General features: G+C 37.7%; 4 protein-coding genes and 3 pseudogenes across 8 annotated transcripts; 5 read left to right on the forward strand and 2 right to left on the reverse strand.

The window, feature by feature from the left end:
* The first annotated feature begins 3,787 nt into the window (after positions 1-3,787).
* Positions 3,788-6,499, forward strand: LOC137743863 (E3 SUMO-protein ligase MMS21-like). Of its 2 annotated transcripts, XM_088679079.1 has the most exons (6): positions 3,788-4,069; positions 4,161-4,232; positions 4,544-4,651; positions 4,766-4,876; positions 5,946-6,022; positions 6,108-6,499. In XM_088679079.1, exons 1-6 carry the CDS (start codon positions 3,980-3,982, stop codon positions 6,133-6,135), a joined length of 486 nt encoding a protein of 161 aa, XP_088535205.1. In that variant the 5' UTR covers positions 3,788-3,979; the 3' UTR covers positions 6,136-6,499. The 2 variants fall into 2 exon arrangements, 1 of the variants encoding a protein (XP_088535205.1); XR_011069538.2 differs by lacking the exons at positions 3,788-4,069; positions 4,161-4,232 and having other exon boundaries at positions 4,641-4,651; positions 4,738-6,022.
* A 467-nt stretch (positions 6,500-6,966) lies between these two features.
* LOC137743476 (putative exonuclease domain-containing protein At3g15140) lies at positions 6,967-11,753 on the forward strand. Its single transcript, XM_068483376.2, has 6 exons — positions 6,967-7,416; positions 8,384-8,586; positions 9,063-9,143; positions 9,951-10,076; positions 10,367-10,490; positions 11,426-11,753. Exons 1-6 carry the CDS (start codon positions 7,168-7,170, stop codon positions 11,624-11,626), a joined length of 984 nt encoding a protein of 327 aa, XP_068339477.2. The 5' UTR covers positions 6,967-7,167; the 3' UTR covers positions 11,627-11,753.
* Positions 11,754-13,810: 2,057 nt separating this feature from the next.
* LOC137742520 (P-loop containing nucleoside triphosphate hydrolases superfamily protein) lies at positions 13,811-22,971 on the forward strand. The gene is made up of 6 exons (XM_068482408.2): positions 13,811-15,730; positions 17,010-17,150; positions 17,326-19,090; positions 19,584-19,891; positions 20,448-21,307; positions 21,401-22,971. The coding sequence occupies exons 1-6, from the start codon at positions 14,285-14,287 to the stop codon at positions 22,587-22,589; spliced, it is 5,709 nt and encodes a 1,902-aa protein (XP_068338509.2). The 5' UTR covers positions 13,811-14,284; the 3' UTR covers positions 22,590-22,971.
* A 76-nt stretch (positions 22,972-23,047) lies between these two features.
* On the reverse strand, positions 23,048-24,623 carry LOC137741932 (UDP-glycosyltransferase 79B3 pseudogene; annotated as a pseudogene). The gene has a single exon (XR_015953173.1). The product of XR_015953173.1 is annotated as a UDP-glycosyltransferase 79B3 pseudogene (transcript).
* A 1,172-nt stretch (positions 24,624-25,795) lies between these two features.
* LOC137743806 (F-box/LRR-repeat protein At4g14103-like) lies at positions 25,796-28,683 on the forward strand. Its single transcript, XM_068483743.2, has 4 exons — positions 25,796-25,914; positions 26,136-27,129; positions 27,784-27,915; positions 27,992-28,683. Exons 2-4 carry the CDS (start codon positions 26,167-26,169, stop codon positions 28,262-28,264), a joined length of 1,368 nt encoding a protein of 455 aa, XP_068339844.2. The 5' UTR covers positions 25,796-25,914; positions 26,136-26,166; the 3' UTR covers positions 28,265-28,683.
* Positions 28,684-29,052: 369 nt separating this feature from the next.
* LOC137741484 (UDP-glycosyltransferase 79B9 pseudogene) lies at positions 29,053-30,447 on the reverse strand (annotated as a pseudogene).
* A 5,469-nt stretch (positions 30,448-35,916) lies between these two features.
* On the forward strand, positions 35,917-37,955 carry LOC137714511 (G-type lectin S-receptor-like serine/threonine-protein kinase SD2-5 pseudogene; annotated as a pseudogene). Of its 2 annotated transcripts, XR_015953019.1 has the most exons (3): positions 35,917-35,961; positions 36,215-37,264; positions 37,732-37,955. The product of XR_015953019.1 is annotated as a G-type lectin S-receptor-like serine/threonine-protein kinase SD2-5 pseudogene, transcript variant X2 (transcript). The 2 variants fall into 2 exon arrangements; XR_015953018.1 differs by lacking the exon at positions 35,917-35,961 and having other exon boundaries at positions 35,968-37,264.
* Positions 37,956-71,806: the final 33,851 nt, after the last annotated feature.

A 71,806-nucleotide genomic window follows, 5' to 3' on the forward strand; every position in this document is an offset into this window, starting at 1 on the left:
AAAAGCACATACATAAAATATAAACTGCAACGAAGCGTCTGAATTCACAGAACAAAAAATAGACACTGCGTTGCAGTGTCTGAATCCACAAACCTATTTGAATCTCAATGCACAATCACAGAACACGAAGTGTCTGAATCCACATAACAGGAAACAGACACTGCAATGAAGTGTCTGAATCCACAAACCTATTTGAATCTCAATGCACAATCATAGAATAAGAAACTGACACTGCAACGTAGTGTCTCAATCCACAGAACAAGAAACACTGCGTTGCAGTGTATGAATCCACAAACCTATTTGAATTTGAATGCAAAATCCCAGAACATGGGAAGCAACGATTAAACTAAACGACATAACCACCATGAATAACCATACACAGAGCCAACAAATATGTTGAAACGAACTAAATTTGTTATATGCTCAAACCAATTTTAACATCCAAACAAGCTCAAATTCAAAACCAAAAGGTATAGTGTGCAAAAGTACATCAAATCTCTCAAAAACACAACTTAGATAACCTAAAACTTAAAAATTGAAGAACAAGAAGAAAATAGGAAGAAACAAATTACCTTGATCGTGATTTCTCAGTCACAAGTTCGAATTGTTCTTTGGAATCAGCTCAAATACAAATTGTTCGTCGGATGATGAAGGTGGTGGGAGGCGATGGAGGTTAAGGGTGTTGTGAGGCCGAAAAATGGAGGTTGAAGGTGGTGGGAGGCAGGGGAGGTTGAAGTAATGGAGGTTGAAGGTGGTGGCAGGTGTGGAGGTTGAAGTCTAAGAGTGTTTTATGGCTGCTGCATGATTTACAATGAGGGAGATGAAAAGATTTGGTGTTTTAAATGACAATGGCATCATTTGTAATTTTAATTTGATTGAGATGTTTTAATGTATCTTAAAATCTCATTGACATATTTATAATTCCAATAAATTTGATTGACCTATTGTTAATATCATAACTTTTAATTGATTTTATACAAAATCACTCTATACAAATATCATTTTCCCTTGACGACATGTAGTGAGGGAAGAGAAAAAAAAGTTAAAAAATAAATTTGTGAAATTATTTTAATGTTCATTTTTTTTCCTTTTTAATAATTTTATTGAATTGAAGTGGTGAAATAAATATTTTTTTCATCCTCTTTTGGTTGACAAAGAAAATTATATTAAATAGTTTTTTTTTTTTTTTAAATGATAGATTTTGTTAGATTATGTATTAGATTAGCTAACGACGGAGTTTGAACCCACGTCGTCATGCAAGGCTCAACACTTTTCCACCACTATAGTAAAAGGTCACTTGCAAATTATATTAAATAGTCGAGATAGTAGAAATAATATGTTAAAATTTTGTGGATGACGAGTTAATATATATTAATTTATTACTTCTTTATGTAAAGCATTGTATTAAAATGAAAGGTAAATTACACAAAATTACCTCAACTATGTATCGCATCACAATCTCATACCTCATGTTTTAAACATTGCAATATCATACCTTAATTTATGAATTCGTTACAATGTCAGACCTTCATTAATTAATCCATCAAATTGACCGTTAAGTGATGACGTGGCAAATGCATGGCCATATTTTGCTGACATGGCACCCATCCCACCCCTCTTTCTTTCCTCTTTCTTCCCATATTCTCTCTCCCTTTCTCCTTTTCACGCTGCAACAACGGCCTCGTCGGCTCCGTCATCGTTAGCAAGCTCCAAGCTCTAGTCTTCACAAATCTCGACTTCCGCATGCACTCCGAGCTCGACCTCACCCGCGAAGCCGACTTCGATTCCTTATTAGCCCCCGCTCCCCCCCCCCACCACCAAAGTCGATGGCATTCACGCCAATAACACGGATGCGGTGTATTTCATCGCCGTCAATCTCCAGATCTAAACCCACGTCATTGATAGCATTTACCGACTCAAAGTCAAGAAGCTCCTATTCCTCGACTCCTCCTGCATTTACCCCAAATTCGCTCCTCAACCCATTCTTGCTTGTTTGCTTAATTTGGTTTCCTTTTCTTTCTCTAATGTAAATTACATGGCCTTTCTTTGATTTTCTTGGTTGAATTTGGTTTTTGCTTTGTTGCTGTGTTGCCATTTACGATTCAGAAATTGGGTTTGATATGCGTGGCGAGAGAGAAGTAAGCGGAAGGCTGGGTTGCGTAGGGTAAGGGCCATAAGGTAGATTTTTATTATTATTTTATTTTTTTTAATGAATTTTTTAAAATAATATTTTAAATGAATTAAAATAATTTTAATAATTAAATATTTGAGTAAATGACAAAAAACTACCTCAACTATTGGTGTCACGACACTTTCATATCTCATCTTTTAAAATTAACAATGTCATACCTCATCTTACAAATTTGTACCAATGTCAGACCTCCGTCAGTTTTTCTGTTAATTTCTTTGTTAAATGCTGACGTGGTCAGAAACAGGACCCACTCACTAATCCAACTGGATTAAAAAATAATTAAATATATTTTTAATAATTAAATATTAAAAAATTAAAATAAAATTATTTTTTTTATATAAAATTGTGGGATCCGCCCTCTTTCTCCCCTCTTTCTCTCTCGCCTCTCTCTGGATACCTGCATCCCCAAACCCTTCCCATCCGTCCCCCTTCCCCAACCTTTCTCCCCCTTACATTTTCTTCCCCCTGCTCCCCGTTTTCCTCTAACTCAAAACCAGAACCACCCAACCCAGATCCCACCCCGCAACCGTCTTCTCCGTCTTTCCCAAACGATTTGGACCACACCCAGATCTGACAATCTGTTGACTCGGTGTACACCGTCCCATCATTCAACACTGCTAACGTGTTCACGGCGTCTTCGTGCACCTTGACCGACTCGACGCAACATCCACTTTTTATCTCTCATCTCTCTCTCTTGCATCTCTCTCTTTTCTCTCTGTGGACACCTGCATCCCCAAAACCCTTCCCACCGGTCCCCCATTCCCAACCTTCCTCCACCTCACCCTTTCTTCCCCCCGCTCCTTGTCTTCCCCAAACTCAAAACCAAAACCACCCAACCCAGATCCCACCCTGTTCCCGTCTTCTCCGTCTTCCCCGAACGGTTTAGACCACACCCAGATCTGACAATCCATCGACCAGATGTACACCGTCCCGTCGTTCGACACTACCAACGCGTTCAAGGCGTCCTCGTTCGACATAGCAGAGATCTAAGTCCCACCAAATCTTTAGGCTCTTGTCCCAAGAGACTAAGTAAATTAGGGCATTGTTGACGGTGATGCCGATGACAATGTTGGCGTGTTGGATCCAGAGGCATTTTTAAAAAAATAATTTTATTTTTAAATTTTTAATATTTAATTATTAAAAATTATTTAATTATTTTTTAATCCAGTTGGATTAGTGAGAGGGTCTTGTCTCTGGCCACGTCAGCATTTAACAGAGAAATTAACAGAAAAACTGGCGGATGTCTGATATTGACACAAATTAGTAAGATGAGGTATGCCATTGTCAATTTTAAAAGATAAGGTATGAAAGTGTTGTTCGTCCCATAGTTAAGGTATTTTTGTGTAATTTACCCTAAATATTTTTATTAGTTGACACAAGTTGGCTACAATGCCAGCAAAATATGGGCTTGCATTTACTACGTCATTACTTAATAATTAATTTGACAGATTAATTAACGGATGTATGACATTACAACAAATTCATAAATTAAGGTATGACATTACGATATTTAAATTATGAAGTATGAGATTGTAGTGTGATCAATAATTATGAAGTAATTTTGTATAATTTACCCTCAAGTGAAATTAAGTTTGGCCGTCGCATTTCGGAAGAGCAAGGACGATGCCGTTTCGGACTTTTTGTTCTTTCTACTCAATCTCCCTCCAAAATCTCCCTCCGTCCGTTCTCCTGAACTGTTGCCTCGACTCCCCAGCGAAGAACCCACCAATCAGCCAAGTGGTTCGCCCAAACCCGGTTGTGGAAAAACCCTAAAACCCACGTCCCTCCATGGCCTTGACCTCTCGCACTCATGGCGTCACCGGACGGATCCGAACCGCCACATCCAATCTCCACGAGGACAACCAGTCTCTTATCTCCGTAAGCTCCTAGGACTTATGCCTTTTTTTATTTTTGAAGGAAAAAATAGCAATTTATTGTTTTTCTTATGGAAGATTATCTCTGCTTTCAGGATATTGGGAAAGCTTTCAGTTTGATGAAGAAAATTGCAGTTGATTTTGAAAGGGCTAAGCAGTTTGAGAGGGTAATTTCCTTAAAAAACAATTTAATGTAATTTAATTTAATTTAAATTTTTTTGTACGAGAAGTGGTTTTAGTTTCTGAAATTTGTAGGTGTTGCTGCTAAAGGCCTGAAACTTTATCAAATTTCTGAAATTTTTGAGTAATTTTAAGTTTTGGGTTTTATCTAATTATTGGCATTTGAATTTTTTTAGCTAGAAACTGTTAAGAGAAAATGGAATTTCGATGTGATTAAAATGTCCTATCATAGATCATAGATTCAAGATATGAAGCATTTGTCGAGATATGAAAAACCCGAAAATGTGACAGGTCACAGGTGAAAGAGCTCGAAAATGCCGTTGAATTGGTGGATACTTATGAAGACTGTTCGCATTTTTCGTCAGCAATTGAATCTGTTGGAGTTATATACCAACCTGGGCCAGAGGTGCTAGGAATTTTCTGCTTCTTGCACAGTTTCTGATTCAATGACTTTGCTTATTTATTTGTTGTTTCTCTAATCCATCCAAGCAGATATGGTTATTTGATGTTGATGGACCAGCTTACTGATTTTGATAAGTTGTTCAAGAATGAGGTTGTACAGCTGAAGGCAAACTCATCTTCAGTTCCCCAAAACCATCCGCTAATGCGTGAATTCCGGGAAGCTGTCTGGGTATGAACTTTTGTTACTTTAAATGCACAGAATAAGATTTTGAAATTTTTCGCTGACTTTTGACGATGCAGTTGGACAATGCTAAAAGCAAGCATAATGAATTAGTAAATGTTGCTTCTTATTCGGTTTTTTGTAATAAACTTTGCCTCGAGTTTCTTATGACATGCAAGTACACATGGAATGATGCCAACTAGTTAGAAACCAAACAACTGTTTTAAACACTTTTTCTGCCTAGCTTAGCAATATTTGGTGTAATTATTTTATTTCTGGCATTGAAGGGAATGCTATCGATGCCTATGGTTAAAAGGGTACATATTTTCGCTAAATTGAGCAAGTGTATTTCTTATTAAGCTCTCTTCTTACTAATATTTGCCAATCCTTAGACTGTTGTAAATGACCACTGTAACTTTGTTGCTGCATGCTAGAATATGTAAAGAATTAGAACTGCAAATAATAGGCAAAGAAGTCAGGCAAGTGTTGGGGAGGTAAACCACTTATTGGATTATAACAGGTCTAACTCCAAAGCAAATTGATAGTTTTAGGTGTTATATCTGTCCAGAATGAATATGATCCGTGGAAATACTGTTTATCGTAGTTTTTCTTATGCATGTTTAGGAGTAGATAAAGGCATTCTTTAGCTTATGACAATAGGTTCTGTTGTACGATAATCCTGTGGTTACTCTAAATGGAGATATCTAGTTTACGACACATGATTCTCCATGCCTGGGAAGGAATATTAAGTGCTTCATTGGTATCTAAACTATACCTCATCTGATGCATTTTGAAACTTGTAGGATCAGTCATTTGTGTTGACTGTTGTTAAGGTTACTACTGATATTCGGGTTTCAAATCCTTCTTTTGCTGCATGTTTCGTTTCGCCATCATTCTGTGCCTCATAAGTTTGACTCGTGCTTAATCGTCTTTGCTTGTTTGTAAACGTGAAGTTAAAGGATTGTTGCAATCTTTCTATGACTCTGGTATAAAAATATAAAGTGGAAGTAGCGGAAAGTAAGTTCTTATGAAACTGATTTCTTCATAGTGTTCTTGTTTGTTGGGCAATTGTTTATAGTTTCGTAGAACTTTTAACAGTAAATCTGCAAAAGAGCAGAGACTTACGGGGAAACAACACACGCTGCCCTGTTGCAGGTATTTAAAATTTTTGTTCCCCAACATGAGACGGACTTATACCTTTGGTGAGATCGCTTAACCCTTTGCTTTTTCCTCCTGTCAGCTTGCCCTGCGAACTTGCAGCTAGATAAAGTGAAGCATGATCCATTGTTGGCCGCGGAGATTGATGACTTGCGTAAAATTCAAAATCAGAGTGTCATGACTGATGTGATGGATGTCACCGAGTTTGAAGAGTAATTGGATGATTTCGGGATGTGAAAAGTCTCAAAAACAACATTTCAGCTTGGCTATTTCGACATGCTTGTAGGTCGTCGTGAAGCAGCCATGTGCATTCTGTAGAATGGTTTTGTATAGAGTGACCTGTTTTGATGATATTGCAGATGTTGTAGTTGAAAGCACTTCCAGTTCCTTGTATTCAATATCAGATACTGGAGGTGATTCAATTTTCAATTTGCCAATCAAGGGTAATGACGTATTTACCATTTTAACCATCAAGTCACGATATTGGGGATACTCATATTTGTCACGTAGACAACACATGAGTCATGTAAGAGGGTAAAAATGTCATTTCCATGTTATTTAGGTGGCAAATTGGACAGGATAATTGGTGAATATTTGATAGTTGAGGAGGAAATTGACCATTAATAAAAGTTCATAGTAAAAAACTAAAAATTGACAATAACTTGCAAGTTCAGGGTGTAAAACGTTCAAAACCTCAAAAAATTAATAGATGTGGTTGGTTCAATTGGTTTAAAGTTAAAAATGACTTTCACTCTTCTTCTTCCGTGTTTATATTTGACATTTAAATTAAATATATCAAACACGGAGATAATGATTAAAACTATACATTTTAGAGAGGCGCCGAAGTTAAAAAAACGAATGTGCCTAAATCATTTTCCTATCTAAATACGCTAATCGGACTAATTGCACTTTTGGTTCAGTTACAATTCTTTAGTAAATTAGTATAAAAACCGGTTCAAGAACGCGAATTGGTTTAGTTGCCAGAACCAGATCATCACCGGTTCAAAATATGAGCCGACCGGTTCACATTTGACCGGTGTTCCCATCCTTTCCTAGTTTCCTTTCATGGTTACCCGCCAAGGGGCAAAACCGCCACGCACAGAGCGACCGAGACTCAGAGAATTGAAGGCAAAGCGGCAGTAATGGCGTTTCCGAGAGCCAGACTTTTCACTCTCCCACTTCTTCCTTCACTCTTCTCATCCACTCTCAAACCCTTCCTTCCCATTTCTCCCTTCCTCACTCGTCCTCCGGTCCGTTCACTCGCCGCCCTTGCCTCCGTTTCTGCTTCCGAAACCCAAGACTCACCGGCTCCTCGGGTCACGCCTCCTCAAAAGACCGCCAAACGGTGGAAGCCCATGTGTTTGTATTACACGCAAGGGAAGTGCACTATGGTATGTTCCAGCTCCGGACCACCAATACCCTCAAGTCTTCAATCTTAGCCCACGAATCAACTCTAATGATGATTTGATTTTCTGAAACAATTATTTAGTTAGCTTGTTGTTGAGACGTTTTTCGGATACCGTTTGCATTGTAATTGAGTGGTCTATTATCTTGCATTCCATGTGTTTGATTGAATGCCTCAGACAAAGTGATTTGCTTTACGGTGCTCTTTGGATTTGTTGCCTTTTTTCCTCTGTGTGAGTGGAATTGAAGTCAGTGAGCTGAAATTATCGCTTGAATGTTGTCGTCTGTTTAGATAAAAACTGCATATTGTTAAATAATGATATATGCCAAACAAATACATGTGGGAGATATGTGTTTTGAAGCCTGTGATTTCTTGTTTCATCCATTGGTAAATCCAACCTATTAGAGTATCTTCCGTTCTAGCAAAATCCAGCGAGTTCTACCCTTTGAGTTACTGTTATTTCTTTCCCTCTTTCTTCCATTCTTTCACTTTCTGCCTCCTTAACTCTATCACATGCGCACACGCACAGATTTTTTTGGTCTTTGTGTGTGTGTGTGTGTGTGTTTATTTGGCATTGCAAACAAAGAATCAGTAGTGATGTGTATCATTGCAGTTATCATTGCTGGCATTTCAGCAGGGTGTATTTTTTGTTCAGCATGATAAGCATTAGTACATTTCTACTGTTCTTTAAATGTCATATTGGATTTGGTCTTAAATCAAACAGTAACGTATTGCATATTGGTGTAATTAGAGTTTCGATTAGCTGCTGAAAGTGTCACTAGCCATATATTGGCATTGTAGAAAGGGAAAAACTACCAGTTTCTGACATAGATAGTCACAGGTTGTCTTAGAAGGAAAATAATTAAACAGGAAAAGGATTCATGTTTGATGATTTAATTTATTCAAATTACAGCAAGAACTTGTAATTTGATTAGAGTTACTTTGTTTTGAAGATGGAGGATCCTATGCACATGGAGAAGTTCAATCATAACTGCTCCAGAGATCTTGAAGTGACGAATCCCATGTCAAACAGCATCCGCTTTCAGAACCTAGATTTTTTTCTTGTACTTGATTTAGAGGGAAAAGTTGAAATTCTTGAGTTTCCAGTTCTGATGATTGATGCAAAAACCATGAATGTTGTGGATTTTTTCCACAGGTATTACTGCACCTCCTCAACACATTTTAGTGCAATTCAATTACTTATCTGCCTTTCCTGCTAGAGATTGTATTGTTGTTGTTTTCTGTTTCATGCATACGATAGTTGAGGGTGATTTAAAATTTTCAAAGCTATAAAACTAATGTATACCAGGAGCATATGATGCAAACTACCAATTGCTTATTTTACATTCCCCATTTACTAGCAGGATCTGCTTTGGTACATTTTTCATACTTCTTTTATAAGTATTGGACATGTTGCCAAAGGAACAATGAATCTGTCTGGTATTCTGTAAAGAACCAATGCTCAGACAATTAAGGGGAAAACCATTACTATTGCTGATTTTCCGTACGAATTCTGTTTTTATAATTTATTTTGTTTGGTTCTTGTTTGTTTGTTTTCCTTTCATTGTGCTCCTGCACAAGTATTTAGAACAGTAATTTTGTTTTCTAACTTTTTCCATTATTCCTTTGCAGATTCGTGAGGCCAACGGAGATGAGCGAGGCAAGAATAAATGAATATATTGAAGGAAAGTATGGCAAATTTGGAGTTGATCGGTATGCAAGTAATTTAGTTGTGAGTTGTGACCACGTGGCACTTATGCTTCACGTTTATCACATTTTGGCAGATTAAGAAAGTAGTCAAAACACTGGTAGATCAAGCTATGCAAACAAATTTAGAAAGAAGGGTAATGAAAGCTAGATGAAGACAAAAATATTTTAACATGGTTATGGGTAGTTATTTATTTGTCATATCACATATGTTTTTGTGATAAAATTTTGTTGTCAAAAGCCATTCAATTTTTGGTTCACAGTAGCTAGTAGCTTATTAAAATATTTCCGATCTGATACAACTACAGAGCTGATGTTATCTGATGTAATCTGGAAAACGAATGGCATGAAACTGAAGATCTGATACAAAAAGAAAAACGTTGGTATCATTAAATTTGTTAGCAACTTCACTACCAGAAAGAAACTAAATGGACCCAGTCAGAATGAAATATTTTGCATTTGTAGGTCTTGAACTAGAAGACAAGTTTGCAGACCTAGAAATTGCTGATTTGGAAGAAATTTCTTGGGGTGAGTGCTTGGGTTAAAAAGCCTAAGAAGAATGTTGTGAAGAGGATAACTCTTTAAGAGAGTGGTTCAATACCGGACTAGCAATCACAATAATTGAATAAGGGTTGTTCCCATGAGAGAAAGTAGACTATAAACAAGAATTGTAGTGTTAAGTTGAACACTATTTCATATGTTAGTTCTCATACTGAAAAGTTATCGTCATATTGTAATAATTTTAGTTAATTACATTTGGAGTTTTCTTGTTATGCTTGTAGTGGTACATAAATATGACATACAGATTTGCAGTGTTTGGCATGATACAGCTATACCATTTAAGGATGTTCTTCAACAATTTGAAGCATGGTTAATTCAGCATCAGTTGTGGGGAGAGGAGCTGGGTGGGTGTCTTAATCGAGCAGCATTCGTCACTTGGTAAATCTCACTTTTCATTAATATATCTGGTCTGTATCCTATGATAGCAAACCTTTTCTCTTTCTGCTTAACTTTAAACTGTAAATGATGCTAGTTTAGCTCGCATATTGAGCATGGCGTATAGAAGTATTATTTTCCAGTAAAATTTGGTGTAAGTACCTTCAAGTTTGAGTGGTGCCCCTTACTCCACGATTTCCGCTAAAAATTGCCAAGGAAATATTCTCTTATGATATTCAATCGAGGTGAATCATTTCTGGATTTTCTGATCTATCTTGTTGAACTATTATCAGTGGAAACTGGGATTTGAAAACAAAAGTTCCTCAGCAATGCAAAGTGTCGAGGATGAAGCTTCCCTCATATTTTATGGAATGGATCAATATCAAAGATGTCTATCTAAATTTTTACAAGAGAAGGGTAAGTTCACACTATATCTTCATATCTTTAAGAAAGCATGTCACATGCCTTTTGTTCATGATATGTGATAGGGAAGTTGAGGGATGAATGGTTTAACCAAAACATAGCGGTAATCTAATTAATACTGAATATTGATGCAATTGAAGATTGAACTTATGTTGGGTGCGGTATTGGTTTGGCCTAATGATGTTAAATTGTATCAACCTACAAGTCATAGAATCAGTGTATTAGTTTCCATTAATTGACAGGGTCACGTCAATGCTAAGCTTCTTGATCACTGAGCGTGAAACAATTGCATTCCGAGTTTTTCTGGTTACACATCATAATCAATTTTATAACAAAGAGAATTTGTTTAATCCCTCCCCTGGTTTGGCTTATATTCAGTTTGCTTCTCTGTGGTTTAGTCTCACTTTGTCCATGTATGGCGTATTATCTTAAGTTTTCCTTTTTCTTGAACCAAATCTGTTTGATTCCAGTGGTCTACCATATCATGTATTTTCGATTAACTGTGTGATCAAGCATAATTCTATGAAAAATCACTGATTCACTGATACATCAAATAGGGATTGAATTTTTATGATTTTCTTAGGATCTTTTCTGTGTGAATCGTTTTAGATTGCATTTGGATAAGTGCTTTAAAATGAGGGATTCAATTTGATTACCTAATTTAAATCGTTTATCTAGATGTTTAAAAAGCATAAAAGATGGCTTTGATACATTTTGTCTTAGATTGAGAAGGGCATTCTATATTGAAGTGTTTAGAGAGTAATTTGAAAGAAAAGAACCCGTCCACCTTCACTCGTGGACTTTATTAATATCAAAAGAATTCGAAAGCTTATTAAACAATTTACACTAAACGTTTAAATCCAAACATTTTCTTCTGAAGTATATTCCGACACACAACATTAAGACTTTTGCTTCGTTATGGATTGCAGGCCACAGGAATGATGACGATGATGAAGGAACTTCAGATACCATTGTTGGGAAGTCACCATCTTGGATTTGATGACTCAAAGAACATAGCAAGGGTATTACAACACATGCTCGCTGATGGTGCAGTTATACAGATTAGCGCAAGGAGGAATCCCGATTCTCCTGAGAATGTCGAATTTCTGTTCAAGAACAGAATTAGGTAGCTGATTCTAGTTTGATTTCTGAAAAAATTAACTTAGTTGTACAATGAAGGAACCAAAGGTTTCCAGTTCTTCACTTCAAAATCCTGATTTCTTACCACTACTGATCTGAAGTGATTCTGTTGCTCCACTTCTACCACCCAAAGTTTTTTGTTTTTGTTTTGTTTATGCAAATTCATATTGGGGGATGGAGAATTGAATTGATGCGTCTTAAGTTTTTATTCGACATAGGAAAATGTTTTCCGCACTCTTTTTCTTGACACCCCAGTTTTTTTTTATTTTTTTTTATTTTTTTGGTGTCCCCAAATATCTCCTTGCAATAAACAGGAGTGTGTAAGGAAAAAAAAAAAAAAAAAATGTGCAGAAATTACTTCTCTAGATATAACCTAAACCCTAAATGCTAATTCCTAAATCTTTTCTTATTTTCTAGTTTCCCATGGGGCTAAATCTCAAATCTATAAACGACATCGTTTGACCATAAATACAGCATGAGTAAATCATATATTCCTCTTGGTAATCTTGAGTATGAATTCTTTGCTCATACTCACCCAGTGACCAGTTATTTTTGTAGGGAAGTGATTTTCACACATTTTTTTTTATCTTCTCACAAATTGGATTGAATAGGTCAGACGAATTGACGGTCAAGATTAAACAGAAGTGTGAAAATCACTTCCCATTTTTTATTGTCTTTTTTTTTTTTTTTTTGAAGTTTATTATTATTAAGGGGGTGGAGAAGGTTTGAAACTATTACAATAATAAAAGGGAGGGGGAGTTTCAAATGCAAGTCGCACATAGAAACTCAACACCCTATCCGTTAGGATATTATTACTTTTACATAAAGGATTCGGATTGAGAAATCTCCTCACTATATTACTGATCCTTTGCTTGAGGATTGTAATTGATTTTAATTTCTTCTTTACTTGGTTTTATTGGCGAAATATATAATAGGCGGTGCCACACCCCTTTTACCTTTCATACATCATCTGTTAATTTATGTTCTTTGATCATTTTTAATTCATTTGATTCACTAGTCGCAAATAGAGAGGAGTCTGTGAATTAACACCATCCTATGTACTGGTTTGATACTGAGGTACTTTTATAAAAAGTGGATATAAAAAAAAGCTGAGCTGAAAATGGTGTTTCGTAAGCACTTAAAAACAACTTATTTTCACAGTTTTGGGTGAAAAAAAGTTGAAAACGTGAAGTAGTAAAAATGAGCTTATTCTCCCAGCATAACAAAAACAATTTTTTTTCAAAGCACAACAATACCAAACTAATAAAGCATCATGCACACTACATTTTTGGCACTTAAAAAAGAGCCGTTGGTGCTTCTTTGAATCCCCTTGTGAGTTGTGACATATGCCAAAAGCCAAACACTCCCACCCCATCTCTCTCTGCTACATCGAAAATTAGAATCCAACACATTTGGCGGCAACAACATGCATCACAAATACACTAGAGCAAAATTGAGCAAATTACACTAATAAGTTGCCCACCCCCTACTCTTTCCCAACGCGCGTGTACTCAACCTCCCATGAACCAAACCAAATCCAAATCCTTCACCTAAAATACCAAATCTCAATTCCAATTCCCACTAATTTGAAATCATATGACCTGATAAAATTATTTGCTCTTGTATCAAAAGCAAAAAGAAATGGCATTTGCTCTTTTGGATTAAAGATTTGAAAATTTTGTACGGGAATTTGAAATGATTAACAACTTGTATTTTTGCATAATTTTTTTTTTGGTATCGTTTATGTATTCTTATAAATCATTTGATCTTTTGATTCTTTTTAGAAAATAAATATAATGTTCATTAATCAACATGAATAATACGTACAAAAATAAAATTAAATACACGAGTGTAATATTGTTAAAATTTTGTCCGAATCTTTTAACTCGAACAAAAAAAAAAAAAAAAAAAAAGCCTTAGTACGCACAAAAAATTACATATTTGTTCTCTTGATTTAAGTTTGTAAGAAATTTATAACTTAAATGATTAAAAACATGTATTCGTATGCTAAAAGTCACAAGTTTGGAGTTTGTTTCCAATTCTAATATCGTATTTCTTCAACAGAACAGAAGAAGAGATGTCGATTATCGCAAAACTTGTTTACACGCATGTTGGGTGCGCGTGGGAAAGAAACCTAAAAAAAATAAAAATCAGTGAGGAGCTCTGTTCCATGCGCGCTCTCTCTTTCGCCCTAAGTCTCTCTCTATAACTAAACAGCAAACAGAGAAGATTTCAGAGGAAGAGAAAGAAAAGAGAGACCTTCATAAGGACGCAGAGTCCCGAACCCAGAAGACCCAATCTTCCGGAAACACCCCCAAAATTCTCACCAGCTGAAGGGGGATTCAGCATGCTTCCCCAAATTGATTTCTAGGGTTTCTGTTCCTTTCTCGAATTTCTTTTTGTTCATCGTCCATGGAGAAAACCGATCGACTCAGAGATGTCCGGGTGAGTCCCTTAGGCCTCTGTTCTGCTTCAATACAGCTTCTCTTTTATAAATCCAGCTGAATCGGGCACCTAATTGGAAGAACAAAGCGATTAATCGATACCCATTTGCCCAAAGCTTCAGATTTTTGTGCATATAATCGCAGATATATACATAGGCACGGTTTTTGTAGAGTTTTGTATAGGATTTTCGTGTGCTTCTTGCCATGCGACTCTCGTCGAAGCAAAGTACGGTGTCGAATCGGTCCGGACCTAGGCTTAGGAAGAAGCACAAGAGGCTTGATGCTATATGTGAGCAGGAGTATAAGAGGAACCATAATGGTGGGGTGGGACCCGGGCCGGGGAGATCGGGGAGTGGTGAGGTGGAGCTGCGTCGGAGCGGGAGGGCTCGCCGTGCCCCGATTTTGCTTGATGTCTCGCCTTCACCGCCGAAGAAGCGGCAGAAGGTTGATAAGAATGTAGTGGTGGATGCTGGGATGAGTGTGAAGGAGGAGGATTTGGAAACGCCGGGAAGTTGGAGATCGAGATTGAGATCAAGGGGTAGAAATGTGGGTTTTGGGGTAAAAGGGAAACGGAAGCTTTATGAAGAGGTGAGTGAATGCCGAAGGGAAGAGCAGATGGTGGGGACTCGATCGAATGATAAGAATGGGGAATTTGAAAGTGGGAGGCATAGAGTTGTCAAATCAAAGGGACCAGGGAGGATTAGAGCAACAAATAGTTCAGACCATGAACAGAGAGAGGAGTTGCCCGCGAATAAAGATGAACTTGTGGAGGAGGAAGCAGAGGTGATAATTAAGAATGAAGATGTTGCTATGCAATTGGATAGCGAAATGGATGGTGGCAAGGAAATGGAAATAGTGGACGATGATTCCACAATGATAACTGAGGCAGGGGAGAATTCAAAATTAGAGGAAGCGTGCATTGTTAATGAGCATGTGGCAACAATGGACAATGCAGAGGTGATGGAACGTGCTGATGACCTTGTTGCAACTGTGGACAATGTGGATACGATGGAACATGCTAATGAGCTTGTGGCAACTATGGACAATGTGGAGACGATGGAACATGCTGATGAGCATTTGGAAGCTATGGACAATGTGGAGCCAACGGAACATGCTGATGAACAGGTGGAGCAATCTGAGTGCGTGATTCAAGAAGAAAGTAATGGTAAGCATGTGAAACAATTAGAGTGTGTGAAGGAAGGAGAAAATCAAGGGGATGCTAGGGTTTCAGAAGCTGTTGGAGTTTCAAGAAATGAAGTGGAAGTAGCAGGGTGTCATGAAGGGAAGGATTCTGATTCGTCCAAGCCTGATGAAGAGCTTGCAATAGAAATGAATAATGCGAAGGTGGATAAGTTTAAGCATAGGAAAAGTGATACACTTGGCAAGCTACACATTAAGGAGGGCAGAAGGTGTGGTTTGTGTGGGGGAGGGACTGATGGTAAACCTCCAAAAAGATTAGTTCTTGATACGGGTGAGAGCGAGAATGAGGCATACTGTGGCTCTTCAGCCTCTGAGGAACTTAACTATAACCTATGGGATGGTTTTGGTGATGAACCTGGTTGGCTTGGACGTCTGTTGGGTCCTGTAAATGATCGTTACGGTATTGCCGGAATATGGGTCCATCAAAACTGTGCTGTGTGGAGTCCAGAGGTGGGGTTTCTTGACTAACTTTTAAACGTTTTGTACTTTACATCATAGTACCATACTACTATCTGTATTTTACATTTAATATCTTAATCTTTATGAACATGTTGGTGCTGTTTGTTATCAGTAGTGGTTGGCAACCAGGTTGGTAATGAGTTATTCAAGATAAATCTCCTTTCAAAAGTTCAAGACCATTTTTTTGTTTGTAAACTTTTTACTTCTCCTTCCACCGAAAAGTTGGCCCTGTAGTATCGTGAAAGGATAAACTTTGAAGTTGGTCCTGTACAGATCAAGGCTTTTTTTACGCGTTGGCTCCTTCTTGGAGCTTTTCTTACATTTGAATCTTATGTATTCTTGGATGCTTTAATTATAACAATACCATTGCATTTGATACTTATTACAAGCATATATATACCTTACTCTTTCATGACGATGATGTCAAATTTTGGTATTCTGGCATGCGACATGCCTATTGCACTAGGAAAGTACTCTACCAGATCAACATATAAAGTTCTTTAAGACATGGTATTTATCATAATGTGTTGGACCTTATTGTCATGATATGTATATAAATGCAAGAGTCTTCCAATAAAGAAGTGTTAGTCATAATTATTAGATTGGCGAAATGGGTTTGAACTAAAATGCTTTCTGTTTCCGTGTGTTACTGTAGGCTTTGTGTAAAAGTCTCATCATGTGTCTCCTTACTGTCCTCTCATTTGCTTCTTCTGTAACTTCTTTACAGATTGGATTGTCCTTAATTAAACGTTATTTTGAAGTTCTAAAATACCGACCCTCAGTTTATCTTCTCAAATCTGAGGGATTAGTTGATGAACCCAATTACCTTCGTGAAATTACAGTTAAAGTTTTTTCCCCACTCTATTAAGTTTTTTTAGTTGTACCTTTTTACAGTAGCTTGCTCTTTACTTATTTTGTTTAAAATAATGGTTGGTCAATCTGGATTTGTTAGCTATCTGACCTTGCTGATCTAGAAGAATGTTTCCTTTGCATGAATATTCACTGATGCTGTGTTTTTATCAGATTATTAGGTATCTACATTTTACCATCTGTCTCGACCTGTGGTGAAACACGTAATTAGGAAGTAAGCAAAAACCTTTATTGTTTGATCATCAGCGACTGTTGTATGTGCATGCAATTGTTTACTTATATGGTTTAAACTTTAACTGCTTGGTAGATCCATTGGTGAAGTTAAGAACTGTATTTTCCATTTTGTGTTAAGGTATCTCGGTCAACTCTGATGTTCTATGCATGTGATTTGTGTTTGCAGGTTTATTTTGCTGGTTTAGGATGCTTAAAAAATGTGAGGGCTGCACTATGCAGAGGGAGAGCATTAAAATGCACCCGCTGTGGAAGGGCAGGAGCTACAATTGGGTGCCGCGTTGATCGGTGTCCAAGAACTTACCACTTGGTTGGTTATTTTATTTGCCGTATGCTTATCAGTTTATAATATGAATTTGTTTGCTATACCAGCTTATGGTAAACAGACAAGTAGACAACACACCTACCCACCCACCCACCCACAAACATAATATGTATGCTCATTCATATATATTTTAAGGCTGATGTCATTCCGTAATCTGCAGCCTTGTGCACGAGCTTATGGTTGTGTATTTGATCACCGCAAATTTCTTATTGCCTGTACTGATCATCGGAATCTCTTCCAACCTCTTGGTGATCAATATTTAGCCCGTATAAAGAAATTAAAGGCTAAGAAGATGAAGATGGAAACGAGAAAACTTTCAAATGATGCTTTGCGGAAGGATATTGAGGCAGAAGAAAAATGGTTAGAGAATTGTGGTGAGGATGAAGAGTTTTTGAAACGTGAAAGTAAGAGGCTTCATCGGGATTTGGTGAGAATTGCACCCGTTTACATTGGAGGCTCCGACTCAGAGAGTGGAAAACTATTTCAGGGTTGGGAATCTGTTGCAGGCCTTCAAGATGTCATTGGGTGCATGAAGGAAGTTGTCATGTTGCCTCTTTTATATCCAGAGTTCTTTGATAGTCCTGGTCTCACACCTCCTAGAGGTGTTCTTTTGCATGGGTATCCTGGAACAGGTAAAACTCTTGTTGTCCGGGCATTAATAGGTGCTTGTGCACGTGGTGATAAACGGATAGCATATTTTGCTCGCAAAGGTGCAGATTGTCTAGGGAAATATGTAGGTGATTCAGAGCGCCAGCTAAGACTCTTGTTTCAGGTTGCTGAGAAATGTCAGCCTTCTGTAATATTCTTTGATGAGATAGATGGGTTGGCACCTTCTCGAACGAGGCAGCAAGATCAGACACATAGTTCAGTTGTGTCAACACTGCTTGCTTTAATGGATGGTTTGAAATCTCGAGGTTCAGTTGTAGTTATAGGCGCTACAAATCGTCCTGATGCTGTTGATCCAGCATTGAGGCGGCCTGGACGATTTGATAGGGAAATCTATTTTCCACTGCCATCAGTGGAGGACCGAGCTGCCATTCTTTCACTTCACACTCAAAAGTGGCCAAAACCAGTTGCTGGATCCATCCTCAAGTTGGTTGCAAGCAGAACTGCTGGATTTGCTGGTGCAGATCTGCAGGCACTATGTACTCAAGCGGCTATCATTTCTTTGAAGAGAAATTTCCCTTTGCAAGAAGTTTTGTCTACCGCTGGAAAGAATGCTTCTGACCACAAGCGCCTCTCTCTTCCTGCCTTTGCAGTGGAGGACAGGGACTGGTTGGAAGCTCTCTCATGTTCTCCGCCTCCCTGCTCTCGTAGAGAAGCAGGAGTAGCTGCTAATGATGTAGTGTGCTCTCCTCTTCCTACCCATCTTATCCCATGTCTGCTACAACCATTATCTACTATGCTTGTTTCCCTTTATCTTGATGAACGCCTCTGGTTGCCGGCTCCTCTCAGAAAATCTGCAAGAATGATTGAAAGTGTGATGGTTTCTGCTTTGAATAAGAAGAAGATGCCCAGTGATCGTTGGTGGTCCCATATACCAGTCTTACTTCAGGAAGCAGATGTTGCAAAGGACATAGAGAGAAAGCTTTTGCGCACTGGCATTTTACTGGGATATGATACTTGTGGTGATTCTGATGCTTTTAATGACGATCATGATGATGACCACAGTTTGAAGTTTCAGCCTTCTGTTAAACACCATGGTGGCACACGCCTGAGTTTGTTGCGGAATATATCCGTTGCCTCAACAAACAAATCAGGATTCCGGATATTGATTGCTGGAAATCCCAGAGCTGGGCAAAGGCATCTTGCTTCTTGCCTTCTTCATTTTTTTGTTGGAAATGTACAAGTTCAGAAGGTTGATTTGGCTACAGTTTTACAAGAAGGGCATGGAGATATGGTGCAAGGCATAACACAAATATTAAGTATGTTCCTCTCTATTATTTTGAATTTGTTGCTTGCTTGCTAGTAGGATAAAGACTTTGAGCTGCATGCTGTAACATTTTGCGTTATCATGCTTTAAGCTCAATAGTTGTGCTACTGCGAGTTCTCTTTACCAAGGTGAAATTCTCTTACTGTATTTAATTACCCTGCTTTAAGTACTCTTGGTTTGAACTTCAGTTGATCCTATATTTCTTTTTCATTTTCCTAGAAAGTCTTTTCAACACTTCCATTAATTTCTTTGATACTTGGTAGTAGGTACTCTTTGTCCTAAGCTTAAGCTCGTGGAATAGGAGTGGTATCATAAGATCATTACTTTGATGGAATATTTCAATTTGCAAATTAGAGTATAGGTAATTGCCATAGAAAAAACTAAAAAATGATGTGGTTATACTAAATGAGAGAGAACTATAGATTCAGTTGAAGTTTACAATTCGATTTTGAATATTGAAGAGTAAGTTTTATTTTCTCTTGCAGTGAAATGTGCTAGTGTTGGGTCATCTATAGTTTTCATGCCACGAATTGATTTGTGGGCTGTGGAGACACTTCTTCCAATGACAGAGGAAAGTGATTCCGACTTATCAGACCATCTACTTACTGAAAATGAAAAATCATATCCTGTACATGGTCAAGCTGTTGAAGAGGGGAGTGGGCCCAATTCACAGCAATGCAAATCAATAGAAATGGGAGAGTGCACAGGTGTTTCTCAGAGCGCTTCACATGCCTGGAACTTATTTGTTGAGCAGGTGGAGTCTATTTGCGTCTCCTCATCCTTGATGATTCTGGTAGGCAGTTTTTTCTTTCTTTTGGTTTTTATTTCCCTCTTTTATCAAATATATCTACAGATTTAGCTGTGTTGGAGTATGTAGTATTACTGTATTAGCTTGACCATTTTTTCATTGGCAAAGGCCTATTAATTCTAATAGTCTTAATTCTTTTGATCTCTTGTGCCTGAAAAATATATAGTTTCCACTCTTATGGCTATATTGCATGTCGGTCATAGTCATTTATTTCCATTGTCTATAAATGACTTGGTTTAAGTCCTCTTCTAATGATGGCCAGTGGAAAGTCTTGCTTAAAAGGTCGGCATTGAATTTCATCTTTGTTGGAAGTGAAAGAAACCTTATGTGAAGAGACATGATAAACAGAGCGGAAGATTTCAACCAACCTTAATAAAATTTAACTACTGTGAAATTTTTTGCTAGTTTTTAAGTCTACAACAAGAACTGGGGTCCATTTGAATTAGTACAAACTAAATGCTTCATGATCTCTGTTTTATTTTAAATAATTATAATAAATGTCAAAATTAGCTTGTAATGCTTTTTACTTTTTTTTTGACAGGCTACATCGGAAGTTCCATATTCAGTACTTCCAGTAAGAATAAGACAGTTCTTCAAGAGTGACATATCAGATTGCAATCAGTCAATTCCTATGAAGAATACAGTTCCCCGATTTTCTGTGCGGATCGATGAAGATTTCAACCATGATTTGGTGATCAATCTATCCACAGAAGAGTTATTAAGGGATATAGTTCAACAGGTTGTTCTGTTAATTCATCAAAAGTCCCACATCCATACAACTTCATACCAGGAGTATGGAACTTGTAATCCTCGGGAGCATCAATCAGAGATGGTTAATCACAGTACAGTTCATGGATCAGCTGATGTCAACAACAGTGTAACACAGGGTCCTGATGAATCTCTTCTTAAAGTTCATCTACCGCCTGACAATAGAAGTGTGAAGGGGAAGTCAAACTTGCTTCTTGCAATTTCTTCATTTGGCTATCAAATTCTGCAATATCCTCATTTTGCTGAGCTTTGTTGGTTTACTTCAAAACTCAAAGAAGGTCCCTCTGCAGACATAAGTGGACCTTGGAAGGGCTGGCCATTCAATCCTTGTATAGTTCGACCTAATAACTCAATTGAAAAGGTAGCTGTTGCTTGTAGCTCCAGCAATACTAAAAGCAAAGAAAAATTTGGTCTAGTTAGAGGCCTTGTTGCTGTTGGTTTATCGGCATATAGAGGTGTCTATATGTCACTCAGGGAAGTCTCCTTTGAGATACGGAAGGTTCTTGAGCTTCTAGTTGCTGAGGTCAATTCAAAGATTCAGGCTGGGAAAGATAGATATCAATATGTTCGCCTTTTGTCGCAAGTGGCCTATCTGGAAGACGTGGTTAATAGCTGGGCATACACACTCCATAGGTAAAATGCTTCTATTGCAATTAGTGTCCTTGTAGATTTGTTTATATTTTTTTGTTTGCCTGGGTTATCTAATAATGATTGATCCCATTTCAGTTTAGAGTTGGATGCTCCAATGAAAATGGAAAATGATAAGCTAACTGATGTGAGACCTCCAAAAGATGACGATGTGAGACCTCCAGATGATCACCATGTGGATGGACAAGTTCAAACTGAGGAACCCAAGCCAAATAATACTAGCAAATGCTCTGACAAGCTTGAAGCGCCGGAAAGTGTCCCTCAAGGGTTTGATACTGAAAAAGTCGGTTTTGTTGACTTCAACAAAGATGGTGAGTTGGGCCATCCTGATTCTGAGGGTAGACTTGCAATTTCAGATTTGTCTGGACAGAAAATTGTCGTAATGGATTCTACCCTGGATAAATCTCTTCTTGGTTCCAATGAAAGTTTGAATGATCAGAATGGGACAAGCCCCAAGCCGCATGAATCAAAAAATGACAGAAACCATGTCGAAGTGAGTGGAGATTCTGGATCCTTGAAACATTCAAATGGATTTGACTGCACTGAATCTGTTGTCATTTCTGAGGATGGTTCTACTTCCGGTGAATTTGGAAGCATTAAGCTCTCAAGCTCTAGGGCCATCTGCAACGAGGTTAACGGTTTGTCCTCAATGGAGGCTGGTATTATACTTAATAATGGTAAGTGTGATGCCAATGAGCATATTGTAGGCGTTGACACCTCGAACAAAACATTTCTCCCTACCAAGTCTGGGGTTCTATGCTTGTATCGTTGTTGCCCTACATGCCTAGATACCCTCCACAGTTTGACACATAAAATTCTTATTCACAAATGGGGATCAAATAAGAGCCAATGGACTATAGAGGATGCTCATGATATCGTTGCATCAGCGTCTGTTGATCTTCTTTCAGCCATTAGAAGAATTGTCGGTTCTGGAGGTTTCAGCAACTCACCGGATAATAAAATGAGAGACAGAAATAGTGAGAAGTTCAAATGGCCGGAAGCAGTTACATGTCACTGCAAAAATTCAGGAACTAAGAGTCTTTTGCCAGTGGAATGTAAATGCCACACCATCATTGAGGACACAGCAACTACGGCAAAAGCTTCCCCGACTACTCATCACAGGTTTGATCCAAAATTTATTTTCAGAGATGGTGTACTGATTCATATGGATCCTGAGAAGGATGTTTCTTTCCACTGTAAATTCGAGACCCTGTGCCTCTGTTCTCTTATAGAGTTGATACTAATGGCCGAGCAGCCTTTTCATTGATTTGATCGTTTCACAGCTTGGGTTTGCTTGCTATACCCCTGGCAAAGTTTTGTGCCGTCGCAGAATTTAGACGTGCAAATTTTCCCGAGTCTTTGAAAATGAAATTAGTAGTTATCGGCTTGGTGGTCTGAACTATTTTCTGCAAAGTATACTTGTGGAGTTTTCGCTCTTCCTGAGGAGCCAATCGCCATATGTAGTTAGCAGATTTGGACACTATTGTTTCATTCGTTTTTACATACGCAAGTAGTTCAGTTGGACTTGTGCATGATATGGTTTTGTTACTAACCCTTGAGACAAGTTTTTGGAATACGAAAATGATAGGGGGAAACACCTGTATGGAAACTTTTCTTTGATTTTAATGAGTGATTTGATTTTAATCCAAGCGATAGTCGTACTCTAAACTACATTAACGGGAGGGGAACAGGTTTGAACCCGAGAGTCAATGAGTTGGAGAGGAATGCCTTAACCACCAGGGCAATAATGCCACTCTCATCTATTAACAGGTAACGATTAGTCGTTGGATAAACTTCAACTGTACGTTAAAATCATCAAGATGTCAAAGACAGTAAAAGTCGACATAATCCAGATGGAGAAGTTAATCTACAAACAACATTAAACGATCTGTTTGAGATTCTGAACAAATCTATCAACATAGCCACTCATAAACCCTGCCTCCGATACTATTTCCCTCCACTTTTCATGGTTCCTCTTCACCACAACACCCACCTCACTCTCCGTATCCATCACACTTTTAATGGCTTCCTTCAAGCTCTCTTTTGAAATCCACCCACTTTCTTCCCTCTCCACCTCCACTGCAACCTTGAGCTCTTTGGCCATTAACTTGGTTCCCAAGATCTGGTCCGGCCATTGTGGCACCAACACAATCTGCTTCTTACTCAACAGAGACTCCCACATCGACCCAAACCCACAGTGGTGCACAAAGCACCCTACTGCTGGGTGGCTCAAGATCAATGGCTGCTGCACCCAGCCCCCAAACACCACCCCTCTCCCTCTAACCCTCTCTTCAAACCCATCGGGCAGTGCCTCTTCGATCGTCTCACAACCCAATGGCGGTTTCAGAGCTACCAAAAATGGCAACCCAGTTAGCTCAAACCCTAGCAAAACCTCTTGGAATTGGTCCTTTTCAAAGATCCACTGGCTTCCAAATGCACAAAATACCAGAGACCCAGCCTCAAACCCAGCAAACCACTCAGCCCACCTGTCTTCTAATTGTTGGGGGATTTTGTTTAGGCCTAATACAGGGCCAGTTAAAAGCACAGGCTTTTGATACTTCGCTTCCAAGTAATCGCAAAAATCACCTTCCAGTTCTCTGCACGTTCGAAGGCAGAACGCGTCGCATTCTTTGGTGGATGTGATCACCCTTTGGTAAAATGTGACCCCCTCTCCACACGGCTCCCTAATGGCTATCAAGGACCGGACTTCATAGTCCCGCGTCATTACCACGGTTGATGATGGGTACGGAGGAGGTGGGTTCCTCCGCTGTCGTTCCTCGGTCACTGTCATGGGCACACTATTACATTCTGGTGCTGGGACAAGAGCAGCCGCGTATACAGCCGCGCAAATGACACCATAATACATGGATTTAATACCAAGCCCTCTTGCGATATCCGGTATCCAATGGGCAAGGTCAAAGACGATCATGTCGATTATATGTTTTGGATCAGCAGCACTTGCTTTTAGGAAAGCATGTATTTGGTCGCGGGTGCGATCCATGGCAATGGTGAGAAAATGGATCGAAGATAGAGGGATTTCGGAGGCCGTCTCAGCACTCTTTGGGAGGCCTTCGACGTGAGGAACGGTGATTGAATGGAAGGTGATGAGGTGTGGGTGGTGATTGAGATGTTGAAGCTTCGTTTGGGCTTTCTTGGGCAACAAGAAAGTGATTCTATGGCCTCTGGCAGCCAGCTCGTTAGAGAGGTGGAGGAACGGAGTCAAGTGTCCCATTGCAAACCATGGGAACATGGCTATGTGAAAATTAGATCTCACCAACTCCATTTTTGTGTGCTCTCCTCTATCAACGATTCTCACTCTCTCGTGAGGCCTGCCCTTTTATTTTGAACATTTGATGCCTACACACATGAAACACATGCCTTTCTGGAATTCCGAGTGTTTTTTGGTGTGACCTCTTTGGAGTTTAGTCCCTCTCCTTTTTATCCTTAATTTGTTGGTGGTGGTTTCCACACATGAAAAATGATATGTACTCATGGAACTCATGCTGGTATTGGACACACCTGATACACCAGATTTTGGGCTTGAGAGATGTTTTTACGCATCATTTTTAGTTTCTCACAAATCTCCTTATTTTTGACCATAAGATTGAATGATTTAAAAGAAATAACATGCATGATTGAACAAGGGTATGTATGAGGCTAAAAAGGGTGTTTGTTTATCCATTCTCTTGAGGACATCATAAAGTTCTTCTATTCATCTATATATATATATATATGGTGACTTTGGTAAACTTGAGGGGGTGTAATAAAAAGTAATGTTAGCATTTTTGTACCGCATTAGCTTACCACATGATGATGCATAACCCAACATTCAATGAAATAAACTCATTAATTAAAATGACATGTACATATCACTTATCACATCAGATGACTTACAATTGTGGTACAAAAATATGATACCCTTAGCATTTTAAGAATAGAGTTGTCCATATTCATGGAGGTTCAACCTTAAATAACTTTAGTATTAGAGAAAAATAGAATTAACTCATCTAAAACACAAAATTCACAGCATTGTCATATAACATTTCAATGCATATTGTCCTCGACAAGTTTTCGTAGTCTGAAATCTTTTCATACTCAACGATCAATATTTACTCCAAAGAAAATTGTAAAATTAGGGTTAAGGCATTACCTAAGGAATCGAAATAAAATTGGTCTAACCAAGTATGTTGTTGAGGTTGAAATATCATTATGAGTCTTTCCGGCCTCCAAAAAGAGTGAACTGCTATGGTGAAGCCAGGTCATCTTTTTAAGAGAGAGAAAAAAGTATGTTGTTGAGGGATCAAGGATTAACTAACTTTGCTAAACAGGATGAAAACACAAAGACGAAAGTGAAACAAACAAAACGGCAAGAGCAAAACTGAAAATTCTGGTAAAGTACGGGGACTATTGGGCAATTAGACAAATACAAAACTGGTATATCTTTTCTTTCCCTCCTCCTGAAAAGCCCAAACAGCGAGCAGAGCGAAGCAAGAAGGTTTTTCAAAGAGAGCGAGTTACAGCAGCAAAGGTCGAAACGCAGTCGTTGTTGATGCAATTGATCTTCTCAATTTCTCCATTTCAGAACATTCAAGGTACTTCTCTTCTTCGCAATCCTTTCTTTTCACTTCGTTATCATCTGCTTGGTTACCGAGAAAACTGAGATATCATCAATAGAAAATTCAAGATTGAATGCAGTTCCTAGGGTTTGTTGCATTGATTATTTTCTTCATGGGTTTTTTTTTTCAATTCGAAAGATGGATTTCATGGGTAGATAGATAGAAAGTAAAATTTCACTTCTTTTTGAAATTTACAGGGTAATAAAAACGGGTTCAAAGCTTCAAGCCATGGTTGCAGATAGGATTAGTAAATTGCCAAAGGAACTTCTTTATGGCATACTCTCCCTTCTTCCAGCAAAAGATGTTGTGAGGACCTGCGTTCTGTCTAAAGGATGGGAGAGCATTTGGGCTTCTGTCCCCAATCTAGACTGCGAATTTGAAACTTTACCTATCGTATGGAGAGATTCTGTGTCCCTCCCTGATGGTATCACATGGGAAGACGAACATGTGTCTGACCATGTCGATTTTATGACATCTGTTGATCGTGTACTCTACTTTCGTGGCAATTCAGTTGTTAAAAAATTCCGTCTTCATTGCTACTGTCGTGTTGAGGATGCCCCTCGTATTGATGGTTGGATTCGCGCTGCCATTAGGCGTAATGTCGTTGAACTTGATCTTTGTGTTCAAGCACATCGTGATGATTATCAAGAGGACCCGCCTTTGGAGTTTCCTCGACGTGTATTCATGTGCAAAACACTGGAGGTTTTGAAGGTGAAGTCAGATTTTATTACCTATGCTCCTCCTACATCAGGCTGTTTCCCAAGCCTCAAGGTCCTTGATATCAGAGTTGATAATCCTGAAGCCGACTCAATGGAAAAGTTTTTTTCGTGCTGCCCTGTACTTGAAGATTTATCTCTATTTGCATGTGTCACAGATTGTAGGCTTTGGAATTTTAAGGTCTCTGCTCCTAAACTGAAGAGATTAAAAATGACCTTCTTAACTGATCTCTATGATGATAATAATCCAAAGTACTACATTTCTATTAATGCTCCAGAGCTTGAACAGCTTGACATTAAGCAGGACTTTTTGTCAAATTATTCATTTGTGAATCTAAAATCCCCAGTCAAAGGCAGTGTCGATTTCTATTGCCATCTTGGGAAACTCCAGCGTCACTTCTTTGAACGAGCAACTGCGCTTCTGAAGACATTTGCCAATGTTAAATATCTGTCTATTTCAGCTCATTTTGTGGCGGTAAGTATATTCCTCAACTCGTTTCTTGTACACTTTTTTTGGTTGAGAGGAAAATAGGAAGGAGGGCGGGGGTTCTTTAAGAGAAGAAGGGAAGATATGTTTTCCCTTCATTTATAAAGAGGAAGACTGGAGCAGTCAGGCATGCATGTAAACCCATCTTTTATATCCTTTCAAAGTTGGACAGATTGAAGAAATCAAATAGTATTTTGGTTTTGGGTTAAGAAGGAAATAATAAAGAAACAGCAATGTAGTTGGATAATAAAATTCTCATCTTGTTTCTACGTTTTATATTATTATCTTTTTTCAGAATTAGATCTTAATTACCTTTTATGTACGAAACGAATGTGGAAAAGTTTGCGTGCACACATTTTCTTTCTCTCCTTAATTACATGAGGGAAATACACATCCCTGGCATGCCGCGTTTTTCCTATCCTTTTACCCTGTACATCATTCTTTCTTTGTACCACAAAGTAGTGTTTATAACACAAAGTAGTGTTTGTAACTGAAACCTATATTACGTTTTGACAACTTATGCTTTGAAACAGCATATGCATTAGTACATTGAAGGAGTGATTTATCCGCATGATGAGGATATGTTTATTGTCTGCATGATGAGGATGTGTTTGATCAATTTTTTGATATTTCGTGAAACAGGGTTGTCTGCCTACTTTCAATCATTTGACTGAATTGAAGTTGCTTGTTTTCGATTGCTATCATTGGGATTTGCTAACACAGTTGCTCAAGAAATCAAATAATTTGGCATCTCTTGTCATTGAATATGAAGAAGTAAGATATATTTATGCTCATGCTAAGTCATAACAACTTGATGCTCTCTTGTATTCTCATCATTCGTACTTTTCAGGATGAGGAATGCATTGAGGATCATGAGGAGCTTGAAAGGTACTCAAAAGAGGATCTATGGAGTACACCGGAGTCTGTGCCTATTTGTGTGACAGGACACCTCAAGACTATCACTATAAGGGGACTCGAGGGATATCCGCATGTGAAGAAAGTGGCAAAGTGTTTGTTAAACAGCGGTAAAGTTTTGACTAAGATGACTGTTGACAATGATGAGTTGTACAAAGAATTAATGCTTGAAAGGGGCTCTAGGACTTGTCAGGTTGAAGTTGTCTAAACTGCAGCGTTCACAACGTTTTTCTATTTTGTAACTCCAGCATTGTGTTTTAGATGGATTCAGCCATCAAAGTTGGAAACCAGACAAGCACATCTGTTAAATCCTAAGATGGATCGATTTTCAGATGTTTATTTTTGAGCTGTATACATTTCTTACCCGCTTTGTATCACTTCTTTTAGCCTTGGGTAGAATTCTATAGTGGTGACATGAACATGTATGAAGAGATGTGCTGAAGCTACTCATGCCACGGTCTTCCAGTCGACACTCGTCATTAATTTGGAGTCGAAAGTTACATGGTTGCTTCAATTTCTTTGAACTATATTTTGCATTTTGCCATTCCATTTGTATGGAGGGTGTTTATTGTAACCAATTCAAATTGTAGTGTTTGGTGTTTTATGAACTAGGGTTTTGCATGCTAACTGAAACAAAGATTTGTTGGGCTGGAAATGCCTTTTAGGCTGTAGTTTGGCTGATGTGCGTCGAGTGGAAATAAGATTTGATGGTTAGGGACACTTTGCATTTGGTTAGGATATATGATGCTAGTTTATCATAACAAGTATAGTTAGATTAACTAAACAGACTTTGTTTTGATAGATTTTTGGCAGAGGTATCCTTACAAAATGATTTCTAATACGATTGATTCAGATTATAAGTACAAGTTTTGAGAATTAGCGATGGAAAGTTTTGAGTTCCAATTTCTACTCATTTTTTAGTACCCAAGTATTATTATTGAAATAAGCTTCAACTGTTATACATCAAAGACGTTAACAAGACATCAAAGACATTAATTAAACATGCTTTTTCAGATTGTCAACAAACCTATCAACGTAGCCACTCATAAACCCTGGCTCCGATATTATTTCCCTAAACTTTGCATGGTTCTTCTTCACCATAACACCTACATCACTCTCTTTATCCATCGCACCTTTAACAGCTTTGCTCAAACTCTCCTTTGAAAACCACCCATCTTCTTCTCTCTCTACCTTCACTGCAACCTTGAGCTCTTTAGCCAGCAAGTTGGCTCCCAAGATCTGGTCCACCAATTGTGGGACCAGGACAATCTGGTTCTCACTCATCAAAGACTCCCACATTGTCCCATACCCACAGTGGTGCACAAAGCACCCAACTGCTGGGTGGCTCAAGATTAAAGGCTGCTGTACCCAGCCCCCAAACACCACTCCTCTCCCTCTAACCCTCTCCCCTCAGGCAATGCCTCTTCAATTGTCACACAACCCAATGGCGGTTTCACAGCTACCAAAAATGGCAACCCAGTTAGCTCAAACCCTAACACGAGCTCTTGGAATTGGTCTTTTCCAAATGCCCACTGGCTTCCAAATGCACAAAACACCATTGATCCGGCTTCAAACCCGGCAAACCAATCAGCCCACCTTTCTTCTAATAATTTTGGTCCTTTTTCCAGGCTCAATACTGGTCCGGTTAAAAGCACTGGCTTTTGAAACTGTGCTTCCAAGTAATCGCAAAAGTCACCTTCGAACTCTCTGCACGTTCTAAGGCAGAAGGCGTCACATTCTTTGATGGCTCTGAGTCCTGTGATAAGCCTCTGGTTAACTCTAATCCCAACGCCACACGATCTTGATGTCATCAAGGACTGAACTTCATGGCTACGCGTCAATACCACAGTTGACGACGGGTACCCAGGAGGCGGGTTAAGATGTTCTTCAGTCATTGTCATGGGCGCCATGCATGCACCTTTGGTCACGTAATTACATATCGGAACAAGAGAAAGTGCGTATACTGCCGCGCAAATGACAAGAAAATGGATTTAATGCCAGGGCCTCTTGCGATCTCTGGTATGCAATGGGCACTGTCAAAGAAAATCATGTCGACTTTACACAGTCAGTAACACTTGTTTTCAGAAAATCTTGTATTTGGTCGCGGATGAGGTCTATGGCAAGCGTGAGCAAATAGCTCAAAGCCAGCGGGATTTCGGAGACAAACTCAGTGTTGTACGGGAGGCCTTCAATGGGAGGGACGGTGACTGGATGGAAGGTGATGAGGTGTGGGTGGAGATTGAGACGTTGAAGCTGAATTTGAGCTTTCTTGGGCAACAAGAAACTGATCTCGTGGCCTCTAGCGGCCAGCTCGTTAGAGAGGTGGAGGAATGGAGTCAAGTGTCCCATTGCAAACCATGGGAACATGGCTATGTGAAAATTTGGGCTCATCAACTTATGATCGTGTTGCTCCATTTTTGTGTGTTCTCCTCTATCATCGATTCTCATTCTCTTGTTTTATTTATAATTAGGGGATGCTGGGTTTGATGAATGCTCAATCTCTTGAGGCCTGCCCCTTGTTTTTAACATTTTATGCCCTGCACTCGAAACCCATGTATTTCTGAGTGTTTTTTTTTTTTTTTGAGGAAAACTAATGAAAAGGGTTTGAAAATTTTGAGTTTTAACGATAAGAACAAAATAAAGGGTAAAGTGAACAGTACATGATTGATTTTTTAGTGTAAAATTGTGGTTTTTCGTTAAAGTAAACAATACTATGAGTTTTTCGTTAAAGTTCCATTTTTTGGCATGATTTTTTTGGAGTCTAATGCCCCTCCCTTTTTACCCTTAATGTGTTGGTATGGACTCGACACATGAATAATCTGTATCTGTATTCATCAAACTATGCAAGTAGTGGACACATTTGATTTGAACTCGATGCAACACTAAATTCATCTAAACTACGATGAAGGGAATTCGAACTTTTGTGCAGAGAGTGAATTACACTGTTTTAGCCAACTTGACTGAATCTATATATGCGTTACATTAGATAATGTTACTAGCTAATATATTATATATGGAGAAATTAGGTTCTCATCCCTATTTTTTCTACTCCATTGATTGAAATCTTATTCATTTTCAATTTTTTATCAAGGTCCTTGGATTTTAATAAACGTCATTAATTATTTCAAAAAGAAAATATTTACATGTCAAGATAATTAATTTTTATTTTTAAATATATTCATTTGGTGTTAGAACCGTTTCATATGGTATATTTATATTTATGGCTATACTTTTTATCATATATTTCCATTTCTAGTTTGTACCCATTTTTAATTTGCAACCATTTTTTTTAAATTGTACCAATTTTCTTTTATATGTTAATTTGTATCCATAGATTAATTTCTTTTTGTCCCTTATTTTTTAAACTTTTATTTGTACTCATAATTTTTTTAACCTTTTATTTGTACCCATAATTTATTTATAGTGTACCCATTTTTGACACACCCCGACCTAACTCGAGGCATGCTGGCCGTCACGTGCTGATGACGTAGCCATGTGTGCAATGCTGAAGTGATAGTGATATGAAAATGTGGGTAAATAAAAACTAAACTAGCTAATTTACACTAGGTAAGTATATAAGTGCGAGTGAAGGTATTTAAAGTGTAGATACACATATTTAGAGCATAGGTAACCTAAGTGCAGTCTAGCAGGCAAAATATTAATTATACAGAATATGAAAGAAATAAAGTTCCTACATTATTTGAAGTATGTCAGAACTGCCGTAAAATCCTCGTAAGCCACCAACATGAACTTCTACCTAGAACCTGGAGGAGTGCAAAACAGAAAATGTGAGTGGGCGAAACAAAAGGGGTGGATCCAATTCCCTCATTTTCCCCGACCTTTCCTCTTCCATTTACACGAAAAACCCAAGTCAATTTGGGTTCTTTTTGTGAAAATTGAAGTCGAGGGCTTCGTGTGGGTTCATGGCGGAGGTCTACTGTTCTTGCAATTACTACCTTTGACCCCCACCATCGCTCAACCCCTCTCGAGCCCAAGAGCAAACCCCAAACAAGTTTGGGGGTGGCGGAGCCTCAGAGATGACAGATCGAAGTTCACCCATTTTAGGGTTTTCGATGGATTGAGGGTGATTCCAGGTATTTCTTGGTCGAATTGAACTTCGGTCCAGGTATGAAAATTCTTTCGCGTGTTGAGCTCTATAATCTTGTAAAATTTGGTAATTTTTGGAGTTAGTCGCAAGATAACTTATATGCTGTTCTATATCTCCATGAATCTAGGAACTTTTGCTTGCATTGTATCATTTGGTCTACATACTGGAACTGATAACATTCAAGATTATGTAGGATTATACAAAAGGGATCTTTTTATGGTTCTCTCTTTAGCCCTATGTCTCTTATCCTTAGGAGGTCTTCCTCCACTAGCAGGTTTTTTCGGAAAACTTTATTTATTCTGGTGTGGATGGTAGGCATGCCTATATTTCTTGGTTTCAATAGGACTCCTTATGAGCGTTGTTTCTATCTACTATTATCTAAAAATAATCAAGTTATTAATAATTGGATGAAACTAAGAAATAACCCCTCACATGCGAAATTATAAAAGATCCCCTTTAAGATCAAACAATTCCATCGAATTGAGTATGATTGTATGTGTGATAGCATCTACTATACCAGGAATATCAATGAATTTGATTATTGAAATTGCTGAGGATACCCTTTTTTAGCTTTTAGAATCGATTTCTTAGTTCAAGATCCCTCTTACTAACTGGAATCAAAGACTTTGTAGATCTGTTTCGCCCAAAATGGGAATGGACTAAGGTTATGAACTTATAATCTATAATCTGATGATCGAGTCGATTCCATGATTATAAGTTCATTCCATACTGGACCAGACTGAAATAGGGTTATATACATTCTAATTATGAAAATGGGTCGTTCAAGCCGTTCGTCGGCAACAGCCGCCTACAGCGTCAAGTGGCTAGTGGGCCAACCTTGCCTTTTAAGTTAACTTCAATATTCTAAGTTTATATTTGATAATCGTTTAATGTGATTTGATCGTTTGGACCTAGTTCTATATTGGTCCACCACTTAAGTATTATATTAAAGGGTTTAAATATTGAGTGTGAATTACGATTGGTTTGATCCCGTTGGAAGGTATGTGGGCAATCTAACAAGGAGGTTAGAGGCAGCCATAAAGCAAATGAAATAAATTTTGTAATCAATTCAAGTAAGGAAATTTACTTTGGTTAATAGTTGTGATTAACCATGGTTTTATTTTGGCCCACGAGCTTGCCTAGCTTTTAGATAACATTTTTTGGTCTTTACATCAGGTGTGGAGTTTTACCACAAATGGCATTTGTATTAGTTAGAGTTGGGTAAGCCTATTTAAAATCATCATTGTTGACTTCCCCTAGGGATGTGGGATTGCCAACGCGCCCCCCTTACGTGAAACCCCTTTTAGTAGTTCACACGTGGAGATCCACACATCGACAAACTCAGAAGGAGTTTAGACTTGTTTTCAATCTTTTCAGGAAGTGCTTCTTAAGAACTTAGAAGCCAGCTTTATGTTAAAAGTCTAGACTTGTTTCCAAGCCCACGCTTTCTGGTGACAAGTCTTTGGCTTGCACGGGCCTTTAACCATGGACTCTGATACCATGTTGGAATTTTTAGATTGACGAGCTCGAGGGTGCCCACTCTAATGACACTGGTATTGTTTTCAATTTGGTAATTATCACCTGTCCAATCCGTTAGGTGTGATGTTTTACCACGAAAGGCCTCGATATTACTTAGAGTAGGGTAATCAATCTTATTTAAAGTCATCATTGTTGACTTCCCCACGGATATGGGGATTGTCAACACGTCCCCTCACGCACCCTCACGTGGAACCCCCTTTGGCTTGCACGAGCCCGAAATCGTGGGCTCTGATACCATATTGAAATTTTTAGATCGACGGGTCCGGGGGGTGCACTCTAACGACATTGATATTGTTCTCAACTTGGTAACTACCACATGTCCAATCCATTAGGTGTGGGGTTTAACCACAAAAGGCTTTGGTATTAATTAGAGTAGGATAATTCTATTTAAAGTCATCATTGTTGCCTTCCCCCATCAATGTGGGATTGCCAACAGATTCAACTCGTAGGTTTGGGTTTGTTCAACTCGTGCAAGAAAAAGGATAGCCAGAGAAAGGACTGATAAAAAGCTCACGAGTCCTCACGACTCGGTTGACCAATTACAGAAGGTGATCGGCGGCCCCAGGCAGTTTTCGTACAGCGAATTGGCTTCCACAACAGGACATTTTAATAAGGGAGAAAAGATTCGGAGTTGTTGCTTTAGGAATAGCCTGCGGGAGAAGAACCTTTCTTGCTTCCGAGTTAGACAGTGATAAATTCAGTATAGTGGAGTGTGCTAATAAACATTGAACGTTATAATACATTAATATTGTGTCAATATTATATATCAAGTTTAATAACTGTGTCATGTTTATAAGTCGTGAAGATGGAAGATTAAGTATAACTGTATAAGAGCAGCTGATAAAAAAAGGTAACATTATTATTTTTGAATAATGCTAGAAAGATTAATTTTTTTTAAACCAAATTTATAATCTGGCCACATATTAAAAAGCAGTGTCCTTGAATAAAATATTATATATTCTGTAATTGGTATAAAGTTCAAATGCAAGAAGGAAAATCAGTAGGACTCATTATAAAATTGTCCCACTAACAACCTAAGCTGGGGTCGATATCCCTAGCAACACCCTTCAATCACCTCTCGAAGGGTGTCCATGGTCAATCCGTGGGTATCCTCAGTGGCCACTGGTGGTCTATGGCCATTGGCATCAATAACCACACCCAGATCAGTACCCACTGGCAAAATTTCTAGCAGTGTTAGGTTTGAAAAAATCACCCGACTAATAATTCCGTGTATTCAAGTTAGCCTTAATCATGCTCGTAACTCGACCTGTGCACACGAATTGCAACCAGTAGAGCCTCCACAATATGAGGCCTAACACACTATGTAGATCGTTATGTGATGGTGTCTACAACATCGGCCCCATAGTTTTTCAAAAGTGTTTGGTAATTTAAAATGAGACAAAAACAGGGTTTGTTCACCAGTAAAAAACTTGGTCAAAGGCTACTGCCAATATGTCGGTGGTTTAACCCCAGTAACCAACGTTGGATAAAATTGAACTGAAAAGGCGTATAATCAATCGATTGATTAATTACTAATTGAACTAGTTTTTTACATGGATAATTCTTGAAATAGAGAAGTGAACATATGCGATCATTGACTTGCACGCAAAAAATAGGAAGTTCAGCAAGGACTTTCTTTTACTTTAGAAAACATCTCTAAATGGGTATTAACACTTACTAAATTACACCTGTTCACTTACCAAAGTGATGGAGCTGATAAGAAGTTATTGAACAAGATGCAATGTACTATGAAGAACTAATGCTACGAGAGTTGCCTAAAGACTCAACAATGAGAATAATCCTGGAGAAGATATTTAAATGGCCACCTCTGCAGAGTCCTAAACTTTTCCCCGGCAGGCAGTCAAATTATTAATTGTCATTCCATTTTAAACCCTAATTAAACCCATCTATTCATTGACTTTGGCCCGTCAACCACGCAAAAAGAAACAATATACACACAATAAGTCTTCAACTACTTTCTTTTAGGTGTACCTGGGGACGGAGGGATGTAAGGCCTGGGACGGCACATGCCCCCTCTCACCCATTTTTTGTATTACATATTAAAATAGTGAAAAATCGTCAATTTGATCAAGTCTAATTCAGAAGTAACTCAATTTGAACCGGCAGTATTAACTTAATATTTGGTCAAGCGAATAAAATTAGATCATCTCGAAAGTCCTATATTAAATTTCTCAGTTCTTTTTTGCTTGCCCCTTAATGTTAATAAGGACCTTTGTTTAAGTCTGGCTCTCTCTTCTGTAAGGATAAAGGCTCTCTCTTCTCTCTCATTACAAACCAAACCTTCTGTTTCAAGTTTTAAGTGAACTATGAACTTGATTAAAAGAATAAAGGCTTTTATTCTTAACCTGGAACCAAAACAGCGAATATTTCTTATATTCATATTGATAGCCATAATCGCAGTGTTGCTTATATTATTCGGATCTGAAGGTCCTTCTGTTATAATTATAACAATTGTATGTTTTGGCATTTTTCTTCTTATCATATACGTAGCAATGGCAAGGAAGAACAAAGTGGAGGAGCAAGTTACTGGACTCAAGTGGTTTTCATATGCTGAACTGCAAGTTGCAACGGATGATTTCACTACACTCGTCGGCAGTGGAGGATTTGGGTCAGTGTTCAAAGGGGTTATAGCTTCAGCTGATGGCATCACACAGGTTGCTGTGAAGAGGTTGGATAGAATGGGTTCAGGGGAGATAGGGTTCTTAGAAGAAGTTGAAACAATTGGGAGTGTACACCATTTTAACCTAGCTAGGTTAATTGGATTTTGTGCTGAAGATACACACAGGCTTCTCGTGTACGAGTACATGTCGAACGGGTCGCTAGACAAATGGATTTTCACGAGAGATCCGAACAAGAATCTAAATTGGGCGACTCGAAAGAAGGTTATACTTGGCGTAGCCAAAGGGCTGGCTTATCTTCACGAAGATTGTAGGCACAAAATAATACATCTTGATGTAAAGCCACATAACATTCTCTTGGATGAAGACTTCAACGCCAAGATTTCTGATTTCGGGTTGTCCAAACTAATCGCAAGAGATCAGAGCCAACTGCTAATCGGAATGCCAGGAACTCCAGGTTATGTTGCTCCTGATTCAACAGTCACCGTTAAATCTGATGTATACAGCTTTGGGATTGTTCTTCTTGAAACAGTTGCTAGGAGGAAAAACGCAGACAGCTCGAGGTTAGAGTCGAGTTTCGTCTTACTTCAAATGTTGGAAAGGAAGGGTGGTGGTGGAGGTGATCAGGACCAACTGATTGATATTGTGGAAGACTTGGATGAAGACATGGAAAATCATAGGGAAGAAGTGGTGAGGACTATACGGATCGGAGCTTGGTGTTTGCAGTATGATCACACAAGAAGGCCTACCATGTCAACAGTAGTGCAGGCCTTGCAAGGACTAATGGAAGTGGATCCAGACATCATCTATAAGTTCAATCATCCAACAGCCTTCTCTTCTTCTGCAAATCATCAGGATAACCTTTTTTCTGTGGCACCCCAAGCATCCATTCTTTCTGGTCCCAGATGAAATGCATGCGAAGGTAACAAAACCAGAATTCGTTAGTTTCTTGTCACCTGCTGTTCCAAATTTTTACATGATTTCAAGAGCGAGCAAGTTTTTTTTTTTTTCCCTCCCCTTCAATTTTGGGTAAATTTGAAAACTTTCACCCCGTTCATTTTCCCCTCAGCGTAATTGTTCTTGAAAGACACTACAACTAACCAAACGTTAGCTATATGTCTAAACAGTACAGTGCTTGGCTCCTTAACCAATGAGGCATTATTACTTGCAGATCACGGTCTGAGAAATCTGCAAAACTGATCAAAATTACAAAAGGGAAAATGATGTAGTGCGGAATGATAATCCAAGGACATGCGCATATATAGTTGTAGAGTTTGCATATATCATGGACTGTCTTACATCTGCGTTGTTTCCATTTTGTTAAATTGGCGCACTCATGCATTACATTATATTATTCATTATTGTTAACACATCCCCTACAAATCGCAGGGATTGGAGAGTATTATCCCACGTAGCTGCAGTATTGTCAAATAGTCGTAAGTTGTTGATTGGATGCTCATATATCCTGGTGTGGTGTGGCTCAGAAAATATTAAATGGTTGGAAAAGTTAGTTGATTAGCCTTTTGGTTTATTATTATATAAGGATATTTTTAATATTTTGTGTATTGTTAAAGTTTTCTTGTTGGTTATGTATTTGAATTCCTTGCCTATTAGCATTAGGGATGTTTTCTAATTTAATTAGTATAACAAGTTTGTTAAGACGTAGCCTTCTCGATAATTTAATTTATAGTATTTATTTATTTTAGTTAATTAAGGAAGTATTTTTTTCACACCTGAGATCAAATCTTATGTATCCAAAATAGGTGTGACTCTATGTGGCTCCAATTATTAGACACATGTTAAATTATGACAATAGAGTTAAGAAGAGTTAGGTTTATAAACACGTGTCAGTCAATGATTGGGGTCCCAGAGAGGCCACACCCATTTTGGGTGCAGAAGATTTGATCTCCTCTTACACACCCTTGTATTCATTTCGTTTGATCTATTCGATTTGATGGTCATAAAGAAAGAGGGGTGTGTAGAAAGCTAAAAAAAAAATGTGTGAAATTCACTTCCATTAAGTAATATATTCATAATAGTTGCAGTCCGATGGTTTAGGAATGTGATCATGTAATTCTTACATCTTCGGACATCCTTGTAGGATTCTACCATACTTTATACTTTATAAATTATCCTATTAGAGTTGTAATCTTATTGGAGTAAGGAATTTACCTTCCATACTACTGTAAATAAATCTTATTGGAGTAAGGAATTTACCTTTCCTACTACTATAAATAAAGACACAATGGAGAAAGAAAGAATTCACAAATTGCATATGACACGCCTTACCCTGATATTCTCCAAATACCAGGGTAGGCATGTGCTGGCCGACACCCGAAGGTGATGAAGCCATATTAGGATGCATGAGAAATAATAAATATAAAAAGTACTTATAAATTTAAATACAATGATTAGCAATTATGGAACGTGTTCAAAGTATACAACTAATCCTAGACACTAAAAAGGAATAATATAAAATTGAATGAACAAAGAGATGGGTCCTACACCGAGAGGACTTGAAGATGCTAATGCAGGAATGCCTTGACGCCGGGATTGTACGTCTCGATTCTAAGTCCTGAGGGGGTGCAAAACAAAACATGAGTGTACCAAGTTGATATATAAGTAATACTAAAATAGTTAATCTTTAACGTACTAACCCCCAGGTTTAGAAAACTCGTATAGCATAATAAGTAATAGGTTTTTTGAAAATCCTAGTATGCCATAAAACCTTTCATAAAACATATATCGTATATAGGGTGTTTAGTAGTAGTAGTAGCACAAGACATATATATAAATATAAATCTTCATTTGCTCGAAGGCACTACATCTCCCGGCCGAAGCCAATATAAATATCTTCCGGCTAAAGCCACTAACCTACGCCCGGCCGAAGCCAATATAAATATCTCCCACCTGTAGGCACCAACCAAATGCCTGGCCGAAGCCAATATAAATATCAATCAACCCGTAGGCCCTTACATCACCCGATTGAAGCCAATTAATGATTTCATTCACTCGTAAGCAGGACTATTCACCCGTAGGTAGATCGTATAAATAACCACTAAGTAAGCACATAAAAACATTCATAATATTTCTATATACATACATACATACATACATACATACATACATACATACATACATACATACATGTATATATATATATATATATATATATATATATATATATATATATATATCAATCTCAAATCAAAGCTCAGTAAGTAAAACATCATATTGTAAAACCACATTCATAAGTAGGTACATAGTCATCAATCATATATACCACAAAGAACGTAAAGTCATTAAAGCATGATACTTCCAAAAGTGTGAAACCAATTTACTCATAAACATTTCATAAAGTGTAGCCATTAAATTATGCCTTTCATGTATGCATTTCTAATAGTAAAATATACATTTTAGAAGGGGTCCATTCACAGATACTTCGCCGTCGAAAAGCCGTGCAAACAAGAGAAGATGGAAACGCCATAAACAATTGCACCTAAGCACATAAGAGTGCCAATTAATAAATCTATACTAAAACAATTGAATTTGGGAAAACGAACATCGGAAACAGATTCAGGACGTCGAATTACCCTAAGAGGGGTCCTGGGCAAATTTCGTAACAGTCAACAAAAGTCAACAAAGAATATTTCAGAGAATATTCTTTGATGGAATATTCCCTAATGGAATATTCTTTGACTGAATATTCCATCCAGGTCGGTCAATGGGTCGAGTTGACTTGGTTAGCTGGAAACCCATCGGAAATTGGGTTATTCGGCCGGATTTTCGGGGATTTTTCAAAACTTCGTAACTTTTTTGTTTCTTAACCAAATTCAACCCATAATATATCAAAACGAAGCTAGGAAAGTGTAGAACAAGATTGTACCTATTTGGAAGCCAAATGTTGCTGGAGATGGCCGGAAAATGGCCTGAAAGGTGACTGGTCCGCGGGAACTCGTTGGAAACTGGGTTTTGATTTTGATGATCCAAAAGGAAATTGAGTTAGGTTTGAGTATTCTAGGCTTGTGAGGACGAGACGAAGCTCGTGGTGCTCTTGGTTTAGGCGATGATGGGTGTGTTATTGTTGTTGTTGTTGTTATGTGGGTGGGTGTGTGCAGTTTGGGGAGAAGGAGAGAAGGTTGGTGTGAGAGAAAGAGAGAGAGAGAGATAGCTGAGAGTTTTTGGGGGAGAGACACGAGAAGAGAAATGAGAGAAGAGAGTGGGCCGGGGTATGGAGACAAAACCAAAAGAAGTGGGCCTCCTTGGGACACCAATTAAGACCCATAAAATAGCCATTTCAAAATATCTAGCCCAATCCCAAGAAATTACCAAAATGCCTTTCTATTCCAAAACCCGTAATATTAATCGGGATGGGTTGTTACAATCTAACCCCGTTAAGAAAATTTTGTCTCGAAATTTGAAATAACATACTATACATAAATACTCAAAGATAGGAAAGAATATATGTATAAAGAAGAAATCAAGTCAGAGTGGTTGCATCAAAGAAAATACGCCACACTGTCGCGAGCGGGTTGCAAAATCCTCTTTCATGCCTCCAAGCTCCTACTTTCTTCCCCCATCAACATAATAGTAGAAACATACTTTATAAAGATATAAAGTCAAAATTGTATAATAACGTAAGGTCAAGAGTAGCTAAGTATAATACAATAACGTCAACATAGGTACGTACTAACATATAAGTTGAAAACTAGTATTGAACTTAAAACTAAAAGTGGAAAAGATTCAACCGAACATTTGTAAGGTCAAAAAATACAAATATATTACTATAATAAGGTACGACAACATACTTGTATTGAAACTCAAAATCAGAAAAGAAAGTGGGTCTCGCCCAAGCATTTGAAACTTCACGTACTCTGAGAACATATGTGTCTTTGTGTCAGACCTCAACAATAACTAAACAGTAACAACTATCGTAGACGGGTCTACCTACCCACTTGCTTAACGAACCCAAAGAATATGCCATCGATATCACAGTCGGCCGCCAGCAATATCGACAACACATTGTTGTCTCGATAAGCAAATAGTAATTTCCTAAGGGTGCAAACATACCAATTTCCAATCCGAAGTCAACAACAACACAAGCACACAGTTTCTCAAATCATAAAATCAAACATCCGAAAACCAATTCATAGAACTCCACTGTCAAACCAGTGCTGCCAATAGAATCTATCATACCAAGTATCAAATAGTGCCATACATAAACTGAAAATAAAACTATCATCGTAACTACTCCAAAAGGTATTAGTGCAAAATCTAATCATTCAGAAACCACAAATTAAAAGAACGTAACACGTCATTCAAGATCTAGATAGTTCGTTCAAGACTGTCCAACAGTCTGCAAATAAAAATGTGATACATGACCCATAATTTAGCACTCAAAACCTTCACGAAAACTTCACAAAACTTAGAAGTGAAACGCGCATCACGATAAGCTACAAAAGTGATGATACACCGAGAGCCAGAACAATGTGATTCACAACGCCTAAGTAAGATGATTCATTGAGAAATCTTTCTCGGATTTAGCAGACAACTATACCGAGAAGGCTAAGTGAACACTAAAGAATTTAAAGGTCAAAACAAGTCCAACAAATCTAAAGTATAAGATAACTGAAGTGAATGTGTAGCTTTGATGCAAGAATACGCATAAGTACCTAACTTGATTCTTGTGGTGGCAAGTCGAGATGGTTGAGTGCGGACTCAACTCGAGTGGTACTCTATAGTAATCCGATAGACGGGAACTCAAACTTTTTTCCCCATTCCAACTTTGACAACAACTTGTTACAACGATAAACTCAGGGAATGGTAACCTCAGGTATGGATATTCAATCACTGGTGGTAATGATTCGCTCGATAGGGTAATAATGGGTGATTGAATGATTGATGGTTTTGGCTAAAACTTTCGAATATGAATGATTATCCTGAATAGTTTCTTTGCTATAGGAAAGATACGTGTGTCGTAGGGTAAGCACGAACCCAAAGTTGACTAAAATGCTTTCAATTATGAAGAGGTAAAACAGAGATTTTGGTCGAAACCGATGTTAATCGAGACATCAGTCAAACAAAGTCTAGAATGAAATTTTTTTTTTGTTGCCAAGTGGTCGAAAGTATAGTCCTCGTAGACTGGTAAGTAATATGACGAGTGAGTTAATCAACAAATACCAAAATATCATCATAGTCTCCACGAGTACAAGGTGGTTTGTACCAAAAATCTATGGTGGCATTCACCCCTTTCCATTCGCATCCTTAGTGGGTCCCCAACACCCAAGAAGGCCAATCATGGTAATTTTTTTTGACTAAGAGCATCAGCTACGATAGTTGCCTGACCATGATGGTACTCAAAGTTGCAATCAACTCACTGATGAGTTCCATCCACCTCTTCAATCACTAACTCAACTATTTCTGTGTGAAAACACACTACAACTTCTTCGGTCAAAACGGATGCAACATTTCTCGCTGTAGAGAAAACGTCACCAGATTTTACAGCAAGAAAGATCATTACGAGCTCTAGGTCAAGGATATGATGGTTTACATCATGCGGTTCTAATCATCAAAAGGCACACGCATGACTCGATCCTGTTGCATTAGTGTGCAGCCAAACATTTAATAATGTACCCCCACATAATTTGAAAAGTATAAGAACTACAATTGGATGAGACAATACCTCATTGTCAGAAACTTCGTTCACTTTCAACATCGCAATAAAGTTGACTGGTTTCTTAGCCAAAAATGAAATAGGCCTAAGCTCAAATCATAGTTAAGAACTGCTGATAGGATTTGACAAGACCAAAGACATTTTGCATTTCCCAGCATTTTATGACGATTTTCAATTTCCAACGGTCGTAACCCATTTTGGAAATTGATGAAAATAATGTTTGCCACCAAAAAATCTTTGAAGAAGAGTATCTACTCTAAACAAAAACAATGTTCGAAGAATTTAACGTACAACTAACTGTCAATGTTTAGTGAACTTGACCTCATGGTTGGAGTAAACAAAAAGGTTATCGATAGAACAATCACCGAGAATTGTTCTAAGGATCCACACAAATTTCCTCAGTGGGAGTGAGTCCGAGGACAGTGATTCGATCCCACTAACTAACACTTACTAAACTTCGCAACATTTAGCGCTTACTTGCTTTCTCCAACATGAACTGCGAATGTTTCGAAAAATTTCGTAAAGATATGACTTTGCCCGCCATTCCTAGGGAACGCATGTCGCAGAGTGACATCATCGATTCAGATCTTCCAAATTCAAACCACTTAGATTTTTTTTTCACCACACTCTTGTGTAGATACGACTCTGCTTGCCATTGCCATCTCGGATCTTCAGTTGGTTTTAACCAGACTTCCCCTTACAGAGATTTCTAAATTAGGTCACTTCAATGCAAAACCGACTCTGCCCGCAATTCCTAGGGAACTCATGTTGCAGAGTATCAGTCTGATGTTGAAAGTTATCTAACAATCCATTTCATCACCGACGAGGTACAATTCCAACACAGAATTTCTTATTCTTCAATAGTATGTGACTATTCAAGCAAAATGAAGGTTGCGCCACTGTACCGAATGACAACAAATTCGGAAGTCGTGACATCCAAATGATGTTAAGACTGACACATTACTACAGTAACAAAAGATCCTAAGTATGCTTTGAACAAACCACGCTCTAATACCAAATTGACACGTCTGACCCTGATATTGTCCAAACACCAGGGTAGGCAAGTGCTAGCCGACACCCAAAGGTGACGAAGCCATATTAGGATGCATGAGAAATAATAAATAAAAATAGTACTTATAAATTTAAATACTATGATTATGCAATTATGAAACGTGTTCAAAGTATACAACTAATCCTAGACACTAAAAAGGAATAATATAAAATTGAATGAACAAAGAGATGGGTCATACACTGAGAGGACTTGAAGATGCCGATGCAGGAGTGCCTTGACGCTAGGATTATACGTCTCGATTCTAAGTCCTGAGGGGACACAAAACAAAATATGAGTGGACCAAGTTGATATATATATATATATGTAATACTAAAACAGTTAATCTTTAACATACTAACCCCCAGGTTTAGAAAACTAGTATAGCATAATAAGTAATAGGTTTTCCGAAAACCCTAGCATGCCATAAAACCTTTCATAAAACATAATCGTATATAAGGTGTTTAGTAGTAGTAGTAGTAGCACAAGGCATGTATATATATAAATGTAAATCTTCATTCGCCTGAAGGCACTACATCTGCCGACCGAAGCTAATATAAATATCTTCCAGCCAAAGCCAATATAAATATCTCCCACCCGTAGGCACCAACCAAACGCATGGTTGAAGCCAATATAAGTATCTCTCGGCCGAAACCACCAACCTACGCCCGGCCGTAGCCAATATAAATATCAATCGATCTGTAGGCCCCTACATTACCCGCCGAAGCCAATTAATGATTTCATTCACTCGTAAGCAGAACCATTTGCCCGTAGGCCCATTCGCCCGTAGGTAGATCGTATGAATAACCACTAAGTAAGCACATAAAAACATTAACATGATATTTCTATATATATATATATATATCAATCTTAAATCGGAGCTTAGTAACTAAAACATCATATCGTAAAACCATGTTCATAAGTAGGTATATAGTCATTAATCATAAATACCACAAAGAACGTAAAGTTGATAAAGTGTGATACTTCCAAAAGCAAGAAACCAATTTACTTATAGACGTTTCATAAAGCGTAGCCATTAAATCATACTTTTCATGTATGCATTTATAATAGTAAAATATGCATTTTAGAAGGGGTCTACTCACAGATACTTTGCTGTCGAAGAGCCGTGCAAACAAGAGAAGACAGAAACGCCATAACTTGGGTTTCGATTCTGACGATCCGAAAGGAAATTCGAGTTGAGTTTGAGTGTTCTAGGCTCGTGAGGATAAGACGAAGCTCGTGGTGCTCTTTGTTTGGGCAGTGGTGGGAATGTTGTCATTGTTGTTATGTGGGTGGGTGTGTGCAGTTTGGGGAGAGGGAAAGAAGGTTGGTGCGAGAGAAAAAAAGAGATAGCTAAGAGTTTTAGAGGGAGAGACATGGGAAGAGAAATGAGAGAAGATAGTGGGCTGGGGTGGAGAGACAAAACCCAAAGAAATGGGCCCTATTGGGCACACCATTTATGACCCAAAAAGTAGCCATTTGAAAATATCTAGCCCAATCCCAAGAAATTATTAAAATGCCTTTCCGTTCCAAAACCCGTAATATTAATCGGGACGGGTTGTTATAGCATAATATCATAAATAGCTACTACGGCTATTTCCCATCCGCCTGGAGAATTTATAAACAAATATAGATCTTTAGTACCATCGTCTATGCTAAGATATACCATAAGACCAATATGTTGATTTGAGATCTCGTTATCAACCCCTTGGCCTAAAAAAAGCACCACAGAATTACAACTCACTCCCTCTCTTCTCTCTTGTTGCTGATGTACCCCCTTTCTTCGCCCTTTAGTTGTTCAATTAAATAGGCCTAAAACATGTTATCATCACGCTCTAGCCTAACACTAAGGAACTAAAGGTTCGTGGAGGTTCTTCTACAAAATCAAAGGCTTAATTGTTTTCTGCCAATCAGGTTCTCTTAAAATCCACGATTGATAGTTTTAACGACCATGATGCATGATAACATTCATCATCATGCATAAACCCTCTACACTTATACTTACCTTCCTATATATATTGTATATTTTGATATATCTATCAATATATATATGTTCATGCATAACGAAATTATAAATTTGGTATCTCGATTTTGTGAGTCAAAGAATCGTGAAAAAATAGAAGCAATTTTTAGGTTTTTCCAAACCCTAGAATTCGGAAAAGAAAAAATTGGATTTATCTCAGTTTACTACCCCAAGAGTTTCTTGATTTTCAACATTTCATACATAAAGTTCTTTTTATCTCAATCTGGTACTTAGTCAGTCATAATTCTGGGACATTTTCATATATCCATTAAGCTATATGTTAAAAAAATCGTTAACTTATGACGTGGTGCCCACGTGGACAATATCTAGGCATCACGTGTCAATATGGGCTCACGTGGATATTAAAAAGTTTAAAATTAAAAAAATTAAAAGGGTAAAACTCAGTTTACTACCCTAAAGTTTTTTTTTATTTTCAACATTTTAAACATCAAGGTTTTTCATCCCAGTTTGGTACTTAAAGTGATAATTCTAGGACACTTCCATACATCCATTAAGTTTTCTGTTAAAAGAGTTGTTAACCTATGACGTGACACCAACATAGACAATGACTAGATGCTATGTGTCAATCTAGGCTCACATGAATATTAAAAATAAAAATAATAAAGAATTACACATTAAAAATTTAAAAGTTAAAGCCATGAAGGCACCACATGTCATGTGGGGATTGACATGAACTCTGTCAAGTCCAATATTTCCAAGCCTTGGAATAGTGGTATTGTGGAAGGTGGTTTGAAATTGTGGTACTTTCAATTAAATTAAAACAGTTTATTAAAAAAATCTGGAATATCAAATATGTTAAGGAAAAAAAAAAACCATCAATGACAGTAGAAAAGTATAGAGCATAAGCAAGGTCTACTATACTTCTAAAAAAAGTGTTTTTTTTTTTTTTTTTCAGGGCATAGTAATCAGTGCTCATTTAATGAAGCTTTATAAAATGACAAGTATACCCCCCGTCACATATTTTATAAAATTACAATTATTACCTCCTACATTATTTTCTTTGATAATTATTATATCACATTAAATACCATATATTTTTTAGTCATTTAATATATTCACAGTAATTTATATAAAAGTTTACCAAACACTCAGACGAAAACATTTTTGCTCACACCCTAAACTCTAGGGTGTGCTCACCACCATCTCTAAAGATTGACATGTGTCCCATAAGAGAACCATAGTTAACCATTAACAATTAATAAGAGTAAACTGCCTATTTGCCTCCTAAACTTTTTAATTGGAAAATTAAGGACTTAAACTAATTTTTTTGGCCGATTTGCCCTCTGATGTTAATTTTTCATTCATTCTATCCAAATTTCTGTTAAATGGAAGCATTTGCACAAACATGTAAGGGTAGTTCGGTCGGTTCGCTCTTTAAAATAATTGAAAATCTTAGATTTCTAAAATGTAAACCTATGCAAATATATGTGATTCTATAATTTTTGTGTTTAAAGGTCTAGCGAAGTGACGCTTTTGTCCACAAATGAGAGTCACGTGATGTACACGTGATAAGAATTAACGTTAATTTGGATGAAATCTATGAAAAACTAACGCTAGGGGGGAAATTGGCAAAAAAAAGTAGTTTAAGTCTTAATTTTCCAATTAAAAAGTTTAGGGAGGAAATTGAAAGTCATAGTTCAAGGGGCAAATTGGCAGTTTAACCCAATTAATAATTACTTATCATTAATCGGGAAAGAGAAATCGTTCCAAATCTGGAAGCCATTAAAGATCCATTGAAGCTCATTTGACAATTAACATTTAATAATTACTGCTTCATATTGTCACTTTCTTCCCTAAATCTGGAAGCCATTGAAGCTCCATTGCCCTTGCCTCTGCCCCTCCTTCACTGCGCCCCTTCTCATCGTCCACTGTCCCATTTGTCTGTATCCAAACAAATCCTTCCAAATTAGAACAAATCCATGTGATAGTTATAAGAATTACTTCAACATTTTATTGACATGAAAACTGTAAAACTGGGTTGCAAGCTTCATGAATATTTGTTGAGACATTTCAAGTTTTAAATTAATATTCTTATTTACTTTTGGAAGAATGCAATTACATGGGTTAAAAAAATGTCAGGAATTGATCCCAAAACATACATAATTTTACCGAAATACTATTTATATGACAATATTTTCACTGTTAAGTTTTTAACACTGTTGTAAAAATCCCCGCCTAACACCGCCTAGGCGTTAGGAGGTTGGTTACCGTCCCGATTAATGGTTAGGCGTTTGAAAATTAAGAAAGGGCCCATAGGCCTACTGAGGCACCCGCCTAGACCGCCTAGGCATCCACCCAGACCCGCCTAGGCATTGACTCACTTAGGCAGAAAATAAATAACTTTCATTTTGCATTTTATTTTTTTTCAATAAATTGTAAGAGACTTGTCGAATACTTAAATGAGCACATATTATATGCTTATTCCCCATGTTTTCATTATGTTGCAATACTTCATAATATATGTGTTATTCTATTTTGTAGTTTATAATGAAATTATATATATTTTAAGTATAAACATATACTTATTTATATGAAATATAATTGATTTAGTTAAATCCGCCTAGGCCCCCGCCTAAACCCTGCCTAGCCGCCTAGGTACTAGGCTCCAACTCGCCGCCCGACTAGCACCTAACGTCTTTTAGAACCTTGGTTTTCAAGCATGAAGAGGTGGCTTGTGATTTTGGGGAAGAAAGGAAGACTTAATTCCTTAATTTTTTTACTATTTAATGTTTTTCTCTCTCCTGATTAATTGATAAGTAATTATTTATTGTTAATAGTTAACCATGGTTCTATTATGAGACACATGTCAATCTTTAGAGAGGGTGGTGAGCGTACCCAAGAGTTTAGGGTGGTGAGCAAAAATAATCTCTACTGTTTTTTTTGTTAAAAACGTTTTTACAAAAAAATATTTATTAAACACTTAACAATTTTAATTTACAATTGTTTATTCTCACAGCATAACAGAAGACATTTGTTTTTTTTTTTTTTTTTTTTTTTTTGTGAAAAACACCGTAATACCAAACTAATCCTTAATCATTTTTGGGTTAATTATAATTCAATCTCGAAAATCTTAGTGTTTCCCTCACACTTATGCGAGCAAGTGATTAGTTCCCTCAGTTACTTGGTTGATCTGAATAAATACTTGCCGGTTGGGTCATTTTTGGGTTTTCTGCTTCAACAGGTGCTGCTCCTGCTATGCTTGACATCATGTCATGGAATTTTACTTCTACTTCACTGGTAGGTGATGGATCCCGTGCTCTTTCCAGCCAAGAAAAGAACGGTCAATCTATAGTTCCTTCGTCCCAAAACAGGAAAAAAATAAAATAAAATTTGAATCTCCAGATCCTGAACCAAGCCCAGAACTTCCGTCGAGTACAGAAGACAGAATAGACGAATGGCTATCGTGATGAGTAATGCTATTGGTGGGTTTATCTTGGCTTGTATTTTGGGTTTGGGTTTGTATAACTCGTGCAAGGGATGGGCAACAGAGAAAGGGCTGATAAAAATCTTACGATTCCTAACTATTTAAGTGAAAACGAGACCTCCCTGAAGAAATTTAGTTATAAAGAGTTGGCCTCGTGGACGAGGAACTTTTTTGATGGAGAAAAGCTTGGAGTGGGAAGATATGGTGCTGTGAAGAAGATATGAAGATCAGAACTGGTGCAACTCGTTGGTTGGTGCCAGGAAAAAGAACTCCTACTTGTCTACGAGTTCATGCCTAAGGAAAGCTTAGACTATTACTAGCAAGAGTGTCCGCGCGATACTGTGGGTTTTGAAACTATACAAAATATGTAAAAAGTTTTTAAATCTATATATGATAAGCTAAACTATTTATATACATGTGGAAATTCTATTTACAACCCTATCTACAGTAAGTACAATTAGTAGCGTTGAACTTCCTTAATCTAATGGGTCTGTTTTCATTTCGCCTAGCGTGATTGACTGAAATTAGGAGAGAAATAGAAAAGGAATTTCAAAAATTGTCTATGAAGCAAAGGAATCAAATCCAAATTATATATGTGCAATTCATTGAAATCAAATCGAATCTAATAACAAAAATAGATGATCTATTACCTATTAGGAAGAAGACTTGGTAAAACCATTTTACCAAATCAGGAAACCTCTGCCCATATGATTTGTAATTGATTGCAACAAATTTATTTCTATCACTAATGCCTTGAACTTGCAGGATCTAAAAAAAAAAAAAAAAAAAAAAAAAAACCAATAGCTATTAATGCACAACAGTAATTTTCTTTGGCGGTCACGAGAAAGTTATTAAGATACACCATATCAGAATGTTTTTGCAGATAAAAACATCTTAGACATAATGCCAGTTTTCAATGCCTACCGTCGACAATAATTTTCATTGGCGATAGGTGAAATAGTGATCCAGTCATAACACGAATTGCTTCAATTAAGGAACCATACTTATTCAAATGTTCTCTCCATTCCTTGAAAAAATACCCAAAAATCAAAATATTCAACATTTCAATGGTTCCCATATTTCTTCCATATGCATACCATTCAATAACAACCACAAATGTGAGAATTTGGAAAAAGATCAAAGGATCAGGGTCACCTTGGGCACAGCTCCAGTTTGAACTTTATTGATAGCATTGCAGAGGATTATCCCCCCTTCTCAACCCAAGCCTAACTCTCCCTCCAAAGGATCCGCCGGCATATCTATGGTAGCAATAACAAAAATCATCTTTCAGAGTCCTTTGGCCGACCCATTTCTCCTTGTTGCTACAGAACAAAAGATTAGCTCAATTAGCACAAACAATCAAATGAAACCCAATTTTCAAGTATTCAATTATTTCAAACTTAATAATTAAAGTAACTGAAGAAACTTCTAAAGTATCAATTGGTAAAGTTAAACCAAACAAAGGAGAGAGCTAATTTTCTGTTTGGTTACTTAGAAAATGAAGGAAAATATAAAATTGACCTTTTGAGATAGGCCAAACAAATTCAAAAACCCAATCCACATGCAATCACTAAGACCGATTAAACTAGTTCAAAAGAACCAGTTTCCACAACCACTTCGAAAATAAAAAAAAAATAAAACCAAAAATTCAAAGCTATTTCTCAAAACATTACCTCCCAAATTTTCAAACTATTTATAGCCGATAACCTTTTTCGAAACCCTAAAAATCACAGATCAGAGGAACTTACTCGTTGTAGGTTTGAAGCAGAACCATCTCTTTTTTTTTTTAAAAAGCAATCAGTACAATCACACAAAACAAAATTCTAAGCCAAAATATTTTCAAAAGCTTTATAGAAAAAAATATTACAAATTAAAGAGAAGAATGTTTACCAAAAAAAAAATATTAACGAGAAGAAATAAGAAGAATAAAGAAAGAGGAGAGTGGAGGAGTAGGAATGAGGAAAGGAGGAGTGAAGGGAATCGAGGAACCAGAAGAGCCATGTGGGAAATTGAAAGATAACAACTTTGGGTGTTGAAAATTCACTAGAAACGAAAGAAATTAGTCATACCCAACAACTGAAATGGCAGATCGAGCTTAGGATGCAGCAACTATAGACCTCAAAGGTGGTTCTACCGATCTCAATTTCCCTGAATTGACTCAGGAACTTCCCCCATCAGACTCCCTATTTCCCATGGACATCGTGGTTGCAGATTCGGTTTCTGGAGCACTGGAGCAGGAAGGAAAAGGTGGAAGAAAAGAAGAAGAAAGTGAGAAACAAAAGATGCTTCCAACATCCAATAGCCATGCACGCGCAACACACATGACCAAGGGCAAAATCGCCACTTCACTATAAAATCCCATCAAAATCAGAAAACACTGAAGAAAATTAGGGGTAAATTCGTCCGCACACTATTGATCAATAACAGCCCCAAAACTGAGTTTTAGTATATACTAGCATTTGCCTACACACTTTGTGTGTATAAATACATTTTTTTTAGAAAATGAGAATGAGATGGGAGTGGGAGGTTTTTCTTTTTGGTTTTTATTTTATTTTTAATTTTAAATATTAGAATTTGAAACTGTAGAATTTGAGAATATGAGAATGACATGTCAAGCTTCAATAAAAAGATAATTTACAACTGTAGAATATGAGAATGACATGTCAAGCTTCAATAAAAAAACAGTAGAATTTGAAACTGTGAAATTACATTATTGCCTATCATTTTTTTAAGTGATAGAATATTAAGTTGTCTTTTCACTATCTTTTTTATTGACAAATAAAATTTCATTAATTAATAGAGATAATATATAATTTATTCACAGAACAGATCTCGTTAGTTTGGGAGGTAAGATACAAAATTGCTCAAGGCTTGGCTTCCGGGTTGCTCTATTTACACGAAGGATGGGAGCAATCTGTGCTCCAACCGGGGATCGCATCAAGCAACGTTATGTTGGATTCAGGTTTCAATGCTAAACTTAAGTTTGGATTAGCTCGGCATCCATATAAAAAGCACTGGGACACTATGTTATTAGCTCCAGAGTATGCTGCCACGGAGAGTTACCAAGGAACGTGATGTTTACAGTTTCAGAGTCGTTGCTTTGGAGATTTCCTGTGGGAGAAAGGCAATCGAACCAAAGTCCGCAAGTGGTCGAGTCAATATAATTGAGTGGGCTTGGGAGCTTTATGGACAAGGGAAGATAGTTGAGGCAGCTGACCCGAAGTTTTGTGAAAGTTTTGATGACAAACAAATGGAGTGCTTGTTGATTGTCGAGCTGTGGTGTGCTCGTCCAGATTACGAATCCAGACCTTCAATAGAAGCGCTTCAAGTGCTTAACTACGAATCTGAAGTTCTGTTGCTCACTCTCCCATCAAGAACGCCAATGACTACCTCTCATCCTGAAATATCACTCTCAGTGTCGTCTAGTTCTACGACCATATCTGAAGAAAAAACTGGGTCCTCAGGCCATGGTGATATGGAGAACACCAATTCCTTGGTCCCGGAAGGTGTCGTTGAGAGCTTAGATCCTTTGGATTCGGTAGAGATGAACTTTAAAGGGTTGGCTTGTAACTTTCTCTGTTTACATGAGTACAAATATACAAGATAATTTACCCATAAACTTTCTCTAATGTACATTTTCAAGAAACTCATAATTGAAATGAAGAGAACCATCTCGTAGTTCAAGAAATTATAAAGTTTTGGACCTTACAAAAATACATTGACTGATGGTTGGTTAATATATAATTCAACTGAGTATTTATTTCTGCACTTGAGGTCGTGCGTTCGATATCCCTTCTGGAAATAAAGAAAAGTGCCAGATTGTTAGTGTGCAAGCTAACCAGCAGTGACAAGGTTGATGGCCCCAAGTGCTGGTTTGGGAACAATTTCACTAGATTCAGTAAACCAGATCTCCAAGTCCTCCCCCCAATCAAACTTTGTTTGTACATTTTCAACTGAAAATTTCACCCTGCAATTATCTGCTTCTCCATTTAAGAGGTCCATCGTTTGTCAAGCGATGAATTGGTGACAAGAAAGTTTCCGTTGTCTCTGTGAGCGCCAGTGTTTTTCTTTCCCACCAAAAGAAAAAATGGCTGCCAATAACTCGATTATCATGGCAGTCCTCTCAACAAAGCTTGACCATCACTTCTTTGTTATTCTCCTGCTTCTGTAAATCCCTTGTGCAGCTCCTTTATTTTGGAATTTCCCACTTTTGACAAGTTGATCACACCAACAGTACGAATGTGTTGAAAAACTTAGTTACCAAGGGAGATGCTGTTATCGGCAACCAACTCATTCACCTCACCAAAGGTAGAGAGGGAGGGGAAACACTTGTGGCTAATGGAAGTTTTGGCTGTGTCAGGTATGGCGAACCCTTCCTCCTCCAGGACAACAATACAGGAAGACTTGCTGATTTCAGCACAAGTTTCACGTTCATGATCAACACAAAAAACAGTACCACCCCCTCCTATGCCAAGGGGCTGGCCTTCTTCTTAGTGCCCAACGGGTCCTTACTCAACCAAGCACCTGGAGTAGGTAACAGTATGGGCCTCCCTGTCAACAACTCTGAAAAATGTTACTGAGCCGAGCAATGAGTACCCTTATGTGGCGTTGGAGTTTGATATCCACCGGAATTCAAGGCAAATGGTGGAGGATCTAGACGGCGGTCATGTGGGGATTGACGTCAACTCCATCAACTCTAATATTACCAGGCCTTGGAATAGTGGTACAAGTTAATCGTGCTTAGATTTGTTATAATTCGAGCTTGAAAAATCTTAGTATTGCCTCACCACTTATGCTAATGACACCCAAGAGCAAGTGATTAGTTCTCTCAGTTACTTGGTTGATCTGAATAATACTTGCTGGATTGGCTCATTGTCGTATTTTCTGCTTCAACAGGTGATGCTTCTGCTTTGCACAACATCACCACATGGAATATCAGTCGCCTAGTACTAACGCTTCTGAAGGAGGTCAAATCGACTCGTGTGATAGTACCAATTCCTCCGAGTTCACCAGATCTTCTGCAACAAATTCTCGTCCCTTTTCAGTTGGGTAACAAATAACTTTTCTGATGTCTTCTCATGTTCGCCACCAATCAAATAGCAAGCCTCGGTTACTGTTATTGTTATTGTTATTATTTTTCAATCGTTTCAACTGCTATGCTAAGAATTCTCTGATACTATACGAGTCTGAATTATTAGCGAAAATTTGACTAGAGTACAATCTGAAACTCCTAATCATTTTGTAAGCAAATTTACTAGTGTGTATCGAGATCAATGGATACATAAACAGCATGGAGTGGTAGGGTATCAAAAAGACACCAACACAAACAACACGAACTTGATAAATTTTCAACAAACAACAAAAGCACAAAAACAGAACTTCCAAAATCCGAAATCCAAAAACATGCATTAGGATTCAGGAGGAGTAATCTGATGAGTGCGTCCTCCTCCTTGCTTCTTGCGCAAGACGAACACAAATCCTCATGGGGAACTTTCTCGATAAAAAAAAACTCTCACTCATTTCCCAGAATAGTTGGTGTGCTTTCGTGGACCTCACTTGGTACCCGGGTAAAACAACCCCGTCGTCCTTGACCAGCGCCTTCATGGTGGACACGAGCAGGCCCATAGTCTCTTCGATGTAAACAGCATCGATCGCCACCATGACATCCTATGGAGGGCTCAGGGACTTGGCCTGATCAACCGGCTTGTTCCAGTGCACGATGGTTTGTTTGATCGTTTTCCCTAGTGTTAGATTTCATAGATTTTGGTATTTAGTTTTATGAAGGGTTCGATTGTTTAGGAAGAAAGAAAATTGCAGAGAAAATGCAGTTATGGTGCTGCAAGAGTGATGAAGGTTAAGATTGCATTTCCATTCACCTCTAATCAAATATAACCGTTAGAGGAATGAGGAGAGATTCTTCTCTAACAACTTACATCAAGATTAAATCGTAGCCTTTGATTCTATTACCATATGAGGTGATTACACTTGTCATAATCTATCACTTAAATCCTAGGCTGGAGAAGGGACCACTTGGACTATGATCCAATGGCTCAGATGACATCCGAATTTGAACTTAAACAAAAATGAAATTTGAATTGTGACTTTGGCTCCAAGAAATCAACTCCAAGGGTTAAACACCAACACTCCCTTCTAACCCTTTAGCCGATTTCACACCAAGCAATCCTCTCAAACAAGCAAATTGATCCTTTGGCAAAGCTTTAGTTAGGATATCAGCAATCTGGTCTTTTGTTTTGTAGTAAACCAGTTCGATTTCCTTTGCTTGGATGGCTTCTCTGATGAAATGGAACTTTCGACTGACGTGCCTAGTTCGCTGTGGAAAACTGGGTTCTTTGCCATTGTTATAGCAAAAATGTTATCACACAGGATTGGTGTGCCTTCTACTTGTTCCTCCCCAAAGTCTTCAAGCACAAACCTTAGCCATTTTGCTTGTAATGTAGCTTCTACTGCGCTCACATATTTTGCTTCTGATGTTGACAAAGTTACTGTGTTTTGCTTGATTGAAGCTCATGAAGACACACAGCCAAGTTTAGCCTCCATTGGTACCATTCTGAGATGGAGAGCTGCCATGAACCTCAGACTGAAACTGAGAACTATTGTTATTTGATGACCCTTTATCAAGCATCAGAAGTTTGCCTTTATCCTTTGCCATCATCGCAGACATGAACGAATCAGTAGTGAGAGTGGCTTCAACAATGGCTTCTTCTGTAATTAGCTGTGCTCGAAAATCTTTGAGTGTAATAACATCTTCTCTGCCTCTAATTACTATCCTGAAAGTATTGTATTTTGCAAGTAACCCTTTAAGAGCAAGAATGACAATATCATCATCATCATCATCAAAAACAACACCAGCTGCAGAAAGATGGTCTCTAGCATCTTTGATCCTTTGCAGTACTGAGAGACTGACTCAGACCCTTTCTTAATATTCTATAATTCAGTTTTCAATTGAAAGATACAAGCCTTTGTGATAGTAGAAAACTTATCTTTCAAGTTTTGCCACATTTCATGAGAATTAGTGCAGCCAATGATACAAGACATGGCGGTGGTTGACAAAATGGCAATGATTAATTGCATTAAAGCACGGTCATGCATTTTCCAGATCTGAAATGCCTCAATTTCAACACCTTCCTTATCAGAACTTTCATCAAATCGAGATGGACAACATCGTGTGCCATCAACAAAGCCAAGTATGCCATCACTTTCAACAAGAAGAACCATTTGATAACTCCAAACAAGATAGTTTGTATCATCAAGCTTAACAGTCACAGAATTTGACACAGTAGAAAGTAAACTAGTAATAGGGGATTGCACAATCTGTAATTGAGCAGCAGTCACCATGCTTTCACAATTCTTGATGAGAAAAGAGGATATCACAGAAGAAAATCTTGAGAAAAACCAGAAATTAGGGTTTCAAATGATACTGAATCTTGAAGAAATGAAGGAAGAATGACAGATTGTAGAGATTTGCAGAAGAATTACGCAAACTTTCAATTACACAATTCGTCGAACACTTGGTGCGCACACTTCCAAGATGCACCAATTTGCACAAATGCACAGAGAAGAAGATCGCAAGCAATCAAGAACACCAAAAATTCATACCAGATTAGAGATAACTAGAACACGGAAGCAGCAGATGAACAGGATCGAAGAGAGAATTCCATAATCGGCTCTGATACCATATCAAATGAGCAAAGATGATCAGAGATAAAGAACACAGATCAAAACTATAAAGAATCTAGATAGAGAAAGAGACACAGATTGAAGAACAAAAGAGAGAGAGAAATCTTTTTGTGTATTGTTTTCATTAACCTTTAATGTAACAATACAAGACTATTTATACTTTTGACTTTGCTTACAGACTAAGCTAACTAAATTATATAATCTTCTGACAAGTGTCATAATCTGAGACTTGAGCTGAGTTCTTTATATCCTTACACAGTATGCGTCCGCCATTACCGTCGACCACACAAACAAAACAAAGCAATAAATATATAGACAAGAAATTAAATGTGAAATGTACAACATATATAGTATAGTCACCTTGTCAACTTCAAGATATCGTGGTCTTCTCTCCCTAGTAATGCTCATCTAAGAACGTAAATATGAGGTTCTGTGAGGATCATTTTAATTAAAATTGTCATATTAATTCAAGGTAGATAGAGTTATAAGCTTAAATCTTTGATTTATAAAATTGTTTCACACAATCAATTCTCTATGAAAGGGTAAACAACACGTTTACTCTTACGTCGTCCTCATCTATACCTCCTCCAATCTCTATTATTCGGGGATAAAAAAATCAAACTGTTTCTAGACTTCAACCCAGCCGTCTGTCTTTCTTACACCCCTTTTTTTATTTCAGTTTCCTTAACAAGAGTTAGGCACCACCAAATTCCTCGTGTTTGATACAACAACCAGCAACCCTTGTGTTCAATGGAGGGTACCATCCAAAACCAAAACCAAATTTGTTTTTATTTTTATTTTTGGAAAACCTTCGACGATACGAGGAAAATTTATTGATATGAAAAAAATACGTTACACCTAGTCAGGAAAGACATAAACTTTACCCCTCATAGAGCAAGAAAAACAAAATACAAGAAAAGAGGGAAGGACATGCACCTTACCCCTCTATAAACCTAAAAGGTGAAAAACCCTGCAAGACAAGCTACAAAATGAAAAGGAAAATCCAAAAGGATTAGGTAAAAAAGAAATCACACATCAAGAGGGGAGACAAACATGTAAGCCGGCATACGCAAGAATCTAAGTGCAAAAGAAGAAGAATCTCTACAAGAGGAGCGACATGCCAAACAAGTGAAGACAAAAGAAACCCTAAATTGGCTAATTTGTTAGCTGTTGTATTCACTTCTCAAAATGTATGAGAGCAACGAAATACCCGCAATTGGAAAATACAATTTTTCCAAAGTGTCTGGAAAAACCAAATTCATAATATTAATTACCTTGTTTAAAGAAAAATAAATCTAAAAACAATCCAAGGAACAGATCTACAAGGGAAAGTCGTGTGAAAATATTGAAATATAATTTTAAATCTCCGGCAACATCGTGAAATCTGAGGCAGTTTGCCTCTCCTTGTTCATAGGCAAAAAAAAAAAAAAGGACAGAGAAAGAGAGAGAGATGGAGAGAGGAAGGGGATGCATGAGAGATGGCTAGGAGGAAGACATGGACGAGTTTGTCTCCCCGAAGAAGACGACGTGGATTTGTGTTTGTGCCTTTTTTTTTTCATTCAGTTTGCTAATTAGAGATTTGTTTAGTTGGAGTGAATTTGGATGATGTATGATAGGAAGTATTGTAGCTTCACTAAACCAAAATTAACCATTGCACCCATTTTTTGGGTTGGCACCCATCAAAGCACCTTAAATAGCTTTCCAAGCACTTGTTCACCGCTTCGGTTTGTCCATCACTTTGGGGTGATGAATTGAGCTCATGCACAATTTTGAAACTTGTAGCTTGAAGAACTCTTTCCAAAAGGTACTGACAAACATGGGGACCCTATCACTCACAATGGTGGATGATTAACTTTCCTTAATAGAGGCAATCAAACAATAAAGTCTATACTTATCTATGCCCATACTTGCTGAGGAATAGGAAGTAGCTTCAACAATCTAGGAAAGACTATAGTCTCATATTTGTTTTACTGACACACATTGCATTCAACCACAAAGTTCTTTATATTAGCCTTCATGCCAAACCAATAGAATCCTCTCTTGATTCTCTGAAAAGTCTTCAACACTATGTGGTGACCTACTGCTCGAGTTGAGTGGTGATGTTCCATTACCGGTGGACTTGGTATCATCTTCTTGAGTTTTCTATAATCATCATGCTCTTTTAGAGTAAGCAGAAAATGGTACACTATAAGCTATGACTTCGCATATTCACAAGCAATTCAGAAGAATTCCAGTACAAAGATGAAGGATGATGTTAGAGAGAGAAGAGAGAAGAGAATATGACTCTGAGATTCTCATTCACACACATTCATCATGACATCCGCAAAAGATAGAGAATGAAGGAATATCACTCTACTTCTAATGGTTATACACTTTTGGCAGTATTTAAAATACATCAAAACAATCTTAGCCTTCCATCTTACACCCTATGAGATGTAGACACTTGGCAACTTACTTACTTAAGACCTATGAGACTCAAATAAGAAAGATGCAACCAAATCAGCACTTAGCTAATTATTCTAGCAATATGAGCTAGAATACCAACCACCACATCAAATCACAATTTACACACTAACAACCCCCTTTAAATTGTGAACTGATTTCACTCTAAGAAGTTCTCTGAGATAGGTGAATTGCTCTTTTGCTAATGCCTTTGTAAAGATATTAGCAACTTGCTCATTTGTAGGATAGTGAACCAAATCAATCACATCTTATTGCAATGCCTTCTTTATGAAATGATACCTCATGTTTATATGCTTGGTTTTCTGATGAAAGATAAGATTCTTAGTGATAGCTATGGTTGAAGTATTGTCACAGTTCATTGGTGTTGCAACAAATTGCACTTCACCAAAGTCTTCCAGAACAAACCTAAGCCAAGTAGCATGTGTTGTTGCCTCAAATGCACTTATATACTCTGTTTCAGTTGTGGATAAAGCAACACATTGTTGCTTGATTGAAGTCCAAGATAAAACTCCACTGCCAAATGTAAAGGCATACCCAGATGTGTTTTTCATGTCTTTTTCTAAACCACTCCAATCACTATCACAGAATCCTATCAGAATTGGTCCTTTGCCTTTCATGTACTCCAAGCCAAAATCAAGAGTTCCTGAACATATCTTAGAACCCTCTTTGTTGTCCCATAATGCTTGTTAGTGGGACAGTGCATGAACTTTGCTAACAAACATGCAACATACATTATGTCAGGTCTAGTTGCTGTAAAATACAACAAACTGCCTATAATTTTTCTATATTGAGCTTCATCTGCAACTCCACTTTCATCTTCCTTCTTCAATTTATCACTTGATACCAATGGTGTGCTCACAGGTTTACAATCTTGGAGTCCAAACTTCTTCAACAGAGATGAGGCATACTTTCTCTGGTGTATGAAAATGCATTCTTCAATTTGCATAACTCTCATACCAAGGAAATGATGTAGAAGTTCCAGATCAGTCATCTCATATTTATGCATCATATCAGCTTTGAATTCATCCATTAACTCTTGACAACTTCCAGTGTAGATTATATCATCAATATAAATTGATATTATAATCATCTCTAAGTCTCCTTTACACTTGGTATACAATGTTGCCTCACTGGCACTCCTTTTAAAACCACACAGTGCAAAGTATGAATCAATCTCTATATATTAGGCCATTGGTGCTTGCTTCAAACCATACAAGGTTTTGTGTAGTTTGTAAACCTTATCCTTCTCTCCTTGCACACTGAACCCATTTGGTTGGTCTACATACACCTCATCTTTAAGTACACCATTTAAGAAAGCTGATTTCACATGCAGTTGAAATAGCTTCCACTTATTCTTTGCAGCCAATGAAATCAAAGTCCTTATTGTGTCTAACCTTGCAACAGGTGCAAAGGTTTCATTATAATCTATTCGAGACTTTTGTGCATAGCCTTTTGCAATAAGCCTAGCTTTGTTCTTTTGAACTGAGTCATCTAAGTTCAACTTTGTTTTATACACCTACTTGACCCCAATCACAAGCTTATCAGATGGTCTCCTTACCAATTCCCATGTCTGGTTCTTCTCAATCATACATATTTCATCTTCCATTGCCTTTTTCCATGCTTCATCTTGTGCAGCTTCATCATCATATTTTGGTTCAATGATACACAAATGGCATCTTTCATAAATCTTACTCAAGTTTCTATATCTCAGTGGAGTATCATCATACTGAGATGTAGAGATAGAACTGGTTGATTCACCAGAGACAGTACTTGGAAAGCCTTCAATTTGGATTTGAGACCCTTTAAATACAATATGTTCTATGGAATCTGAACCTTCATCAACTTCACTCATCTCCAGAGTTTCATTTGCAGAAAATGGGATGCACATATCCTTGACTTTATGTTTTTCCCATTCTTATTTCCTATTCTCATCAAAGATCACGTCCTTTCAGAGTATCACCTTCTATGTTTCAGGATTAAGCACTTTATATCCATTCTCACAAGTACTATATCCAATGAAGATACCAATGACACTAGTTTCTTCTAGTTTATGCCTCAAATTTCCTGGAATGAGATAATAACACACTGAGCCAAACACTTTTAGGTGTTTAATTCCAGGTTTTATTCCACAGAACTTCTCAAAGGGTGTAATATTCTCCAATGCTTTTGTGGGGCATCTGTTTAGCAAATACACAAATGTGTTTACTGCTTCATCCCAGAGATTATATGGAAGGTCTTTCTCATGAAGCATGCATTTAGCCATCTCCATTATAATTCTGTTCTTCTTTTCTACAAGTCCATTCTGTTGTGGAGAATATGCAACAGTGAGTTGCCTCTCTAACCCTAATGATTCACATAACTTTTCAAACTCACTTGAAATGAACTCTCATCCCTTATCAGTTTTTAATTTCTTCACAAAATAACCACTTTGAAGCTCTACCATAGCCTTAAACTTCTTGAACACATGGAAGACTTATGACTTGTGTCCCAAGAAAGACCCAGCACATCCTAGAGTAATCATCAATGAATGTAATGAAGTACTTATTTCCACTCATTGTTGGTGTTTGCATGGGCCCACACATATCTGAGTGTATTAGCTTTAGTGGCATCTTTGCTCTCCAAGTTGATTCTTTTGGAAAAGACTCTCTGTGATTCCTTCCCAATGCACATCCTTAACACACACCTTCATTGTCATGCATCACAGATAATCTAAGAACCTTATCATGTTCTTGCAATTGCTTAAGACTCCAATAATTTAGGTGCCCATGTGATATCCTGTCCCCAAAATTATTATTTTATTTTACTCTTGACGTATTTCGAAGATTTGATTGGAACTAGTTCGTTAATTCTTCAAATTTGAGAAAAAAAAAGTGAGGGGTACTTTAGTTATTTCTAATTTTATCGATCTTTTCGGTCAACTCTTGAATTGGTTAGGTAGAGTTCGATTCCATGAGCGCGTAAGCGTAAACGGATCTTGTTTCCGAGTCAGAATGGAGGAGTTAGAGTCGTTTAAAGTTGGTGGCATTTTGGTAATTTTACCAAAATGCTATAAATGGGAGGGAAACCTCCAGAAAAGCGGGAGGTTTCTGAAAATGGAAGGGGGGAGCTGCTACTAACCCGTTTTAGGGAGACTTGGACGCATTAACCCATAAACTTGACATGCTTGTATCTTCTTCATGCGAGCTCCGTTTTGGGTGATCTTGGTGTCCATGGAAAGCTCTTGACGAACCCTACATCTTTGTGGTGTTAGATTTCCTAATTTCTTTTCCATCTTTGCAGTTCGAAGCCACAAAGCCCACGACTTTTCCAGCGATTTTATCATTTTTCCGGTGGTTCCGGCAACCATTTCCTTTGAGTGAGGTATGAAACTTCATCTACTCTTCATAATCTTCAAGTTGGTATGCTTAGTTTGTGCTTTCGTATTCATTTTAGAGTTGGGTGTTTAGAACCCTAGAAATCTGGTTTTCTCCGGTGAATTTGGATGATTTCCGGTTAGAAATTATCGTCGGCCTAGTTGTGAAAAGTGTTTTCCTTGTTAAGCTCTAGCTACCACATAAATTTGAGCTCATCTAGTTAATGTTGAAAATTCGGGGTTTGTAAACCATCCATCTTGACTACCACCGCGTGTGGCGGTGCGTGGGATCGTTCACGAGTGTTGTCTAGGTTCAAATACCTTCTAGTGACCCTGTGAACCTATGTCTAGCTTGGTTTCCAAAAAATTCAATTGTTTGGTGTGGTGATCAAATTGGACTGCCGCTTGTTTGTGTGATTGATGACAATCCGACTGTTGGATCATAATGAAATTTTAGTATGTTATTTTAGAAGCATAATGTGGACTTTGGGAAGTTATGGATCATAAATCCGATGTGCGGATATTTAAGATCGAATTACGTAGAGTGGTGGACCCTATCGTTAACCGAGAGTTGAATTGTGGTCAACATGTCTCGATATGTTCAAAATAATAAAATTAGTACTATGGGAGACTTAATGAAGTCTAGTTAGAGAATGACTTGAACATATGTGATATGGTTATTACCTTGATTTCTTATATTGGTATCATCTGTGAATATGACTTGGTTTTATAATGTGATTTCTATTGAAATGTGATTATATATATTTAGCCATAGACTTATGTTTATTAAATATGATTTGTCTTGTGTACTGAAGATGATCGTGACATGTGATTTGACATGCATATTTGAAGGGTGGTTGATTTGCATAGATGGTATGATATGATGAAATGTGAGTGACTTTAATATATGTGAATATGAAGTGGTTTTATAATTATGTTTCCTATAAATTGTTAATTTTTATATTTAGTCATCGAGGTAGCTTTATGAAGTGGGATTTGACGTGCATATTGGAAATATGGTTTGTTTTGTATGATTGGATTGATGTGATGAAATGTGAAGGCTAGTAGTGGACCATTAACCCATTGTCATGTGGTTTCTTGCTTCGAAACATGTTTCAACCCTTGTGTCATTATTTGATTCTCGTTTCATTGAGTCTCTGTACCTTGAGTAACTTGATCCATGTTTTGTTTCATTTATTGGTGTTATACATTCTACTCCGCGATTCCGTTGAGTGATGGTCTGGAATCGTATCCTGGTTTGGATTCCGTTGAGTGATGGTCCGGAATTCTTCCTACTCCACTCTGCGATTCTGTTGAGTGATGGTCCGGAATCGTATCTTGGTTTGGGTTCCATTGAGTGATGGTCCAGAATCCCTCTTATTCCGTGATTCCGTTGAGTGATGGTCCGAGATTGTATCCACCTTGGGTTTCATTAAGTTTGGATTGAGATAGCTTCAAAGATATAGGCTTCGACCGAACTGTATCGCTCTAACCCTACTTTTCATTGTGTGTATGAGAATATGGTTGTGAGATATTGTGATTGTTTCAGGCAAACAGTTGGATGTCTGGGTGACTCCCTCAAAGTTTTCAAAAGTTTGGTATTGATTTCTTATGAATGATTTATATTCAAGGTTTATAAATTGTGATTGATGGCTGGTCTTATTATTGTATCACATGCTTATATTATTGTCACTCACCTGAGCCTCGCAGCTCATCTGAGTGCCTGATTTGCCAGTGCACCAATCCCATGATGTAGGCATTGACTTTACATATGACAGGTCTGGACTGATTACGAAAAGCCGCTTGATATTTTGGTTTCGTTGAGTGGTCCGGAACCCGATGTTGTTGGATTCCGTTGAGTGGTCCGGAATCCTTGCTCTTGTTCATTCTGTAAGGTAATCTTAGAATCCTAAATTCGAGTAGATGGGAATTACCCACAATAGATATTGTGAAAATAAATTAGAATTACCGTGTTTATTACTCATAATCCAAGTGGGGAATTATATAGAGTTTCTTGGTTAATTCGTGAAATGTTTTATTATCTCATTGCTTGATGAGCTTAATTAAATGTTAAGATTGTACATCTTGATTCATGAATTGATTAATTGACGGGATTGTGGAGTGACGTTGGATATGAGTGTTGTTATTATGATTATTTTAGTTGATTAATAATTCTGGAGAATAATGTTGTGCTTTGTTAATTCTTTAATATGTTACATGCTATGAAATGTGATTTTATGTGGGAACGTGATGATTTATGTGATGGATGAAGTGGAAATGTTATTCGTCTTGTGGGATTATTATGTTGGATATCATTGTTATTGTTATGAATGACTTGTTGATAATTATGGAGAAAGAATATGATTGAGCTTCGTCGTTAGTTCTTTGAAAGATTGCATGATATTCATTGTGATATTTTGTTGGGACATAACAACTTATGTGATGAATGTTCGAGTGTACTAAAGTAATGAACTACGAATGGCTTGATCCCTATTTAGGTTACGTATGCAGTCTAACGAGGATGTTAGATGCCGCCATAAAGTCTACAAAGAATAATTGTGCAGTTGGGTCTTAAGTTATGCTTTACCTTTTTCTGGAGGCGGGGTATGTTAGAGACGAGTAATTGGTGACGTCACGTGTCGATCCTGGACGTATGTCGGGATCGGGGCGTGACAGCCCAAACCTTCTATCCCACATTGTAGCACACTGATGCATATTAGCTTTTAATACCAATTGATCATTGGATTTGAACACTAATGGAAATCACCTGTTCTTATTTTGCTTCACACTAACCACCAAGTTTGTTAGTGTTCTATCATCAAAGGTATCCACCTTGTAATCACCAAACACAAGAAAATACCCATGTTCTGTCATTTATCTAACACTGAGTAAATTCTCTGCAAGTCCAAGTACTAGCATGACTTCTCTTATATACCTCTTTCCCTTCTCAGTGTCAATAACAAGAGTTCATTTGCCTTTCACATCAACTAGAACCCATGTGCCAACTTGCATTTTTGCTTAAATACTTCTGTCAATGTCCACAAGTAGATCCTCTTTGGAGGTCGTATGATTACTACATCCATTATCGAATACCATATGTCAGTCACTGTTTTCACTTCACTTGTTTGTTTAACAAGGAAAAGGTTTCCAGGTTCCTCCACTTTGTTTGCAAAATTTCCCTACTGAACATTCTTATTAAGATTGCAGGCCCTAACAATAAGGCCAAGCTTGCCATATTTGTGACACTTGATCTTCCCTCTCAGCCAACACTTCATAGTGAAGCTTATCACAGTATCTGCAAGCACCACCAGTGTTGCTAGTTTCATTTCTTACACCTAGAATGGACTTGTTATTCCACTGTTTCGTTATTCCACTGTTTCCTCTTAAACTTGAAATTCTTCTAAAATTTTGTTCCACCAACATTGGTATTTTGATTACCAAATTTACCATTCTTAGGTGAGATATTTAGACTAGCAAATGCACGCTCAGTACAACTTTCTCCATGTCTAGCTAGCCTTAGTTCATACCCTTTCAATATAGCAACCACATTTTGAGCATCAATCACTTCAATATCTTTAGTATTCTCTATAACAGAAGCTATACTATCATATGTTTTGGATAAACTAATCAATAACTTTTGTACAATTCTCTGATTACTAAGATCTTCTCCATAACTCTTCATCTGATTTATCAAATCAAACAACCTAATCAAATATGCAGCTAGAGACTCACCTTCATTCATACGAGTATACTCAAAATCACGACGAAGACCTTGTAATTTCATAGATCGTACCTATTTTTCTCCTACAAACTCTTGCTTCAGAACATCCCATGCTGTTTTTGTAGTTTCTAGAGTTGCAATGTGTGAGAAAATTTGATCCGATACATCTCTTTGAATGATTCCAAGAGCCCTTACATCCTTGACCAAATTTGCATGATGCAGTTTCATCTCCGCCTCTGTTATCTCTTCCTCCGCCTTTGCTAGAGAAGAAAAACTCGTCTCAACAATACTCCATAACTCTTGAGATCGAAAAATCATCTTCATTCGAATTTTCCAAAAATCGAAGTTCTCTTCGTTGAATATAGGAGCTCGAAGCTCCCCTCCGCTAGACCCAACCATATTAGACTGAGATCACACCTCTCTCTTACTAGTTTCTCTACAACAAGATGTTGCGAGAATGAACACTCACAGAATCGATGCTTAGAGATTTTAGACCCAACCTGGCTCTGATGCTATGTTAGAATAAGCAGAAAATGGTACACTGTGAGCTATGACTTCACATATTCGTAGGCAATTTAGAAGAATTCCAGTACAAAGATGAAGGATGATGATAGAAAGGGAAGAGAGAGGAAAGAGAGCAACAGAGAATATGACTCTGAGATTCTGATTCACACACATTCACCATGACATCCGCAAGAGAGTGAGAGTGAAGGAATATCACTCTACTTTTAACGGTTATATACTTTTGGCAGTATTCAAAATACATCAAAACAATCACAGCCCTCCATCTTACACCCTATGAGATGTAGACACTTGGCAACTTACTTACTTAAGACCTATGAGACTCAATTAAGAAAGATACAACCAAATCAACACTAGCTAATTATTCTAGCAATATGAGCTAGAATTACAACTGCCACATCATATCACAATTTACACACTAACATGCTCAACGTGTCTTTTAATTTCATCCAACCATCCAAAATAAAGATAAGAAATATTTATGCACTCCATTTGAGTACAAGAAGTTGTAAGTGGTGCTTCAGGTAGTTGAATTGACCCTGGCACCTTAGAGAAAGCATCTGCTACCATATTATCAGATCTATGCTTGTATTTAATCTCATAATCAGTAGCTTTGCCATCCATTTTTGCTGAAATAGTGTGTTTGCTCTATGATTGAGGACGTACGTAAGGCTGTTATAGTCAGCTTTGATCACAAAGTGGCATTCCTGCAAATAATTTTGCCATTGCTTTACTATATGCACAATAGTAATGAGTTCTCCTTCCAAGGTTGATAAAGCTTTGTTCCTAGGGCCCAAAGCCTGGATGGTGAAGGCAATTGGTCTACCTTTTTGTTGTAACTCTCTGAAGTCTGAAGTTTTAAAGCTTCGAATGGATCCATTACAATCGAACGGATCAATATTGCTTGGATTCGCCATGATTCTAGTCAAAAAATCTTCGCGTTGCTTACACTAGTTTTGTGAATGGTGTTCAACTACCTATTAATATAATCCTCTTTTGTCAACCAAAAAGAGGGTAAAGATCAAAATGAGATTTTGGATGCGATCCCTAAATATCAATGTTCTTTAACCGAAACCTATGTGATTTTTAGTTTTCGATCAAAGTCTCTGACATTAATGTAATAATGTATTTCTACGTAGTTATTATATTTTCAAATTAAAAATGAAATTTGTAGTTATCTCTAATATTAGAAAGCCAAAATGAGGAGAAATTTTTAGGTGTACCCTCACTCATTAGAATTTGATTTTATTTATTTATTGAAAAATAAGTGAGGGGTAAGTGAGGATTTATGAGTGAGGGTACACCTAAAAATTTCTCCAAAATGAGAGTTTGGTGTCTCAAGGCTTCACCAAAAAAAATTGGACTAAAAAGCCCTCCAAACAAAAAAAAAATCAAAACTGACAGAAAAAATACATATAAAAATCCCAAGGGTAATTCTGTAGAAGCCGAAATTAATATTTCATTTTATTAGAAAAAAAATGGAAAAAAAAGGGAGATAAAATTTAAAAGAACAAACATGGAAGACACAAATTCATCCACGTTCGACGCAAATCAGTTTTCAGAGAAAAAGAAATGTGCAAAACTGAAACCCCATTATGTTGCCATTAGGAGGAATGACGCCCATAACCACCCCTCCAAGTGCAGATAAGAAGTTCAAGTGCTGAATTTTTTAACAAAATTATGCAGATAAGAAGTTCAAGTGCTGAATTTTTCTTTACCTAAACTCTGTTTCCCTCTTTTCCCATACAGGTTGCTCTGCATGGGTTCAGTTTTAAGTGCATTGAAAATGGAGGTGGAAATTGATGCCAATGCACCTTAGGACTATGCTGAGATTCACTTTTTTCCATCCCAGAACAGGTTAGGTTTTCGCTTTTCAGTAAATTTTATTCTTTTAAGGGCATATGTTTTCTCCTATGTTGTATTGGATTATAAAAGCACACACAGAAAGAAGAGAGAAGAGCAGAGAAATGAAGGGGGTGGGTGGGTTTTCAGTGGAGTGGGATTGTGGAGGTGGGGTAGTATTTATACCATCGGAAAAGTTTGTTCTTTCTGTGTATGTAAGTGCATTATTATTTCCCATTGGTGATTCCTCTAGCAACTTTTACAGAATATTAGTTGAAAACAAAGAATTAACAGCATTCAAATGACACAGAGAAAACCCAAATTTACAAATGCAAAACTAAAATCATCCAATGAAAAAAGATTAGTTCTTTCGATAAAATGGAAAACAAAAAATAAAAAACCCAGAATCCAAAAACTCCAAAGAATTGCCCCAAATCAAAATACACCAAAAATGCCAATGAGAGAGAGAGAGAGTGTGTGACGTTGCCCAGATGAATTAATGAAGCTTATGAATGGAAAGTGGGAAAGATTAAATCATTGAGAGAGAGAGGGGAGAGAGGGAGACTTACAGGAATGGGAATGGGATTCTCTGCAATGGAAGAAAGGAAGAAAGCAGCAACTGTTTTGCTTGAAACTATGGAAGCAAGAGATGTAGTGTTGTCGTTGCACACACTACTACTACACATTTACTCAAACAATGGAGTGTTGTGAATTCATAAGGGTTAAACTTTGTTTACTACTCTCATGTTTCGTTGTTTTCAACATTTAGTACATCAAATTTTTTTCGTCTCAGAGTCATGTCTAAAGTGTAAATTTTGGGACAGTCTCATACATCCGTTAGTCAAACTGTTAAGTATGCCATTAATTGATGACATGGTGCATATGTGGATAATGACTGGGCGCCACGTGTCATTAAGGGTCCACGTGGATTTTTTATTTTTTTTTAGAAGGGGTTCAAAAAAAAAAAAAACCGAAGCCCGTCTTCTACCCCCGCACCCTCTATCCCTCCATTCTCCCTCCCCCTCTTTCTCTCTCTATCTCTCACTCCTCCCTCCTCTCTCTCTCTCTACCTCTCTTTGTACCGCCCTCCTTTCTCCAATCCAGCAAAGATTCAATCTTTTCCCAATTTCGAATACGGAGGAGAGAAATCATTTTTCCCTCTTTCTCTGCAATTTCTAGGGTTTATTGAAGAGATCCTGACCCTGACCCGATCTTCTCAGCTACACCACCCATTTCCCACCCTTGTGATGTTCCTCGACAACGCCCTGGTTTCTCAGAGCCCGAGCTTGCCTACTTCGTCAAAATTAGAGCCCGAGCCCTCCTTGGACAATCCCTGCAACAAGATCTTTCTACCACTGATTTCTTCATCTCAACCTGAGCAAAATCTTGGGTTTTCTCCATTTTTTGGTTTCTTGGTATGAGAGTTGCTTTGTTTCTGGGATTTTACAAGGAAGAAGAAGTGAGAAGGGATGAAGGAAGGAGGAGAGAAGGAGGTTGCTTTGTTTCGGTTTTTTTTTTTTTTTTTTTTTTAACCCCTTATCAAAATTTACCCTAGAAATTGTAGAGAAAGAGGAGGGATGTCGGGGGAAAAGAGGAGGAGAGGAGGAGGTGATGGTCTGGGAGAAAAATTGGGGGATGGGGTTGGTGACAGGAGAATGGGTGGCTCGGGTGGGCAAGGGGTGGAGGGGATAGAGGGATGTCAGGTGGGGGTGGGGAAGACGAAGGGGTTCTGGGTTTTGTTTTTTTTTTTTTTTTTTTTAATAATTTTTTTTAATTTTTAATTTCCACGTAGACCTTTAATGACACGTGGGCATAATCATTATCCACATAAGCGCCACATCATCAGTTAATGGTAGACTTAACAGTTTGACTAACAGATATATGAGACTGTCCCAAAATTTACACTTTAGGTATGACTCTGGGACGAAAAAAACTTAATGTACTAAATGTTTTAAACCACGAAACATGAGGGTAGTAAATAGTCTTTTGCCCAATTCATAATATTAACAGAAACGAAAACCCATCAGAAAGAAAGTAACCATTTTTACAGTTTTGGGTTGGAGAGAAGGAAAAGGAGAAAAGAGAGGAAGCATTTTATCGAGGGAAAGGTGAAAAGGGAAAGGGGATTCTAAGCACGAATAACCCACGTCGATTGGTTTTTTTTTTTTTTTTTTTTAACCTAAACTCTATTTCCCTCTTTTCCCATACAGGTTGTTCTGCTTGGGTTCAGTTTTAAGCGCATTGAAAATGGAGGGGGAAATTGATGCCAATGCACCTTAGGACTATGCTGAGATTCAGATTTTTCCATCCAAGAACAAGTTAGGTTTTCGCCCTTCAGTAAATTTTATTCTTTTAAGGGCATATGTTTTCTCCTCTGTTGTATTGGATTATAAAAGTTTGTTCTTTCTGTATATGCTACACTAAGTGCATTATTATTTCTCGTCGGTGATTCCTTTTGGTTTCTCAAAAGGTCAGGGAAGTCCAATTCATCAAATCCTCTTTTTCAATCAACGGAGGAGTGTACTACTGTCTTAATGTGGTATATGTTTGGCTCCCTCCTATTAGTTTCTGTTAGTTGTGTTTTTTCCTTTTCGCAATTCTCAATGTTATGTGCTTTGTCAATTTGATACTATACAATTTCATGAATCTTTTAACTGTGATTTAATTTGTGAAGCAT

Source organism: Pyrus communis, chromosome 11 (assembly GCF_041283825.1).
Source record: "Pyrus communis isolate YQ-2024b chromosome 11, ASM4128382v1, whole genome shotgun sequence".
Classification (NCBI taxonomy): Eukaryota; Viridiplantae; Streptophyta; class Magnoliopsida; order Rosales; family Rosaceae; genus Pyrus; species Pyrus communis.

Coding starts and splice junctions, on each gene's coding strand:
- LOC137743863 (XM_088679079.1), top strand. CDS start 3,980: ATGGCCTTGACCTCTCGCACTCATGGCGTCACCGGACGGATCCGAACC. Junction 4,070..4,160: donor ACAACCAGTCTCTTATCTCC/GTAAGCTCCTAG, acceptor CTCTGCTTTCAG/GATATTGGGAAAGCTTTCAG. Junction 4,652..4,765: donor TATACCAACCTGGGCCAGAG/GTGCTAGGAATT, acceptor TTGATGGACCAG/CTTACTGATTTTGATAAGTT.
- LOC137743476 (XM_068483376.2), top strand. CDS start 7,168: ATGGCGTTTCCGAGAGCCAGACTTTTCACTCTCCCACTTCTTCCTTCA. Junction 8,587..9,062: donor GTTGTGGATTTTTTCCACAG/GTATTACTGCAC, acceptor ATTCCTTTGCAG/ATTCGTGAGGCCAACGGAGA. Junction 10,491..11,425: donor TAAATTTTTACAAGAGAAGG/GTAAGTTCACAC, acceptor TATGGATTGCAG/GCCACAGGAATGATGACGAT.
- LOC137742520 (XM_068482408.2), top strand. CDS start 14,285: ATGCGACTCTCGTCGAAGCAAAGTACGGTGTCGAATCGGTCCGGACCT. Junction 15,731..17,009: donor GTGCTGTGTGGAGTCCAGAG/GTGGGGTTTCTT, acceptor TTGTGTTTGCAG/GTTTATTTTGCTGGTTTAGG. Junction 21,308..21,400: donor TGGGCATACACACTCCATAG/GTAAAATGCTTC, acceptor ATCCCATTTCAG/TTTAGAGTTGGATGCTCCAA.
- LOC137743806 (XM_068483743.2), top strand. CDS start 26,167: ATGGTTGCAGATAGGATTAGTAAATTGCCAAAGGAACTTCTTTATGGC. Junction 27,130..27,783: donor TTTCAGCTCATTTTGTGGCG/GTAAGTATATTC, acceptor TTCGTGAAACAG/GGTTGTCTGCCTACTTTCAA. Junction 27,916..27,991: donor TTGTCATTGAATATGAAGAA/GTAAGATATATT, acceptor CGTACTTTTCAG/GATGAGGAATGCATTGAGGA.